This window comes from Labrus bergylta, chromosome 19, assembly GCF_963930695.1.
Source record: "Labrus bergylta chromosome 19, fLabBer1.1, whole genome shotgun sequence".
NCBI classification, from domain to species: domain Eukaryota; kingdom Metazoa; phylum Chordata; class Actinopteri; order Labriformes; family Labridae; genus Labrus; species Labrus bergylta.
The window spans coordinates 24,481,551-24,553,639 of NC_089213.1; the positions used below are offsets into that span (position 1 = coordinate 24,481,551).

General features: G+C 39.6%; 3 protein-coding genes across 15 annotated transcripts in view; 1 reads left to right on the forward strand and 2 right to left on the reverse strand.

Moving 5' to 3' along the window:
• Positions 1–6,589: 6,589 nt before the first annotated feature.
• Positions 6,590–18,090, forward strand: LOC109988679 (homocysteine-responsive endoplasmic reticulum-resident ubiquitin-like domain member 2 protein). The gene is made up of 9 exons (XM_020640237.3): positions 6,590–6,704; positions 7,161–7,469; positions 9,842–9,919; positions 14,529–14,642; positions 14,830–14,960; positions 15,835–15,948; positions 16,034–16,321; positions 16,770–16,878; positions 17,237–18,090. Exons 2-9 carry the CDS (start codon positions 7,323–7,325, stop codon positions 17,402–17,404), a joined length of 1,149 nt encoding a protein of 382 aa, XP_020495893.1. The 5' UTR covers positions 6,590–6,704; positions 7,161–7,322; the 3' UTR covers positions 17,405–18,090.
• A 1,347-nt stretch (positions 18,091–19,437) lies between these two features.
• On the reverse strand, positions 19,438–59,932 carry LOC109988690 (sodium bicarbonate cotransporter 3). Of its 12 annotated transcripts, none has more exons than XM_029278532.2 (26): positions 59,780–59,932; positions 45,989–46,070; positions 43,824–43,973; positions 40,828–40,966; positions 39,884–40,044; positions 39,543–39,692; positions 38,152–38,511; positions 34,315–34,430; positions 33,418–33,575; positions 32,951–33,038; positions 32,562–32,708; positions 32,086–32,192; positions 30,451–30,625; positions 29,493–29,626; positions 29,077–29,322; positions 28,635–28,740; positions 27,480–27,641; positions 26,879–26,992; positions 26,537–26,698; positions 25,303–25,554; positions 25,027–25,095; positions 24,597–24,770; positions 24,188–24,325; positions 23,386–23,483; positions 22,295–22,411; positions 19,438–21,706 (listed from the first exon to the last, which is right to left on the reverse strand). In XM_029278532.2, exons 1-26 carry the CDS (start codon positions 59,819–59,821, stop codon positions 21,625–21,627), a joined length of 3,729 nt encoding a protein of 1,242 aa, XP_029134365.1. In that variant the 5' UTR covers positions 59,822–59,932; the 3' UTR covers positions 19,438–21,624. The 12 variants fall into 12 exon arrangements, with proteins under 12 accessions (XP_029134365.1, XP_020495915.1, XP_020495914.1 ...); XM_020640259.3 differs by having other exon boundaries at positions 34,357–34,430; positions 39,504–39,692; XM_020640258.3 differs by having other exon boundaries at positions 34,351–34,430; positions 39,504–39,692.
• A 9,908-nt stretch (positions 59,933–69,840) lies between these two features.
• The window catches only part of eomesa (eomesodermin homolog a), a 4,720-nt gene continuing 2,471 nt past the window's right edge, over positions 69,841–72,089 (reverse strand). Inside the window, exons 3-7 of one of the 2 annotated variants that reach the window (XM_020640280.3) lie at positions 71,744–71,865; positions 71,385–71,543; positions 71,171–71,232; positions 70,318–71,039; positions 69,841–70,188 (exon numbers count right to left, since the gene is read on the reverse strand). In XM_020640280.3, coding sequence (XP_020495936.1) covers positions 70,175–70,188; positions 70,318–71,039; positions 71,171–71,232; positions 71,385–71,543; positions 71,744–71,865 — 1,079 coding nt within the window. In that variant the 3' untranslated portion in view covers positions 69,841–70,174. Of the gene's footprint in view, positions 71,040–71,170; positions 71,233–71,384; positions 71,544–71,743; positions 71,866–72,089 lie in introns of both variants that reach the window. The other variant, XM_020640279.3, reaches the window with a different exon arrangement.

Here is a 72,089-nt window from a genome sequence, read left to right on the forward strand (position 1 = left end):
CGCAAGACAGAATGCAGCTCCATAAGAAAAGTTTTCACTGTGATTTACTTAAACTACTAAAACAAGAAGAATCTTTAAGTTTTACCCCAAATGAATAAATGGCCTATTGCAGCATAAGAACTGGTTAAACCAGCTGTTAGATCAGAAACACTAATGCAGACTGTGGATAAGGAATCCCTTTCAAACAGAGCAATATGTCTTATTTGAATGCAAGGTTCGATTCCTCAGTTTTCTTACAAGGATGTCGGGTTAGTGTTTTTGCATGCATGAGTATATAAAATCAATATTACAATTTGTAGTGGAAGAGAGGGCACAGATTGATCTTGCGTTGCACATTTTTTTTTAAATCAGAGGCAGTGTTTGCTGCAAAAAGTTTAAGCAGTTTTCCATTAAGACTCGAGACACATTTCATGTGCGAAAGTGCAATGGCATGCAATGCACTGCAAGCTTTAGCATTTTTAACATCTCATAAGCTTATCATTTATTTATTCATTCAAATGTTATTGGAGGTTGAGGTGCAGTAAACATAGCAATAGTGCTCATTGCAGGGAAATAAGTCACTTGGTGTAGGAGTTAAAATGAATGCATACTGCCACCCAGTGTAAGCAACATGTATGTTAAAAGGTGTGAGAGTGAGACTACCTCTGATGTATTTCTTATGATACATCAGAAGGCTTGTATTTACAGGCAGTGAATAAACCATACGTAAAGATAACAATAAGGTGATAATGGGTAATAAAGGTTGTGGGATACTCTGTTAAGGAGCTATACTTATCATTATGACACAATTGAGAATTAAATGGACTACTATAGTCCCTAGCAAAGTCACAACCAGCGTTCAGACATGCAGTTAAAGCCTCCCCTCCCCAACCCTGTGACTTTTTCCATATCCGTGAGTCACTAATTGTAGACACTATGTGAATTAGCGCGGGGGGGGGGGAACAAGGGCTTCACAATCTGCTTAACACAATACAACATGAATCACAAACTGACAGCACTGACCAACAGATAGCTGCTTTCTTTTGTATGCTTGTGACACATTTCAAAGGGCAAATATCAAGAAAACAAGATACAATGTTTGACAGAAAAAACAATGACATAAGGTCATAAGTAGATAGATGAAATTCAGTTTTCCTTCCTCAACGTTTCCCAGGGGTATAACTCAATCACTTACATCACCATCCATTCACAACACTTACAAATACTTGTGCTGTAACACTGCAGCATCACAATGGAAAACAAATGCACCCCTTTGTGTACTGCTAATTCCAGATGTGAGCAGTGTGCAGAAAGCCTTCAACAGACAGAACTTGACATCAGCTGAAATTTGCATAAAAGTGACGTACAACCAAGGTACCCTGTGCGTATCATTTACGACACTGTAAAAACATCAGTGTCAGAAAGTGCATCATCTGCCAAAAGATGACAGGTTTTAGATGGTCAGACAGCCACTGCATGTTGAAAAAATAAACAAAGCTTCTGCGTAAGTATACCTCACTTGTTTAAACTTTTATGGGTTGAGCAGACTGCTCTGTAATCATGGAGTCAGGTCGCGTACCAGGTAGCTTGTAGAAAGTAGAGAGAGTGAAACAAGACAAGAAACTCTTACAAGAAGATATGACTAGCTTCCATTTAACACATTTGTAAAGATGCCATATGCAATTTACTAAAGTTGTTACACCTGGGATTAATAAATGTAATTTCTTATCGTTTACTTTTGGAAGCCTGTTATTTCTATTAAATGTGACTTTACAACGGAAGGGCTACATTTCAGTCAGAGCTACAGAAAGAAAAAAATAAATCTTGCTGCGGTAGTAATGAAGAATCTATTTTATATTGGCCTAAAAGTCATCACTTTGGCATCACTTAGTCGTTTCTAGGACTGTTTATCTTCATAGTGAGTAAATGGTTGTTCTTATTTGACCAAGCTTACTACACTTGTTTTGTCAGTTGGCTCAGGTTGAAGGTGTGCGCGTCTCTGCAGGGAGTTCATGAAGCAGTAAAAATGAGAAACACCAAATTTATTTTTTGGGTAATCTCAGAGGCAACAAGGCAAACAATAGAGTCTCAAAAGTTAGGCGAGTGTATCTATTTATGCAATATAAGCCTAAATTAAGGGTTTAATTCAAACTTGGAAAAAAAGTTAAAGGAAAAAAGTAAACTAGTACCCATTAATGAAAATCGGACTGAAAACATTCATTATTTTCATTACTTGATTCTTAAGTCTTCCTCACTATGACGCCAAAGGGAAAGCCAGTATTGTCCGACAGTCATGACAAAACCAAAAAGACTAATCAGTCATATTATTCACATCACCTGTCATGTGTTAAATTAATTGTAAACTAAACAACAACCTCATTTAAATTCAAAGGCATCACATAAGGCGTTTGTGGATTTACACAGTCCGTTCACCGAGTTAAACTACCCTAATTAAACACTTTTTGTTAAAAACCCGTTGCTAAAATTGAAAATAGCGATACGGCTAGCAGCTTCATGCTATTTTAAGCTAACGCTAGTCCAAGTTCTTTTTTTACAGTCTATGATTCACACTCAGAGAGTAGTTTACCTTCAACTCATGTATTGTAAAGCAGTTAGGTCAGACAGTCGTATCTTCATCCCTTCCATCGTTCCCATTATCCTCCCAGTTCGGTATCTGGATGTCCTCCACCGCATTAGCAGTTAGCATCCTCACTATGACGCCCTCAAAAATAAGTTCTCCCTGGACTTACTGGATAATTAACCTCAACATTAAATGCGAGTTATTCACAAAATCCACCAGAAACTTGTGGAGTTAGTTTGACTTTTCTTAAACATTAAGTCGGAAATGCAACAATACAAACAAACTAATCAAAATCGCGATACAGGCATCAAAGGTTAACGGTCATCTAAAATAACGTCACTGTCAACGTCATTACGTAACCAAAACATTTTAATGATATATATATATATATATTTTTTTTTTTAAATGATAAGAAAATAAACTCAGTTGTGTTAAAATGAAAACGTGTTTTGCTGTATACAAACCAAAAGTATGCTCCTATCATAAAATCAAAATGGGGTTAGCTCAAATTGGTCCTATATTTTATGGCAAAAATAGACAATTTTTCTTATCTCAAAAATGAATTGCAACTGTTACAACCAGAAAGCAAGTAACCCAAAGATCTTTATAAATGCAATTGAACACACAAACAGACAAAGGAAACAAATTGCAACGTGACCTCATAATGAAAATGCATTGTGATCCTTGTTGTTAAAACCTCCTCCTTCCAGTGATCTATTCACGCCAATGAGTCATCAACTAAGGCACTCATTATGAACAGAGGGCATAAGAAGCATGTACAGTTCAATAGAAAATGAAACATTGCAACCTTGTTGAATAAAAGCTTATTATTTGCTGTGACTATTTTTGTCAAAGGTCAAATGTAACAAAATGTAATATTATATTAAAGTGACTCAGGATTTAGAATTGTTGAATGCTTGTAGCTATTCATTTTTTTATTTTAAATCAGCGAATGTGTATGTTTCCAAGCACAATTATTTATGTGACTTATTTCTCACATTAGAGAAAGAATAAATAATTCTGGATCAGTATGTTATCTTTGGACATCACCAAGGGCAGATAGACATACGAGACAGATATGTTCTATAAGCATCAATTCCGTTTTAGCCAGCCTGTTTGTTTGCCAATGAACAAAAAGATATGTGTATCAATGCTTAAAGTGCAGATTCAGTTAAAAGGAGACAGGGTCTGGGGCGCGCTGGTGGCACAGTGGCAGGGCGTGCGTCCCATGTGTTGAGACTCTCGTCTCGAGCGGTAGGCCCGGGCTCGCCTCCACCCGTGGCCCCTCTCCGCATGCCACTCCCCGCTCTCTCTCCCTGGCTTCCGACTCTATCCACTGTCCTCCCTCTGAATCAAAGGCACGAAAAAGCCCAAAATAAATCTTTAGAAAAAAAAAAGGAGACAGGGTCTTTATGATTTGTCATTCATCTTCTCTTCTCTTGTGCTCAATGAGGAATGAGAGATCAGAAAAATGTTAACACCTTCTACATTACCCACTTACCCACCGCTCTGAAGCCTTTCTTTTTTTGGCCAAATACCTTTTATTATCTATTGTTATTCCTATACATCATTTTCTCCCACTCCATTTTGAAAATAAGTGGCATTACAAATGGGAGGTTATCAGTTAAATATAAAATAACAAAACATTAAATAGTGTATTGTTCTATGCTGTTATCATTTTTTGTTTTGTTACAGATGGTCACTATTTAACTCTAGGTTGTTATATAAATATAGAACACTGAACTCATTTCAACCCTTTGAAAATATGTCAAACAGTGGCAATGGGTGTTCCATATTACAACATCAACCACTGTGAATATGAGGAATGCAGTGTGAAAAGCAGTCCTTTGTGAGCCAGAGTAAATGATGGATAAACACACAGGGAGAGGGAAATGAATGAAATTGAACATCTCTAATGCAGTACCACTAAAGCATTGCTGTACATCACTTTGTCAGCAAAGGTGTTAATATAGGGAAACAAACACAATGGATGTCACAAAGAGAGTGCTTCAGAGTGCTTTTTAAATGGAAAAAGCTTGTAACTCATGAAGCAACAAAGCAACCATCTCGTAGGATTCAAAGTTGAGACTCAGAGGCATGTATTCAGACTATGTGAGGAAACTGGAGCACCTGAAAGAAATATAGGTCAAGAGGTTAGATCATATGGTCCTCAGACCAGCTAGGGAGTCAAACATTGTAGATTTACTGGTAGCATTTCCCATTTTTCTGTACATTTGTTATAGTTTTCAGGACAGATTCACTCTTATGTTCCCAGAAAACAGATTGGCTGGCATGTAACACATGTTATCCTTTATTTTATTAGGAAGAACCTAGTGATATCGAGGTCTTTTTTCCAGGGGTGACCTGCAGCAATTCAATAAAACACAGAACAAGAAAAACATATAACACGGTTAAAATAATTCTAAATACATTAAGAAAACTCATGAACAGGTTAATAAGTAACACTTTAAAACAGTTGCAATTACTTTTCCTTAGTAGATCAGACACTAGCTCTTCTAAAAATGCAATATATAAGAGAAGGGAGCTAAGCCGTCATTTCAATATTGTTCCACAGAATAGACGAAGCACTTAAATCAGTCTTTCCTATTTCCATCCTAAGTGACCCAGTTTTGAGATCTGGTTGTTAGGCCTGATATGTCATGTAAGCAGGGAGTTTACCAACGAGTAGCCTGTAAATAAAAAGAATGCTGTGCCTCTTTCAATGATGACCCACGGAGCGATATTGGACACGTTGGTGAGTATACAAAATCTGTCACATGGAATAAAGAACACTATGTTATATGGCATCCATGGCATCAAGACAGATGCAGTTGCATCTGTATGAGCTCAAAGCAGCAGTACAAGGGCAGGATATATAATGGCATGTGCAGGACATGGCAGCCTGTAACCTTTTCTATTTAAGGGTCTACAAGGTCTCTTTTGTATGAATGTTGTATGAACCACAGGAAGAAGGCTAATTCAGAACAGATTAAACACAGGTTTTTTCCAGCGATGGTCACAGTTTAGCTGCAAACAATCCATACAACAAAACGCCATACGGTTATTTGGCATTGATTTTTCAGGTCACAGTTACATATTTGACTTCACGTCATTATATCTCCACACGAGTAATTTATTTCTGTGTTTATATAAGCCTACCTGTTACTTACGACAACAAATATTTTATGAGAAAGGACTGGATAGTGGCAGGGTTGTTCCTCTGTGCCAACACTAGATGGCAGTCAAATGGAATCACTTGAACACAAATAATCCCAATTAGTCAATTACTTATTTAGCTAGTGATATATGTTGTGTTGTTATTCCTGTTCATTTCCCTAGTTTAAGGTCATAAATGTGAGAATATATTTCATGAAAACATGCATGTTAAAATTCCCTATCCTAGAAGTTTAAAAGTCAAAGATACATAAACTGAAATTAATAGTCTTATTTAAACATTATCATCATTAAGCTTGTTTTTTTCTCCTTTTTTTGGAAAGGTGTTGAATTAAATGTGATCATTCTGATGTTTTTTAAGTTATGTCTTTTATTCTTTTTTACTAAAACACACCAACTTGTAAAAAAAGTAACAATTTAGAATTAGTCATAGCTACATATATATGGAGGACGAGATCTGACAGAAGTACAAATAAATACATAAATAAATGTATAAATAAATACTGGAATAAAAAAATAAAAAAATGAATAAATAAGTAAATAAATAAGAAAAATGAATAAATCAATAAAAACTGGTAAATAAATGCGACATAAATAATTAAATGTTATAAATGTATTTCTACATTTATTAATTTCTACATTTATTTATTTCCATATTTATTTATTTCTACATTTATTTATTTCCACATTTACTCATTTCTACATTTATTTATTTCTACATTTATTTATTTCTACTTCTGTCAGATCTCGTCCTCCGTTCATATATACATAAAAAAAAACCTTTATTATCATAACTGGATTGTGTGATGTATCTGCTGTAACTCACGTTTCTACCACTAGATGGCGGTAGTGAACTGTAAACATTCAATGTATACACCATTTTGAAATCCAACGAAGAAGACGAACACCCAGCAGGTTCAATCAAGGACTGGAGTTACGAGTAGGCTGTCACTGGGGCTGAACTAGGAAGGTAAAGTGAATTTAACACCATTTGGTTTAAGACGAATATATTTAGAAAAAGTGTTAAAGAAATGCTATCTAACGACTCTTTGGGTGTTAGTTGACTTGCGTTAGTATCAGAGAAGCTACTAAAGCTAACGTTAGCTTAGCAAGTATAATATCGCTCTCTAAACAGGGCTGGCTAGTTGTTTGCAAATGATAATTGTCCCACACCTTTAAGTTAATAACCAGGTCGTTATAATGTTGTAACAAAGTAATAGTAGTTGACATTAAATGGCTGGTCAGAGCGTTACTCAACGCATTAATGGCAGTAACGGATGTTTCCTTGTCAAATACATTGTGACGTCATACGTCATACATAAACCTTCATGCTAAACACTTAACACGTTTCTTGTCGGTTATATTACGCACTTATTCATGTGCTATTGTGCTCACTCTAAACTCGTGATTTCCTGTCATTCCTCAGGCTCCAGCTGTGTCCCGTTTGGACAAACTGCAGATTAGCATCATCTCACTTTACATAACATTATTGCTCCGATGGTGGCAACGAGGGATCAACTAGAAAATTACTAGAAGGTCTTGATCCAGAACCTTTTTCTTTTCCACCTGAGACAAATGGTTTTGTGTCATGGATCCAGGTGTTGTGGATGGTCTCGTTACCCTTGTCATCAGGGCACCCAACCAAAAGTACAATGACCAGACCATCAACTGTTGTCAGAACTGGACTGTGGAGAAGTTGAAAGCTCACCTGTCCGATGTGTACCCAAGCAAACCAGTGAGTATTTGACTGTAGTCCACTTAAATGATGAATGTATTCCGAGGCCTAGCTTTACACTTCAATAGTCCGAGCTATTATCCTCTGTCATGCAAATCAGCTAATCTCCTTTGTTAAATCACAAGGGACATTTACATCCAGTGCCTTGAGGTTGTGTAGCCTTTTTTGGGTTGTGTTTTTTTGGAGTGAAACAAAACAAACTGATTACAGAAACATGTGACTAATGTTCCCTTCCTGGCAGAACCCATTAGTTACTTTAGCTGTGTTTCCACAGAAAGCAGCCATGGGCCTGTTAAACCAGCTATGTTGAAGTCCACACTAAATACTACATTGAAACTATTTAGTTTATAACTTAAATGTTGTTATTGTTTACTTGCACCACAGAGACATAATGTTTATCTTGACTAGTAGGACATCGGGTTCAAACTAACCAGAAATGACTTTTTCACTACATGTCACCACCTTTTTAATGCAGTATTCTAACAGCTGAAAATCACTTCCGTTAAAAATGTTTCACAACATACAGAAATGAAAAAGAAAAATATCACAAAGCGTTATGATTAGGTGATAACCAAAGCCTACACCCTTAATCTACAGCCTGTGTAAAATAACCATGAGTGATGATGGATGTAATTATCTCCACACATGGAGAAAGAAAATAAGAATAAAAAATTCATTGTGCATTTCTGAGAGATGTAAACTTTCACAAAGAATACACTGCCAACAAAAACCAAATAGCTGGTAAAACCATCTGCTCCTCCTCATCCTCCAAGCTATTCCACCTTTCAAAAAGATACACCCTGACATCTGTATTTTACAGAGGACTTCACACCTACTAGGAGCTCAATGTAAGATTTAAGCTGAAACCTATGCCTATGTTGGAACTCACTCAGCTGGTGCAACATCTCAATTGTTAGTAGTGTGTAAATGTCATCCTAAATTAGAAGTAACGTTCAAACTAGTCTATGTTTGAATTTACACATAGGGACTGATAGTTATCTCCAGCCCACTGTTGTTTGCATTTATGACAAGGTCTTTGACAAGTTACCATGGAAGAGCTTCACATATTTAAACACATTTGCAGAGGTAATAGCCATGTTGTAAAAAAGTCATCTCTGCTCCTTAACATGTTTATTACTTTGTGGCGCATCACCTGTAATATATAACTTAGATTTAACTGTACTGGCCTTGTTTTAATATGTTATACAATAGTAAAATTCATAGCCACTGCTCCCTCTGAGCTCTGTAAATATTTAAGCATTGTATGGCAACAAAGCTCTGTGGAGTACTTAAGCAAACATGATGCTGAGAAACTCGAGCCACCCCCTTTCCATCCCGACTTTTTAAATGTACTACACAGAGACTACACCTTTTCGGGTTATATTAAACACAGTGGGACTTTATTTAGACCGTGTTCCCAGAGGTAGAAAAGCAACGAATATCTCCTAAATTCCCTAGGACCTGTGTAAAGTTTCCTCAGTAGAAATCCAGCTTTTGTATAGATAAAAGAGCAGGACAAACAGGGAGCCCTGCTAGTGATGGTATCTATGAGCTTTGTGGAGTTTGAACCCTAATGTGTTTTTTGGTGTTCATCTCAGAACCAGGGTTGAAAAGTGGACTCTTTGACAGAATAAAACCTCAAAAACAACCATTACATGTTGAACTTGTCTTTTAATCTTCATCTGTAAATCGCATTACAGTTATCATTGAAGGAACAAACCATTAACCTTTTTCTACTCATCAGCATTGTAAGGATTCCTGCCGACTGCCTTCCATAGTAGTTGCAGCTGAAAATGCCCATAGTTTTAGAGTGTTTACCACCTGCTTTGATGAGCTACATATCTAATTTAGCTGCCATTCTTCTCTTCTCAGGACTTGTTCTGATGTAATCATTGTATACACAAAGAGACAAACAGCTCCCTTATGAAGCGTCAGAGTTCACCTCTGTTAGGATGTGTTTGTGTTATTTGACATGCATACATTAACAGAGACATATTTAGAGGCAAAATGAATCTAGAATAAAAGGTCCACATCTCTAATTCCTGAATGGACGAGCAGTGAATGTGGGCTTAAAGAGGAGGCACTCTGACCTCTTTTTCCTGCAGGTGTAATCCACTGTTAAGACCTATTCATCCCAATTAAGGTCAATGTGATGTCATCCTTGTCACTCACTCACTCACTCACTCACTCACTCACTCACTCACTCACACACACACAAAATCTCTATCTTAAATATAGGGGTCATGATCTATATTTCCTCATCAGTATCATTAATACTAACTTGACATTTTGAATTTCATTACCTTAAATGTTTTTGCTGATAAATAATTATCTCTTTTGACCCTGTTAAAAGTTCCATTTTGTATTTTCAGAGCTCAAAAGACCAGAGGCTGGTGTATTCTGGGAAGCTGCTTTTGGATCACTTCACCTTAAAGGACGTACTCAGAAAGGTAAGTTCTGGGGCAGCGGTAGCATAGTGGTTAGTGCCTCATGTATGGTGGGTCTGGTCCCCCGAGTGGACGGCTTGGGTTGGAAGTCGACCTGTGGCTTCTTTCCCGCTTGTCCTCCCCTCCTACCTCTCTCCTGTATTTCTGACTCTCTCCACTGTCCAATGTCAAAATGATACTAAAGCTAACAAGAAGCACAAAGCTCCAGTAAGACTTGATGGCCAGAAGTATGCTGTTATGTGGTGGAAAGGAAACCCTAATGCTACAATGACATTTTAGACGATGATGTGCTTCTTATTTTGTGGCACTTTGGGGGAGACCCTCTCCTGTTGACACATGGAAATGACCTCATGCTCACATAAAGAAAATGTCTGCTCAGGAGTAACTGGACTGGCCTGCATAAAAACATTTCCTCAACCCCATTCATCATCTTTGAACTGCAGTGTCCCATGAACTGTGAGTCAGGCCTCGTGCAAAAATTCAAAGTCCGCAGAAACACAGCTTCTCCTACCTCCTCCTGTTAGCTGTAGCATTAGCTGCATGTAACGCTCGGTTCTAGCCCCCCTCGATAAAAATTTGTCAGTCTGGCGTCATTGTCAGTGTGAGATCACTGATCTAAGCCCATTGGCTCGTTGTGGCAAGCCCAGCAGCTCATGTTGAAATTTCCGAGAAGCGTGCTGAGCAACTGACCAATAACGATAGAGTGGATCGGCAGACCAATCAGAGCAGACTTGGCCATGTGGGGTCTAACAGTGTGGGCTCAACAGAGTGTAGCTGATGGACTCAGAGTGTAGAGGGAGCAAGGAGGAGCAGTTCATGAAAACAGACACTTTTTTCAAACTTTATCTATTGTGAACGTACAAAAGTAGGTACATAGATTAAATATACAACCCCAAAAAGGGCATAATGTGGGCTCTTTAAGCCAGCAGAAATAGATTACAAAAGTAAGATACAAACCAAAATGTCCACTCCAAAGAATATACATATACACAATAATACACATAAACAAACAAGTACATAAATAAATGTTCATAAAAGTAGAGGAGAAATGAAAATCATAAATAAAAGTTGTAATCATAAAGAAATAAATTCTAATCCACTCTAAGATATCATGTGTCAAAGTACAGGTGCAAAGTCAACCCCAGGGAAAAATGGTGCATGATCTTGGTCTGCGCCCAAATTAAAAATCACTCTCTATTGCATTAGTAAAGCCAGTCCAGGTCTCCATCTTGTTGTGAAAGTTTCCTTTTGGAGTCTTATTTGGTATGTAATTTGTTCCATTTGATAAATGTCCCAAACTTTTTGGATCCATATATTGTAAGTGGGAGGGTCTGGTTTCACTCAGACATGTTTTGATGTGATGATAACATGTGGAGTTTGTGTTTATCCTAACATTGATAGGCTCCTAAAATGAAAGCTAAGTTGAGCTTTTTATTTCATGAAAAGGTAAACGGAGAGATATAAACCTGCACTTAAGTTACCATTAAGTGTTTCAGGTGGCATCACAGCGGTCCATAAGAAAACATGAATGTACAATTTATGGTCAATGAGAGCATTTCATTTGCACTTTGTTTTCTTCTGAATGGAGTTTTGAAAATGTTTTTATCCCCAGTTTATCTGCTTTGGTGAGTTGCAACAAGGCCACAGCAATAGTCACTATCAAACGGGATCTCACGTTTCTCTGAAATTGTCATCATTAAAGAGTTTTAAACGTTCATCAATTCAAAATGTATTGATGTATCGATTTTCTGACTCACTTGACTCAGGCGAACTCCCTCCTTCATTTAACCAGGCCTGCATCTCTCTTTTGTTGAAAAAAGATAAGGACCCGCTAGATTATGCCTCCTACAGGCCCATATCATTGTTAAATACGGACGTGAAGATCCTTACTAAAGCGCTGGCTCGCAGGTTAGAGGATGTCCTCCCCTCCGTCATATCCCCTGATCAAACTGGGTTTATAAAGAATCGGTATTCATTTTTTAATATTCGTCGACTATTCAACATTTTGTATTCCCCCGAACATGGTGAGTCTGAATGTCTTCTCTCTGTCGATGCTGAAAAAGCATTCGATCGAGTAGAATGGGACTATCTCTTTAAGACACTTAAAAAATTTGGTTTCGGCTCTGTTTTTTGTTCTTGGATTAAACTACTTTATACCTCTCCCTCTGCCTCTGTATTAACTAACAACCATTACTCAAAAAAATTCGTCTTACACAGGGGGACATGGCAGGATTGCCCTCTTAGCCCACTCCTTTTTGCTATTGCCATAGAGCCACTTGCGATAGCTATTCGTAACAATAGTAAAATACAGGGGATATACAGGGGAGGAGTCGAGCACAAGGTCTCTCTTTATGCAGATGATTTACTCATTTATGTTTTGGAACCAGCGTCGTCCTTACCGGAAGCCCTCGCCTTATTTGAACTTTTTAGTCAGTTTCCAGGATATAAAATTAATTTTAATAAAAGCGACTCTTTCCAATTAGCAAAGAAGCCCTGAGACTTAACCTTACCAACCTTCCATTTAAGGTGGTGACAGACCATTTCTACTATCTTGGAATTTGTGTCACAAAACAATTGAGACATCTGTTTAAACATAATTTCCTATGTTTATTTGACCAAGCTAAACAGATTTTGTCCAAATGGTCCCCTTTATCCCTGTCTCTCATTGGTAGAATAAATTCAATTAAAATTACGCTTCTTCCAGAATTTTTGTATCTTTTCCAATGATTCTTGTCCCAAAGACTTTTTTCAAATCTCTTGATTCTTTAATCACGTCCTACATCTGGAACGGCAAGTGCCCTCGATTACGTAAAGCCTTTCTTCAACAACCAAAGCAGACTGGTGGAATGGCTCTGCCTAATTTCCAGTATTATTACTGGGCAGCTAATATTCGCTGTATGATGTATTGGGTGCACTTTCATCTGGAACCGTCATGTCCTGTCTGGGTAATGATGGAGGTCTATGTTAGTGCTCCAATATCCTTGCCCACCCCTTTGGGTGCTGCACTTCCACTAGCCTGTGATTTTCCTAAAAGTAATCCCTTAGTAAAACAGTCTCTGCACATCTGGACCCAATTTCGAAAACATTTCGGACTGCAGACCTTTTCATTGCAAAGCCCGATTGCAGCTAATCACCTCTTTGTCCCTTCGACTTCTGATGGTGTATTCAAGATTTGGCACAATAAAGGCTTGAGATGTTTTGATGATCTGTTCTTTGATAATCAGTTTGCATGTTTCTCTCAGTTAAGTGACGCCTTTGGTATCCCTAGAACGCATTTTTTTTTTCTTTTTTTTACAGATTAGGCATTATGTACAGGGTTTAATTCCACTGTTCCCTTCTAAACCACCTGTCAATCCTATTGATACATTTCTCTCTGTCAAACCAATGTCAAAAGGGATAATGTCTAACCTATACAACCTTATTTCTAAGTTGCATTGTCCCTCTATGGCTGCTATCAGAACAGCTTGGGAACAAGACCTAGGCTTTACTTTTTCGGACAACATATGGGATTTAATCCTTAAACGTGTGCACTCTTCTTCCTTGTGTGCCCGTCATGCTCTTTTGCAGTTTAAAGTAGTGAATCGCATTCATATATCTAAAACCAAATTGGCTCGCATGTATCCTGATGTTGACCCTACTTGTGATAAATGTAAAGGTGCTCCTGGCTTGCTCGTTCACATGTATTGGTCTTGTCCCGCTTTAGCTCAATTCTGGACATCATTTTTCCAAACTATGTCAGAGATACTTCACCACCAATTTCTGCCATACCCTTTGACTGCTATCTTTGGCATATCTCCAGATTCAGACCTGCCAAAAGCAAAACTCAATGTCCTGGCCTTTATGTCTTTCCTGGCCCGGCGAGCAATTTTACTTAAGTGGAGAGACCCTATCCCGCCGTCCTTGTCGCACTGGATCAGAGATACAATGACCTATTACTGTTTTTTTTTTTTCTTTCCTTATTTTTCTTGGTATGATTTATTTGTTTTTGTAAAGTTCTTTATTTTCTTTTTTTCTTTTCTTTCTTTCTTTCTTTCTTTTTTCTTTCTCGTCCAAGTATTTTGTTGGGTGGGGGGGTGGTAGTTTGGGGTGTGTTACTGCATCCTATATACCAACATAACTCTTAAATGCAACTCGGCTTCCTTTAGAGTTCGCAGGAAGGACTGCCCTTATCTGTACAGATGTGTTTATTGTTGACCTTGACCTTTTATTATTCAGAATGTGACTTCTAGGTACAGCTGTGGTTGTTTGTCGTCTGGATTAGGCTTGTCTCATTTTTGGATGTTTTGTGACATGTATGAGTGTTTTTGTTAAAGGTGGGTGGGGGGAAGAAAAGAAAAATATTTCCCTGTACAGTAAAAGCTATTTTCTGTTATTATCTTTCAATAAAAAGAGCGTTGAAAGAAAATGTATCGATGTAAGTCAGATAACCTGAATCTGAATCTTTTTATTCTTAAATTTCAGCTTTTCAAAGCAAATTGTTTTAAAAGTCTACTCAGAACAGTTTTGAAGTAATCGATGACGCACACAACAGTTACAGAGTTGAGAAGTGTATCTGCTTTGAACCTGCATTACCTGTGCTCTGTTTGATAATGAGCTGCTTTGACTTCCACAGCAGGATGAGTACCATATGCTCCATCTGGTGTGCGCCTCAAGAACCCCTCCCAGCTCCCCGAAGCCCCCCCGCAGCCATAGTAATAAGCCTCAGGAGAGCTCGTCCGGTCCCACGGTAGGTCAGCCACACACTCATCACACCTTCCCATTCATTTCATCATCCACATATTCCCTTTCATCACCCAGCTCTCTCCTGTTATCTACATTTCCCTGAGGATTAAAGAGGCATCATTTGTCTTTCATCCAAAAAGGATCATTAACCATGACTTATATTTTGGAACTCTTTTTTTTTCTGGTTACAGCCACCGCAGAACTCTACTGGTTCTTTCACTGGTCAGCAAAGCAGGCCATATCCAGCAGAGAGCCTTGATGGACTCAGACAGAGAACTGGACACTTTCCAGATCTGCATATGTATCCACAATTTATGCACAGGTAAGCCTTTGGACTGCTGAAAGTTTGGTAACTACTGCAGTGATAGTTAGGGTACTTAACTGTTAACTTAACTTGACTTAACTGATGTAGAAAGTAGAGACAAGAAAACATATTTATATTTTCATTTCATTGTACAGTGTTTTTTGTATTATATCTTCGCTTTAATACAGTGTATAGCTTCTGTACAGTTTTTTTTTATTTACTTAACTTTTTTTCTTATAATGCTATTTTATTTTATATATGATTTTAACTTTTTTGTAGAAGCTGACTCAGGGAGAAATGCACAAAAATTCCAATGTACCTGTACTGTCCTGTACCTGTGCAGATGGCAATAAACATCTACTCTATTCTGAACTGAGCAAATTTACTACAACAAGAAACTTAGGACAAATAACACAAGAAGAAGTCAAAGTGTTCCTAGCTTGTCCTACGGTTCAAGAATCGGGTCTGAATCAGAGCAAAAACATTTTTATAGTTTTTAAATCACTGTTGCCAGCTTCTTTGAACCATTCATATTTGTAACGAGATCGGTTTGTGGTGTTAAGTGCAACATTTTGAACAATATACTTTACATCTCCATGTAGTTTGCTAGCTCACCAAGACAGTTGGTGTTGTATTGTCAATACAGTTCAAACGTGGAAGTCAACCGGAGGACCATCACTGTAAAGTTGTGATGTCACAACTTAGCAGAAAATGTGTTGAGACCATTTCTGAGTACAGGCAGTATGCACTTTTCTATTTATTTACAATATATGACTGAAGCACTTTCTACAGTAAGGGTCTTTAAAGTTAAAAACATGAGAAATGCGTGTGTGTGTGTGTGTGTGTAGCATTGTAAATGTAACTGTTCTAACTTGACTTGCTTTCTTTCCAGCTGGAATCAGTACCCCCCGCAGACATTTCCTGCAACAAACACGCCTGCTTACTACAACCCCATGACACTGATGTGGTGGCAGCAGCTTTACGCCCAGCAGTACTACATGCATTAGTAAGTTCTCTTCATGTTTGTGTCCCTACTTTTCCCCTGAATGTTGACTGAAGTAATGTTTTTTTAACTTCTCGTCCCCCGGCAGTCACTTACTGGCTGCGTCCTCTCAGCACCTGCTGCCAGAACAGCCCTCTCCTCAGTTTAACCAGCACGATCCTCTGGCCCAGCTGCCGCAGAGAAATCGCCGTGGCAACCCTGAAGTTCAGATGAACGCACAGGGAGGGGAGATCATGAATGAGGAGGAGCTAAACCGAGATTGGCTGGACTGGGTGTACACATTTGCACGCACTGCAATCTTACTGAGCGTAGTTTACTTCTACTCGTCCTTCAGCCGATTCGTCATGGTGATGATGGCCATGCTGGTGCTCTACCTGTGAGTGCTTAGAATATTTGACCCATGAGTTTTACAAGCACCTCAGATAGATTTTAACTTTAAAGGAAACCCAGTGTTATCTCACAAATATACTTGACATGATGCTCTAAGTTTCTGTTTTATGCAGCATTTAAGGGTATTTGTATTACACCTATGCAGCTGGAAGGCAGCGCTCAAATAAATCAGTGATAAATTAAATGTTTAATCCACCAAAGGGATGGAATCTGATAAGTTTCTTGTTGTAATTACTCCTTAAAGGTGTGTGTAATTAGGTTTATGGAAAGTTGTCAGAGAACCAGGCTGACTAAGGTTGTAATTTTGGGCCAAAATATATATTTTTTTCTGTACCACAGCCGGGACAACTCAAGTTTTACTCAGATGAAAGGATAACGTTTTATGAACACTGTGGAAACTTTGTAATCTTATTTTTTTTATTTCTGTTTTTAAGACATCAAGCCGGCTGGTTTCCCTTTAACTTGGAGAATGAACTCTTTCCTGACAGAGCCAATCAGGATGAGATGGAGGCAGAGCTGCATAACCTGGACTTACAAGAAATGGTAGCTACCTTTGATCTGTTTCAGTTTTAAGAGTCTGCAGCACAAGCCCTTCAAGCTTCCAGATAACAATACTATGACATCAAAACAATAACACTTAACTGCAGATCCAAATCCAATGCATTAAATAGTGTTTAAAGTTCAATTGAAAACAGGTAGAGTATTTAAAAAAATGTTAAACCCATTAAACAACAATATTCAAGGTTTATTTTTTCTCGACTTGCAAAAAAAAATTACTTTTGATGATCTCAATTCAACAACAAATTGTCAATTTAAAGTTGTTACTATGGGTCGTTACATTTGTAAAACATACTGTGTCTCCCTTGATTGTCCTCTTCTAATTTGACTTTATCCTTTGCAGGAAGGACTGATGGATGACGGCTCGGATGACGATGGGGAAAGCGGCGAGGAAGGAGTAGATGATCCCAACAGCGGCCCCCACACGGGCTTCCTGTCCTCCACGTGGTCCTTCATCATCACCTTCTTCATGTCACTCATCCCTGAGGGGCCGCAGAATGCTGCAAACTGAACCATGAGCCACTACAGATCTCCACTGGGACACGTTTTCTTTTCTCTGTAACAGGAGGACATATATCCTACCTGCTTGGGGAAACTCCTCCTATAACAATGCAGTGTTATATTTTTCCCGTTTTTCCACTTTGTTACAAATCAAGGACTTTGAGCCAAGACACAAACGACTGATTTCATCTGTAAAAAAAGGAAATGGTCCCTTGATTAGGATTCCCTTTGTCTGCAGAAAGACAAAAAACAACATAATTTTTAGTTAGCCTGCTACATGCGAGGAGTGCTAGTGATGCCTTGTAAAAAATAGTTGTAAATTCGTTATTTGTGTCACTTATAAAATAGGGACAACGGCACATGTATAAAGTGAAACCGATATAGCACTACTTTTGCTTAACCTGATTTTGTTTCCTTTAAGAAATTGCGTTATTTGTTGAAATAGTTTAATTTTTATTGTAAAGATTTTTTGTTACATTTGCTGTATCCAAATAAGGCAACTTCAAAAAAGGCAACATAAGTCCAAAGGCTGAACCTGAGCGAATAAATGAAACATGTAGCGTCTGTGATAACTTAACATGTGTTTATAAGATGTGTCTGAACTCTTTGTGTGTGTTGTGCTGATGACAGTGTTGCTGGAGCAGAGTGAAACAGTGTACCACTTGTTCTCTCCAAGAGTAAAGAAGAATTACCTTCTATTGTCTGCTTGTTACATGAAGCATTGCATCACTTCACAGTTCATGTTGGACCAAACCAAACAAATGTCTTGGTAAGAAGTATAAACATTATAAGTCAGTGGAACTTGGGTCAAAACAATTTTTTCTTTTTACAATTTAATCGTACATACTTTATTAATCCCTGAGGGAAAATCAGGTTTACACTGTTATTGAGAGACATCCTTGTCACACACACAAACAGGACCTATGGACATGCATTAAATGAGCGATGTCAGAGTGCTACGCAGGGTGCTACCCAGGGTTGGGTTTTCGGGAAGTAACCAGTTCAGCAACCAGACCAACTTCCATATACCGCACCGGGGCTTGAGCCCTCTGATTCCCAACCTGAGTCCCTACAGACTTTGTTTGATTTCTTTCAAGCGGAGGAGCTGAGATCTTCACCCATGGCCATGTCCTTTACAATGAATGACATCCTGTCCCTACAGGCTGCTAAAGCGAGGTAGTCAGCCCTGAGAGACAACAGTTGAATCTTACTGTATTGCTGACAGACTATTGATGACTAAAGGATAATATCAGTCATCTATAAAAAAAAATATTTATTATTAGAAAATCTGAGCAATGCATAGCAGACTTACGTGTCAAATAATTCCTTGCTTTTTGTTTGTGTTGCCAAATCAAAGTTACGCAATAGCGATCTTGAAAAGCCAAAAATGATAAAGTCTCACTTACATAGATTTCAGGACTACGTTGACTTATTTTAAATGATTCTGAATATGTCAGAAAATGTGTGTTTATGTTCAAACCACCTATCTGTATTAACCATTATTTCTTACTATCTACACTAAAGCTCCTCCAAGTCTAGATATAAATGAAAATAAAAACTTTTTGCAAGCAAGATGGCACACAAAGTTATCTCTAAAGATGACACAATGTCTGTGGAAAAGACGGTACAGTGTGGAAATGTTACTTTTCAACACTTGTTCTGGCTCTCTCTCCTGTAAGATAGATCTCTGCTGCCACCCTCTGTCTCCAACATGAAATAGATCCAAGGTTTAGAAACAGAACTGGGCCTTCTCATTGCATCTTCACTGGTCTGACTGGAACTTTTCCAATGCTGGATATTTAAAAGATAGATTTAAAGTATATGGAGTACAAATATATGCCCTTATTTTAGTTATCACCTAAACATTTCCATTGGGAAGATTGTTTTTTGAGAATTCTGACCAAGATAATTTAGCATTTTACAGTTTGAAAATAAAATATAATAAAATATACCTCTCCTCTTAAACTATGAGACACACACAACTTAAATAGGATCATACTCTCCTATAGAGCTGTAATTCAAATGAAGACAGAAAAAAAAAAATCACCATGTATTCACTTTTATTGCTTTGCACAAATTGGCCATGACACAAAGGTCATTGTTCAAGGATGCTGTGTGCTTCATTGATGCTATGTGTCTGTACAGCACAACAAATACATTTGTACTGAGTGATAAAGGGTCAAATCTCCACCCTCTATGTTGTTGACATCCACCCTTAAGAGCTAACATAATTAAAATGATGTCATGTGAAAATAGGGCATTTTCCATCAAAATAAACACTATTATTATGAAATTACATGACTGGTGGATGTTCACTTCATTGTGATGTTCACCAGATCAGATGACTCACATTGTATATCAAATGGTCCATACAGTATGTTTAGGGAAATAATCATTTGTGTAAAAACAGATGTTTGGCAGAATGTTACTGACTCCATTTCTGTTGTTGACGGTACAATCATTTGACATTCACTGATCATTAAAAAAAAACAGTACCTCAATATTGATTACAGAGCTTTAAATGTGAGCATATACTAGAGCTGTGACAGTAAACAGACACACACTGACTTTAGAGTTACATATGCATGGAAGATAAATTACATTGTTTAAGTCAGTGGCTCAGACTACCACCTTCACACAGATGCTAATTAACACTACAACAGATATGATGGGCCGTTTACTGCTTCACTCTTGTACAATAATGACAGTCTGTCTTTGGCATTTATGTGCCACCTTGTGTATACCTGTACATCCGTTCTGAACACAAGATAAATAACCAGCTTTGACAAGGCACGCAAGCTAATGTCCGTATTTGTCACTGTAGCTACACACAGACAGAGCTGATGAAACGCACAGAAATCATCTCACTAGTTATTATCTGCCTGAACAGTAGCCACATTCATGAGTCCATACTCTGCACAGTATGGGATACTTATTGCTAAAAACACGACTGCACGTAGCAAAATAAGAACAACTTCATAGAATATTCTATTTTTTTTTACATTTACTGTAGAAATATTTTGCATAAAATGATTTGCAGCGCGAAACATCCAGATTTATCTCTACACTGCACACAGACACATCAACACCAACAATAATACAGACAGTATAAAAAACAGGCGCAACTATCTCATTAATATTCTCTTTTTTACTTTGCACCTTTGCTATGGTTTATGATTTACAGACTTTATTAAAACAGTTGCGACACCAGCGATGAGAGGTGGGCAGTTAATTATCGCCACCTTGTGACAAAAATATCAAGTGACCAGAGTCAGAAATCGTTCAAGATTCCTGAGTTCTTTAACTGATGTTTGCACTACAGCTCTAGAGATACGGTGAGAGGAGGAACCTTTTTTTATTTTTAAAATCATTAATACGCTATACTCTGTTTTAGGTAAGAAACTATACTGGCAAAGTGCTTCCTGTACAGTACAGACTTCATATGGCCTCTTATGTAGGGTTTCTACTATGTTACATATGAAAATATTAGAGCTTAAATACAAACATACATACTGAAGTTTCTATAACTTCACATACAATATTAACAGTGAGGTTTACAGTGAAATAACTGAACTTGAACATAACTGAAGTTATGAGCAGCAATATCAATACTGAGTTCTCTCACGCACACCAGAGAGATGATCCAGTTCTACAAAGATGTATGAATTAGTAGTGTGGTGTAGTACTGTCTGAATGTGTCCTTGTTTTGGTTTGTGTATAAAACAGTACCAAATCAATTATTAAATATAATCCACTGGCAGCAACAGTACCTGTATGGCTTTCATCTAATGAGTTTCTATCTAATGTAAAACCAAAGAAACAGTGCAGGTAAACACATGGTGCATGAATAACATACCAGAAACAGTAAAATAAAATTAAAATATACAGAAAAATTCTGTTCCAAGATCCCCACCAGTGAGGCCTGTTCCTTTGGCATCTGTGGTTTTAATGGGTGACATGTTTGCAGGAGTTCCTAAACAGTGAGTGTCGGTGGGCAGTAACTGCAGAATTCCTTCATTCCTCAAAGATGTGCCCTCTGCAGGAAAACGATGCAGCCGTCTGCACACCTCGAGACTTGTCTGGAGTAGGACTTACAGTTCTGGGGGGCCGCGCCTGCTGCTCTGAAGAAGGGCACGCTGCAGCAGCCCCCTCGGACCATCAAGATGGTACCCGTCAGTGGGAGAGAGTGTTGTGTGGGAGGAGGTGTCAGGAGGGGATGAGGGCCTCTGATCACAGGAAGGCCTCGGCAGTGGAACTTCCTCCTGGTATATCTGGGCTGACATCAACTCTAACACAAGCCACCTTTTCCTGACTGAATAGAGAAGATGAGGGACAAGATGATCATTTAAATGTATGGTGGTGTTTAAGGGTGAAGGACAACGGCTATTGTTCATTTTTATTAGCTGGAGGAGTGATATTGGCAATTTGAACAAAATTTTTGTCTCCAAACAGATGGCCTAGGTCCAAATCTGTCCTGTGGCTCCTTTCCCGCATGTCATTCCCCACTTTATCTCTCTCTCTCAGATCACTGACTCTATACACTGTCCTATCACTACATAAAGGCATAAAAAGCCTAAAAATAAACCTTCATTTCAATTTTTTTTATTTTTTTAAGTCTGAGGACCTAAAGGACACAAAGCCCAACCCAGATCTGTACTAGTACAGTTTTAAACTGTGATACTCGAGACCATAAAGAGCAAAGACTAAAGGCACTAAAACAAACATTCATTCAACATTTAGAAATTCAGCATTAGATATCATAATCTTTGATCTTCCAGGCAGCTTTGTTTACTTCCCTACAGTATAAAAACGCCTGTGGTAATATGATGTTTTTTTAATTATCAAATATGAAGTTTGGGGGGGGGCTCTGGAAGAAACCTCCAGGAGATGGCATAGCTACCTTCCACTACGTTTCTCAGGTTGGACACATGACTCTGCACTCGAGTTCACTGCTTTCCACGCTGCTGTTTTGGCCATTTCATCAGAGATATTTACAACCAAGGGGTCATATTTACAACTACACACACACACACACACACACACACACACACACACACACACACACACACACACACACACACACACACACACACACACACACACACACACACACACACACACACACACACACACACACACACACACACACACACACACACACACACACACACACACACACACACACACACACACACACACACACACACACAGAAAACAGCAAGTAGATGTCAAACCACATGGAGTCAGTGCAGGACAGTTCAAACAAGCAGACACAAACATGCAGAGTTAAAATAAAAGAACAGCACAAGTTCCAGACACACACACAGTCCATGTTCTAATGTATAAGAAATGTGGGATTATAGCTTTACATGTGAGTTATCATGGTATGACTGCACATTTTCACAAAGTTAGATAACGATAAAGTTATTTCAACAAGACATACATTTTCTTAAAGGCCCTCAAAATAAAACCCAACAGCACACAAAGCAGCAGGTTTAAAAGCCAGTGATTGTGTTTTTAAATCGCTGAGTGACAGTTTTTGCCATGCGCTGACTGTCTGGGTATCAGTGAGGTTAGAGCGCAGCCATGTGGGTCAGATGTGTAGCATCAGACACACAGCCCTGCTACCTCTTCTTCCATTGGGAGGCTGTGGGTCACTAGTCCTATTCTGTAAGATCTGTTCAAGATGGACATAATAACACAAAGCTGACTGACACTGTCATGATTATCATTGTCAGTTGTACATGGCCCTTGTTTATTATTTACTTTCCTTTTAATGCTGATAAGGGAACTATGTACTTGTGATGTCCAAAAAACATTTTGACCATTATAAAATGTTTTTTGCCTCTTTAAAAGACTCATACTACAAAATAATACAAAATAACCACATACCATATATAACTAAAAATAGAAAACACTCTTTAAAATAAATACAATCCATTTAATAGAGATCCAGGCCTCAAAGTGTGCCTCATATGGAGCATCACTCACCTTCCTGAGAGTGTTTTCACTGGGATTTTGAGCAGGTCAGAGCCTTCATAGCCGACCTTCAGTCCCATGTCTTCCTCCTGCAGTCGGGACTCTTTTTGCTGAATGAAAATTTGTATTGGAAGCATTAATCTCGACAATAGCTGTCAATGCAATAAGGCACAACAAGGGAAAAACACAAGAATGAGTTTACGACTGTAATTTTCCTCAGGATGTTCTATGAGGTTTTATTGCTCCATAGTCACTCGTATATTAAATTGGCTGTTATGAGTCTCATGTGGTGATGTTTGTTAGTCAAAATGTCCCTTCCTTACATGGCAATGCTGTTTGATATCCACAACACAAATATTTCAACGTTATTTACAGGTGTTTATGCAGCCAGACTCACACCTTGTATTATAAAATGATCAATGACCTGAAACCTGACTGAATGTGTTGAGCACTCTTCATTTGGATCCTACTGAGAAGACCTGGCAGCTCTGTTTACAAATGTAGTATGTTTCATTCTTCTTAATATTAAACTGTTAACAGTGCAAGTTTAAACAGTGCGTTGGACTGTACAAAAGGCAGTCATGCAGGATTTTTTACACATGTACATATAAAACAAATCACCTAGAAGTCTTAATCTGTTCTGTTTTCCCCATTTTAGAAGTTGGAGACTTGTCATAGTAGAACATTAACACTTAATTATAAAAAAAAGGCTAGTACAGTGATCCAGTCAAGAAAAGAAAAACTAAAAATGTCTCATATGTCTGCATGAATTACAGACATATCAGACAAGATATCAATAAATAAATAAGTTTACCAGCTTTTCCCGAGCTTTCTTTTTCTTGTCATCTTCTTTCTTCTTCTTACTCTCTGGAATCAAATCATCAAGCCAGCTCAGCTCTCTCTTTGTGAAGAAAAAGTCCAGAAGCTTTCGGATAAAGACCAGCGCCAAAACCTGAAGACATGCAGACAATAGATGTATTAAAAAAAGCATTAACATCATAAAAACTTAATATAATCAGGGAAAACACAGGGATTGTAAATCAGTACATTTAAAAACTTCCTACATCAAAATCAATGTTATTTATGTATCATGGTGATAAAACAAATGAGATTTATTCAAAGTACAGATACAATAATTCTCTCCCATGAGTTGTGTCAGCCTAGAGTGAACTTAAAGATCTCATTTAAAGTATAAAATGTGCGACAGTCTTTAAAACCATTACCATCATGGGAAACACAACTGCTGCTGCAGAGGCCTTGATGACCCAGAGCAGCACTAAACAGGTGAGCTGCACCAGGGTGAAGATGTGGACCTTCCACAGTGGCACGTAGCGCAGGTAGATCAGGTCTGGCTGGTGCTTGGCGGGCATACCGAACAGCTTTATCCTGTCAAAGAACTGCAGAGAAAACCAGAAAATAAAAGCAGCTCAGTGAAGCTGGAGAGACGAGGGGTGACAGGGAGAGGGGGAATAATTCAATCCATTATTCAGAAGAAGGAATACATTTGACAAAAGCCCTTTAGGGTTCTGAATTACGATCAAAGGTTTGGAAGCACAAGAAGCACATTTATCTTCAGCAACGGTTCATGACTGCCATTTCTGTTCAGAATAAAAGGGTATATTATCTTCAAAGAGCAGCAGAGGAGAGTCTTACTTGAATGCCTTTGAGGGAAGAGACACCCATGTAGAGAAAGACTCCATACAGGACTGGCATAGGAATAAACTGTGAGGGGCAGAAATGAAGTGACAGGAGAACTACAGCATTAAATCACAACTCACAGGAAATGAGAGGAAAGCTGCTGCACAGGTCAAATTTCGTGAAAACGTTCCAAATTATTCACAAAACTTGGCCACAAATTAATGACTTTACTTATTTAGGAAGGTTTAAAACGAGAGGCTGTATTATTCCAGCATTTCTTGCATATCTCACCTTAAGCACTGAGGTCATAAATACAGAACAACCCATGAGAACAAAGATCATGAATCCAGTGACCCGCTGCTCCCTGATACCCAGGAACTTGGGCTGCTCTCCTGGCGCGGAGCAGCCAGACTCCACTTTCAGGCTGTTAACGTGGGAGATTGAGAGGACAGTTGCTGCCACAAACCATGGCAGGCCCATGATCGAGCACACACCCAGCATCACTGCCACGATCAGCAAGTCCAGGTGATAGCCACAGCCTTTCTGTGGGGAGATAAAGACAGCAAGAAAGTCTGAAAGCCAGCTCAGCAGCCATGGTTATCTCCTGTGGAGCAAATGTAATCCTTCAGAAAAAAAAAACAGAATTAGATTAAGAATCATAATCTGTTGAAGATCAAATTTGAACATAATGTTCCTGGAATCTCGGGTTTGCTATTCTTGCCTAATTAATTTTCCTGGTGGACTCAATTTATTTTTAACACAGTAACACTGTAAAACCCTAAGGCATACATTTAGGCATAATACTTCAGAAAAAGGCTGACAGAGATTATAGTTTGATGTAAGAGTAGAAATAAAGACTACAGAATATGTATACTATACACAAGGATGACAGAAAGGGACAGAGATAAATGAGACACAGAGTATTAAGGAGAGAGAGACAAAACAAGAAGCAGCTTGGATTATCCTAAATGGTCCTCATTGCACTGGTTGCATGTTCGATTCCTGATCCTGATGCTGTCTGGTGCATGTCCTCCCCCACTCTCTCTCCCCACATTTCCTCTTATCCCCTAACCATCCTATCTAATAAATGTCAAACAGACAAAGAAAATACTCTTTAAATTGTGGTTTGTGGTATATTATCACTGTAGTAATTGCAAGCTTTTAAATTATTTTAGTGTATATATTTTATTGTTCTTTTTGCTTTTTTATTGATTTTATTTTCTGTAGTAGCTTTATCTCATTTCTTGTTGTTTATCATGTATGTATGTTTTCTCGGCATCATTGTAAATGAGAGTCGCCCTCAATGATCGCTCCAAGAACTTAAATAAAGGTTGATGATGATATATTTCATTTGCAACAACTTTTCCTTTTCAGGTAAAGAAACCTTATTCAGGGACTGGGATAAACCCTTCTACCCTTCTAGGAGGTCCAGTCCTGTAGGAACCTCCACCTTGAAAAACTTTTAAAATGATGTGTATCTGGATACTACATCACCAGAAGTATATGTCCTCAGGCAGGTGCTGACCTTGAGCTTGTGCTCCTTGCGGTTGATGATGACCGCAGTAATCTGTTGGTCCATAAAGATGAGGATGGTGCACAGCAAGGCAGGCAGCACTGCCACCAGCAGCGTCCACCAGGGATTCTCTCCTAACGGGTCCATCAGCCAGCCTCGGTTCTTTGAAGTTGGCTATGAGGAAAATGCAGCAATAGGCTATATTTAAAATACTAGGCAGACATTTGCCAACTTTCTTTGTATTTTTTAAGTACTTCATTTAGATATTTGCTTACAAATTAAATTAATTTAAAGAGGAGGTATTTATGTGTGATGTCTTATGCAGTGTTCAGACGTGTTGGAATAGATGCCTACCTCAAAGCGGTCAGGAACATCAAGTTTAGGAGAGGGGATCCCCATGAGATAATCCACCACCACCATGATCATGATGGTTATAAAGACAGCGAAGTCGCTCGTAGTGGATCGCACCTACACAACAAAACATACACACAAGAACACAGCTATATTTATCTGTTTTTATAAGACATGCAGCTAAGAAATGTTTTTCTTTTTTTCTATTGTCAGTCAGACACACAGCTACAAATAGAACCTTTTTACTTCAGGTCCCCTCTGAGATACATGGCAGAAATAATTACATTTAAGTCGACAGCAACATCATAATAATGCAGACAATACCAGCACCTGCCTACACAGAACACCAAGTGATAACAGACAAGCTGGTACTGTGTGGGAGGATGAAAGAGGATTTGTTCCTCTGTACAGGAGACTGCTCCTGCATACTAATAACTGACACAATGTAAACATTTGCATAGTGTGAGAAGCAATATAGCGTGCAGAGTGATAAAAGGAAAACCATCCCTTCCAGCTTTGAATTTATTGAGGTTTGGATCTCAAACAGTAAATTAATGCACTGCTGTCCTGTGTGCAGGTAAAAGTGATGTTTTAAGAATCTCACCTTGGTGGGAAAATATCTCTGTGTCTTGAACTGCTTAAGGAAGGAGGACAGGAAGAACGTGGTGAAGAAGAGGATGATGGACCAGAAGAGAACATCTGGGATGTAAGGTCCATGATGACCGCAGCCCTCGCCCACAAACTCCCCTTTAAGAGTCTTACACATCTAGAAAAAAAAGAGGTACCAGAATCAGAATCAGAATCAGGGTTTATTTACACATACAAGGAATTTGACTTGGTGTATTGGTGCTAAACAATTAACAAGGAAATAAAGCAGAACTAGCAACAACTTAAATAATACAGTAGAAGAAGCTATTACAATATATAAAATAGAATTTAAAAATGTAGAATATAAAATAAAAAAACACAAAATGTACAAAAGGTGCAATGTAGGAGCTGTGCAGTGGACGATGAGAAAAAATCTTAATGTGTGTAACTACTCACAGAGTGCATGTAAGGAAGATATATTTTTAAAGTCCAGTGGGCGTTAATGTAACGCATAAAGAACAGTTCAGCATTCACATTACTTTGATGTTTTACTGGCTGTGGGGGTGATGAGAGTCTGGGTTATGTGGGAGGAGGGGGGAGGGGGGAGGGCAGGGACATTGTTCATCAGGCTGAAAGCAGAGGGGAAGAAACTGTTCTTGTGGCAAGAGGTTTTGGTCTTGATGGACCACAGCCTCTTGCCAGAGGGGAGAGTCTCAAACAGTCCATGTGCGGGGTGAGAGGGGTCGGCCACAAGGTTAGCACTGTAATTCAGTTTAGTTTCATTCATTTCATTGGTTGGTCAAAGTTTTTGGCAGACTGTGTCCAACTTTAACTATTTGAAAAAGTATTTTTCTCCAAGTTATTCTCATGGGACATGTTTGTCTTTGTTCGATAGGACAGCTAAAGAGAGATAGGAAACGTTGGCAGGAGAGAGTTGGGGATGACATGCACCAAAGGGACGAGATTCTAATTCAAACCCACAGCAGCGACAAGGACTACAGCCTGTGTTTATGGGACGGACGCTCTAGCTACTGAACCAGCATCCAGAAATAGTGATCTTTTTGTGTATTTAGAGATCAGAATATAAGCTCCTCAACAAATCCTACTCACGTGAGAGTGTGTTGTGTGTTTGTAAATCCTGCATATGACACCTTGTGTGTGCTGGCCTCACCGAAACATTGAGGCTGCTCCATGGGATGGTGTCCGGGGTGTATCCAGTCTGGTTCCACTCCTGTATGAGCTTTTCTGATGTGTTGGCTGGTGGGGAGCAATGGCACCTATAGATGGAGGAACAAACCATAACCAAAGGTTGATGCATATCTTTGGAGTAAAAATAAAGAAGGTGGGCTCAATTGAAAATGAGTTGAAATCACAAGTTGTGATAATTCTGCTTTCATCGGTTGTTTGTTTCTTAATGTAGAATAATTTTCAGTTAAGCCCCCAGCGTCTAAATATGATGAAACCTGTTGTAAAACATACTGTACCGATGTCAATTTAAGAAAGCATCAAACCTACACCTTTAAAAATATTAGTTTATTCCACCAACTCTTTAAGCAAAAGATCTCCTATAAAAAACAGATTAAAAAAAACAAAACAAAGTAAAGGGTACTCACGAATAAAATGTAAGGTTTTCCAGGTTGCTGTTCATGTTGACAGGGAAGTGTTCTCCCAGGTGAAAGAGCTTCTCCAGCGCTTCATAAATGAAGATAATGCAGATAAGTGCAGCAAAGGCCTCCTCTGTGAATCGGGTGATGTAGCAGACCAGGGAGCTAGCATCTGTGGCCACCAGGACCAGACACAGGAAGGCAGTCCAAAGACCAATGCTGGTCCGTAGGGACAGATAGGATAGTCCATAGTCACTGGAATGAGAATTGTTACATGTACACATTAGGGGCCCATAGAGGTTTTTAAATTCATAAGAAAATGAACACAATTTATGATAAATGCAGAATGTAATGTAGACAATTTGGTTTATTCATTTTGTGACTGTTTTCAATTTTAAATCAAAAGAAAACTTGCATGAACGTACGTGCAGAACTTGAAAAGGATCTTCTCAAACACTAAAACAGGACCTGTGCTGCCTAGAATAGTGAGGGGTTGGCCTGCGAAGAGGGAGTATGCCACTCCTGTCAGTGAGGCCCCAAACAGAGACTCTATGGCACTCTGTAAACACAGACGAGAGGGAAGGAGTGAGGGAGTGAGAAGCTGGAATAGAGGAGGTGAAACCACACCAAGGAGGAGAGAGGGGGAAAGGCTGAAGGAGAAAAGACAGAGGTAAAGAGAAGACCATCCGAACAAAACAGAGTTTTGATTAAACTGACATCCTCGGCTGTGCCTAAGAGACAAGATAAACTGTTTGATTGTTTCCATCCCGCTGACTGGCCCTTGTCTGCTGAGTTTACCCAGACGCATAACACACCAGCACACAGACAGTCCCTATAACAACAGTCCCTGTCTGAGCAAAACATCAGGGAAAAAAGGAGTGATAGGCAAATGGAAAGAACAATAAGAAGACAGACACTTTATAGAAAAGCTTTCAGTGAGATAACAGATAAGAGCAAACAAATCCCATATTGGAAAGATAAACCACCCAAATGAGTGATGTTGTTTGTACATCTTGTAAATGAGAATATAAAGGCCAAATGGAAATATTACATTTTTTTCCACACATTTCAGACTTACAAAACCAGGTTTATTTCAGATTGTACAGGTGAACCTGTACTGTGCACTGACGCCACTTATCAGCTTCTGCAAGCTCGACAGCTTGAGGTGTCTTTGTCATATGATCTAACATACCATGACAACATCCATTTATCAAGTGCCACATAATTAGCATACTCACACTTGGCAGCTTAATGTTATAATCCTTCTACTTATGGCAGTGCGTACAATACAGCACTTAGACAAAAGTAGTGCAGTGTTTTATTCCCGCTGGGTTCACAAAGAGCACAAGTGCTGCCTCTTAAGTGCCCAAATTGTGGACTTACTATGTTGTTTTTTGTTGCCTCTCCTAGAAGTCCTCCAAATGTGATGACAGGGGACATGCAGGCGCAGTAGAGAAACAGGATGGAGGCTAGACACTGCAGACTTAAAGAGTCCCTGATGTCGCTCCAGTAAAACGGCAGTTTCCGCTTAATGTCCAAGATCAGACCTCCAAATATCCTGGAAGGGAATGCCGGTTTAATTTAATGTTTGAAATTGAATACATGATTGTATCACTCAACATTGACATACTTTTTTTTAAATAATCAATAAAACACGAGTCAGATTATTGTGATTCTTCTTATGAGTTAATTCAAAAGATGCATTATCTAAATGTTTGTAGTATCAGGTAGTATCATGACCTATGAACATGCATCTTTAGGATATAAAATACCAAAAACAGCTGCTTAAGTCCAACATGTTTTAAACTTGGACAGAATTCATCTTTGTGCTCATATTGTACAGAATGTCACTGCCCACAAAGCCTTCCTCTCTCTGTTCTGACTCTTTCAACATGGCTTTTGAGGGATTTGATTTCTCACCTTGTAATTCTTCATCACTTTCCCCTGAAACCTGTCCAAATTCTCTGTGCATCTTCTTATTTTATTTTCCCTGACAGCTCTGGATTAACCTCTATTGCCAGCCTCAGCCAGCACCTATTCAGCTTTCTTTGCATTATATACTTGCACTCCTCTGTCGCCTAGTCGCTCCCTCATAGCAGGAGCCTTTTATAGTAGCGGTTAGAAGAGAGAGTGAATCTGTAAATAATACAGGACCTCCCAGCTGATGTATGTGTGTGTGTGTGTGTCTCGCTGAGGTTTCAAATAAACATATTTTTCTTGCTGTGTGGCCTGGGATCTAGAGAGGCAGCATGAGTTATCCATAAATGTCAGCCTCTGAGGTTGACAGACTACAGCACAGCGGTATCAGATGATACACACAGTAATATTGAGCTTAGCTCTTTTAAATCCAGGTTGAAGACTCACCTGTTTACAGCTGCCTTTCATTAAAACATTTTAATAGGATTTTAAACTTTAACTCTGCTCTGTAACTTTGAACTCTTTTTATATTTTTACTTTATTTATTTCAATTAATTTCATTTGAATTATTTTTATTTAAACATATTTTCAGATTTAATAATTTCAGTGATTTTTAAATGTTCTATTTTAATGTTTCTTTTCTTTCCTCTGTCATGATGCTTTTGATGTCTTGTGTGAAGCACTTTGAATTGTTGTTGAAATGTGCTATAGAAATAAACTTGTCTAGCCTTATAAAATCTAATATATCCTACATTTTCTAAGACAAGTTCAACTTGAATCCCGCGGAGGTGTAATGGGGGGGCGAAGTGGTCCCCACCTCTGTACCGTCTTCAGAGATTTTAACAGAGCCAGCGGGGAGCACAGCGCTGTGTGCTTGTGCTTGTCTGTTTGTGTGTTTATGTGGAGCTCCTGCTGTGCCATGCTTTCAGCTGAAAATATGAATTCACAGCCTGGGACACCAACATTAAGACAACGCAGAATCAATATTATTATATTAAGATGTGATTACGGCTGAGCTTAGTTTTGAGAAAAGAGAAAAGCAGCCTGAAAAGGGCCATACAGTAGTCAAGGTGGTCGGCAAGGAAAATAAGATAAACATACCTTCCAGTCCTCTGCAGCTCAGGCCCTGAATGATTGTCCTCCTCCTTTTCCAGCTCGCCCGATGGAGACACAGTGCCGTTGGGCTGGGACGGTCTCTTCCTTTTCGACTGCATGCCAAAGGAAATTAAATATCATGCATTTAAATCTTTCAAAAATCCTTCGCTGTCATGTTTCTTTAAATCCATAAGGGGGCACTCTCAGTGTGATAAGCTTAGGTAAATACAGAGGACACACTGTAGTCAACAAAAACCTCCAGCATAACGTTTCTGAATAGAGATTTAAATATAGTATAAGGATATAGTAAATATGTACTGTGCTTGTTAACAATCAATTTGTTTGTATGCAGCAACTACATTACAAGGCAAATTTCTGTATGTTTATTGCACATGGTATTTAAAGAGGGTTTCATATATTTGTAAGACACAGTATGGATTTAAGTATGATTCAAAAGTAATTAAAAAAAATATATATTTCACCTGAGATGGGACATTCTTTGGGGGCTCAATCCGGATAGTAGGGTCCCATTCTCCAGGAGGCAGGACAGTCACTTGATCGAGGAACTCATCTATCCCTGAGAGGAGATCTGTTCGGTCTTTTGCCTTGTATGCCACATCGTGGAAAATCTTTATAATCAGAAAGATAATGATCATTTATAGGAGTTACTTTAACATCCCAGCGATTATAAATGTTATTTTTCACAGAAACATAAAAAATGCATCTCATATTCAAAGGTAGGGCAGCACAATAAATCATACCATACTTATCTGGTATCAAAAATTACAAAATATTCCTTCTTCTTGAGTTCCAGCACATGCCAAGCTGAAACAACTAGTCACAGAAATGGATCCATCTTTCTTTCTCTCACCTCATCTGTCATTAATGTTGCCATCGATCTCCCAATCTCATGGTATTGTGGCCCTTTGCCATGAGGACCCAGAAGCAGGAAAAGAAACCTATGAAGAAGACAAATATCCATAAAATACATCAGTCATTTCATTGATCAGATTAATAATCACAACAACAAACAAAACATCTGTATACACTTAAAGGTACCCAAGAAAGATATAATGCAACTCGAAATGTTACATTATGCAATCGCTTGGATTTTTTAGAAATCCATTGGTTCTCTGGACGTGGACACAACAATCTTGGTTATTCCTCAGGATAAATTAGTCTCAACTGAGGGCGCTTTTACAAATGAATAAGTCTGTTTGACAAGTAATTACAATCTGGTAGCAATTTCAAGCAGAGTTTTAGACTTCAATTCAATATTAAGTTTTCTCTTGAATCCAAAGCTTGATCCTGATATTATTCAATTTCTAATTACTGTACCTTGTGGGCACAGGTACCTCCGTGAGGCCTGTGATGAGGACTGCAGGGGACAGCCTTACAAAGGCAATTATGGGCTTCTCCAGGAAATCCACTTCTCCCACCAGTACGTTGGAAGCTTCAGCACCAGGAGGTATCTTTTTCATGAAATTCATGTCCACCTGAAACCAGAACAACCAAGAAAACCAATGAAATTGAAGAACTGGATATGTAGAAACATACAAATAATTAATATATGGAAAACCGATATGTACAAAGACAAACATGCAAACAGAGATGATTGAATGAACAGAGTAAATTCAATGAAAGGGAATGCAGCAGGTCGCTCAGATGCTCTGAGAGTTGATAGCTTCATATTTACCTACAAGGTACTGAGCAAAGATTGTCCATTAATGTGAAGCAAGGCTTGTTTTCATATTTTAATATTGACTAAAAACAGATCTGAGCATGACATTTTCTTTATCCTTGTGTAGAAAAGACTGCGCCATGGTCCCCTCCTTTGGATCCTCTGACTCATCTGAACACTGCACCTTGTTTCTTTGGCAGTCATAACTGTTTTAGGATGATAACTACAAATGGCAGCCTGCCATTTCTTTGAATGGATGAAGAGCTTCAAAATGGTAGGATGAATGGGGGCCATGCGAGGGAGGAATGTTTTTAAAAACCAAACACAGTTACATAACCGTGTATGACTTTTACTTTGATGATCAATTCTTTGTCCATCACAGGTGGTTGCATAATGTCTTAAGATGCCTTTACTGAGCTCAAAAGAAAGAGGCTAATGGGAATGTTTTCAGTTTTCAACACAGAACACTTAAGTGTCTGTGGAAAACTGATGAACTCATGGGCCCCTCCACCATGATGGGACTGGTTATATGCTCAGTACTGTGCTAATGTTACCTTGCTTAAGTCGACACTGCTGCTTTCTCTACTGACCCCTACTTTGGACGGCCTCCTTTCCACCGCCTTGTTGCCGTCCAGGTTGTTTGGGACAGAGTTCGGAGACACCATTGGTCCTGAGAGTAAAAGAGGTAGTGGAGAGGCAGGGGAGACAAGGCAGTGATGGATGCTGTGTTAGAACTCAGGGAGCAAAGACTAGTACAGAATATCAGCGTGGTTCAAAATGACATGCTGTTTGTAATATTGTTATTCAATACCAACAGTCTTTTATCTTTCTCTCTAGTCAAGCTTTCATTTTTAAGAACACAAAGGAAAAATGTTCACAATAATTTTCCACTGTGATAGACCAGTCATTTTTAAAATGGGCTCAAGCAACTACAGGCAGTTTCACTGGTGTTTTACTCATATTGATCAGAGATAATCTCTTGGCTAACAAACCAGCTACAGGATCCCCTGAGTCTCACCTCTGCCCACACAGGTTGGTGCGTGTGATATTTATCTGTCCCACTTGTGGTCAGTTTAACAGAAAACTTAACTACTGCATCAGGATTTGCAGCGACTTACCTTCCTTAGTTCAGTGGTTAACTCTGGTATCAGTAGAAAAGTGTATTGAATGTTGCTTTGTTCAAATGAAGCCCATAGTACTATCAGTTAACAGACACTGGACACAGTATTCTACAATGATCAAAGTGTGACAAACTTTAAACTGATAAAAGACAAACTAGTTCAAATGTTCAACAGTCAGATTTGCTGTTAGCTTTTCCAATTTATGACAACAACTTCAATGATTTCTTGCAGCGAAACCATTCCTGCAGAATTTGTTGATTTGGCACAGAGCTGCTGTAAGACTATGATGTCTCTCCACAGGGAACAGGAAATATCTGACAAATGCTGGTATCTCCGCGTTTGTTGAGCTCATTATTTTGCTGCTTAAGTCAGTTCTGCTGAGATTGAATATTGCCAGCTCTGAGTTTAAGGTGAGAGGATGTATTTGATATGCCTGACAGTAAGTTCACCTTCCTCAGACTTCAGCACCTTCAAGTGTTGAAGCTCTGTTATTTTTGTTCAGAATTGGCGGCACACTTCAACATTGCTTATTTCATCCGAGCCATACCAGATCCAGGAAACGCTAGCACTTGAGGTGACACGAGAGGGGGAGATGAAATGAGGGAGTGATGTATTTGAATCCAAGGATAGCATATTGCACACTATCCTCTGAAATTCAGATTAACACTTCTTTTACCAGATTTTCCTTCGTCTCTTAGTTTCCACATGAAAACATTTCTCATTTCACCACCAGGAAGTCATCAAGCCAACTTCAAAAGTAAACAAAGAGATCACAGAGCTCAAGCAATACAGCACATGTTCATTTACATTGGAGCCTGAATCAAAAATGTGCATGTTCTACCAGCAGCCTTTGTGGCCAAGGATCCTTACACTTGAACTGTACCCTGAAGTAACCCCAGTGGATGCTGGGTAGCTGTGACTGCTGAACAGGAGCATGATTGCTCACATACCCAACAAAGCCCCTTGGAATAAGGGAGGGATTAGCTTAGGTTGCGTCCGCCAACACACTTCATTCAGTAAGGCTAAGCCCTGGAATGCTCCCCCATACGAGCCATTTTAACAGTGGCGTCACAGTGCTGCCTTATTCATATGCAAAGAAGAGAAACATAAATAACGGATTTATGCAAATGATCTGCTTTTTCTGTAGACTTTGACTATTCTAATAAAAATGGTGTAAATTCATGTTGTTTTTATAGTAGTTGGGCAGATATGGTGTGTTCTGAGATAAAACTAATGCTGGTAATCTACAGTTCTTTCTGCAGTTTACATTATTCTGGAAGAAAATTCAAAGCTCACAAGTAGCTGTATATATACACGTGGGATTATATAATGACATAAGGTTACCATGTTTTTGATACAACCATTTTCCTACCTAAAAAGTGGATCATACATTATAAAAATGACCAATAGCAGCAGAGTCAAAGCTTTATGACAAAGAAATTATTATTTTAAAAGCTCTCAAGCAGGGAGATTAACATGGAGCAAGTGTACTGCTGATTCCCTACATGCCCTGTACCCAACTCAATAGCTTTTAAAGAACATAAGAAAATTGATTACTTTCATCCTGCCAATTACATATTTCACAATAAGACATCTTACTGTCTAACTTTATCTCTGTACAATGAACAGACCAAATGCTGTTTAGCAGTGCAAAATAGGGCCATTTTTACATCCTGCAGGGTGATTTAAATGTAATAATGAAGGCTTAAAATCCCCCTCTGAATAAAAACCAGCAAGCTGATGTCAAGGCGCATGCCTCTTGGGAAATTATGTATATTTTCCGAGAAGGGGGTACAATTACAGAAGCTTGTGAGCTATAATCAGACTACCCCAACCTTTTAGATTCAGCTCCCACCAAGTGATCGCGAGTACTATTCCATCCTATGAAGTTGGGCGATTACCACAGTGAAACAAACGCAGACACACATTCACATGCACACACAGTCTAAAAATAAACGGACATGGGTCAGTTTGAGAGGAAGGAAAAGTCACTGTAGTTGCCAACACGATAGCACATACAGTACGAACACCACCACCATGGTCTCTGGCTTATATTTAGCCATGCTGCTGGCACAAGCTGCCCTCACTACCTCATTCTATCGGGTAAAAGAATGTTTATACCCCGGAACTGATGAGGCGGACGAGCATGGGTGCCAAATGAAGGGATGGAAAACACACAAGCTGCAAGATATTTATATCTGTGTATACTGTAAATGGGGAGGTAGCCTGTAAGGATTTATGACTTACTGTGCCAGTTTGTAGTTCATAATTAAGAAATACAAGGGATTGAAAGTAAGGGATGTCCTCTATCTGCATAAAAATGAATTGAAGGCCAAGGCAATTGTGAAAAACTTGACCTGAATCTAAGGTCTAAAGCCCCAGATATTTCAATCCCATGCATTATAAATGATGTTCTCAATGTGCAACCTTTACACATTTTACAGGTGCACCATATTACACTCCGAAGTGCAGTGCAATCATTTTCTGTTAATCATTAAAACATAGATGATGCTTTGCAAAAACAGATCCCTAATGAAATTCCTCTCTTCTTATAATTATGGAAAACACTGTGTGACCCTAGCAAATAAACTGAAGCAAACTGTGATAGAAAAGCAGTAATGGCAGTACTATTTATTGGTGGAGATTACACGATTTGTCCCCTCCCACAGTGTACCTGCACCTTTTAGCTTGCTTATACATTAAATAACATTAGCAGACATCAAGGACTAAATGACTATGATTGTGGCAAGCACTAAAATAAACACAAATAATCAAAACCAAAATAAACACAATCTTTCTAACCTGTCCTATATGATATCAACCCATCAACTGGGAAAAGTGTGATGGGGCTGGTGAGTGGAAATTAAACAACACAGGACACATTATGCATTATGGGAGAAAGACAGACTCCAACATTTTAAATGGAAGCCATGCAATCACGATGAAGAAGGTGTGAAGGGACAAAAGAAGTAAAAAAAAAAAAAGTTAAGAATGCAGGAAGATGTTAGTAAGAAAACATGGGTGAGCGGAACAAATTGAAAAAAAGAAGGACAAGAAGAAAGAGTTATGAAGTGGAAAATGGTCAATGTTAAAAAATCTTTGTGGATTAAAATAGGAGGAGTGTCTTAGCTTGTGAACCTTCTGTGGGATATTAATGAGATGACCACAGGTGGGGAGAGTTAGAAGTTACAGGAAGCAGAGCTTTCATGCTAGTGCTAGTGTTCTCTGTTCAAGCCGTGACTCACACTGGCGGGCTACACAGATATTTGCCTTCTAAGGGCAGCAGCTCAAGACCCTGGGATGCCGAGGATGTTCTCCGGCTGAGCTGTGGTGATGCTGCCTCTTCTCCTGCAGAGTTTGGAGGGTCGTCATCCTCAGGGGGAGATACCACCACCTCGGGGATACCTTGAGGGCCAGGGCCTGTGCCGTGGGAACGGGAGGGAGTGGGGGTATTTTGAGGGGTGGTGAGGGAGGATTGGCCTGCGAAGGGCCCAGTGTTGAAGGAAGAAGAGGGCAGGAGATGGTTGAGTAGGATGGAGACCTTGGACTCTTGTCTCTGGTAGAGGTTGGAGACAGAGGAGGCCGCCCCTGGCTTGTGGAGAGAGAGACGTGAAGAGGACAGGCCCTCTCCTAACAGAGGAGACAAATGCACAAAGAGGAGAGGAAAAGGGAGAGAGAAAAGGAGGGAAAGGAATAAGGGATGGAGCAGAGAGGAAAAACATATGAAGTAGGAGTACATCACGGAGATGGTATCTGGAGGAGACGCAGACGGAAGGGGTGGGCAGCAAGAGCGTGGCAGAGGTGTAGTTGGAGAGATCCGTGCTTGCATAAACGTGAGCGAAAGCATGGCTGTGTGCAGAGGACATTGAGAATGATTCAGTGAGGCACGTGGGAGGTTCCACAGAGCCAAACAACTTGTCTCATTCAACTCCAAACAAACCACTCATACAACAAGACTGAGGTAAAGCAAAATTCAATGTTCAGAGAGACCTGCATGCAGGACAGGATGAGAAAGCACAATGTCAGCATACATGTGCTCTTCAACAACAGACCAGTCTCAAAGTCTACACATACATACTTATGTGGCACAGAACATACATCGTTCACACTACAACTATTACCATGACCAACCATCTTTATAAAAATTGATATTTTTGACCTTTCACACCCATGTTTCAGGTTTAATGGTATGAAAATGCAAGCCCGACAAAAAACACAAGCAGAGAAGTGGAGAATTTCATATTTCTTTCAAAATGACTTCAAAATGTAAAATGCACACCATACATTAGCACCACTGCGGGCATGCCCAGTCAAAGTATAAACAAGGCTGACTGAAAAGCAACATTTCCTGAGTGTCAACCTATGGAGTAAAAACAATCATTAATTCAAACCCCAAGCCAGGCCAGCCATACAGGTTAGCACAGTCATTAGCGCCCAGATTTCTCTTTCACTAAGGGGACAGCTGCTTCACTGTAGATCATTCTCTAGATTTTACTCACTTTTACCATCCACCTTCTACGCTGGCATTGAGGGATTTGAACAGTGGATTTTTTTTAGGAACAGCTCCCCAGTGGTGGAAAATATGGAGGAAAAAGAAATGCAAGCGCATAGGAGAATCTCACCGTTTCGTTCAAGCAAGAGTGGATCAGAATGTTTCTTGCCTATGTCAGCAATGGAGCGCACCAGAGGGATGCGATTGCTGAGCTTTCTCTCATTCTGGTGGTGATGTTTCTTCAGCATAGCTTCCCGCACCATGTTACGCAAATCCTCCTTCAGCTGGCCTGTTGCCACCATGCTGTCTATCACCATGTCTGAGAGGTACAATGGCAAAAGCAAAGACATGAACACAGCAAGGGGAAAAAAACAGAAGTTATGTACTGAGCAGGGAAAATAAGGTTACTGAGGGAGTAAACATGTATTTTTGGGATTTTTCACATGGTGTTCATCACAAGGCTACATAAGAAATGTATCTCAAAGTATAATTTCTTTCAGTTTATTTTACCTGCAATTTCTTCAATACTGTTGGCCCTCATATCCAGCATGACTGTGCCATTGAGTATGCAGCTCCGCAGTTCAAATAAGCTGTGTAGTGACAAAGTAGCCACGTAGGGTTTACTCCACCTCTCCCCACCATCTTCTACATCCTCTTCAAATTTCAACCACCTGCACATAAACATCAAGACAGACACACACTCAGACCCAAATGCTTTTTCTAAAATCTACAAATCAACTTGCTAAAAAAAGTTACATTTTGGTTCATTCAATGGAAAGTTTCTCATTCCTAGCTAAACATTCTTTAGAATTTAGAACTTGAGAACACAATTTCATAAATCATTTATCAGAGAGCGTACTAAAACACCATCTATTTCATTCTATTCCCTTATGGAACATACATTTATCAGAGGGAAAAGAATCAGAAATACACGGCAAGTTATGGCATACTTATGGCATACTTATGACTTCCAACTCCAAGTTCAAAGTGAAATAACCCTGTTGAAGTTTTGTGACCTGAGGCTGAGTACAAGCAGAGTCTGTCATTTCAGATCAAGATAGAGACTGGTTTGTGGAAAAAAGGAAGACAACTGTTTCAACATTGCTTCAGATTTTTGGGCTTCATTAAACAGATCTGCAATCCCCAAACTTCACAGGGATGTAGACAACTTTTTCCCAAAACAGTCATGAAACAAGAAAAGAAAGTAGATTTCGAAACGGAAGAATATTTTTTTTTTTTACTTTTGTGTCTGGAGAAATAAAAGTTTATCACCTGATTATTGTGACTAACAGAGTCACTAAACATCTTATCTGGGTTTCAAATTAAATATGAAATTCAACAAAGCCATCACACAGATACATTAAAAACCCTACAAAAAATAGTCTTTGACGCGCTGTATTGCTCTAAGTTGAAAGTGTTGTCATCATGATGTCCCCCTTGAGTTGCTTTCTGACCTGGCAGTCTCCTTCCATTCAGTGGCACTGCCATCTCTAAAGGAGAGCTCATCCAGCTCAGTAAAAAGGTCATGGGGGACGTGCTCCAGGTCATCGTCTTCTGTACCCAAGATGAACTGGACCCTCTGGGATGGTGTGTCTGCAAGTCAAGATCGGGGAAAGGCCAAAAGTCATTTGAGCAACATTTCCATAATAATCACAATAACCTTCTTGAGTGTGATTCATGCACAAAGTTGGCACAATATACAGTTGAGACTAAAATGTCATACCGGTCATCTCTAAGGGGAAAGTAGAAGACCAAGAAACAGAGATGTGCCAGTAAAGGCAGGGATGGAGAGGTAGTTAACACGGCTGTAAGTAATGCAGGTTAAAATTGTTTGAAAACTCTTGTTTGAAAGACCTCAAGTATACAAACAAAGCATTTTGGTGAGTAACACACATTGTTAACACAACATATGTTCATATAACCCAGTATCCATGAGCCACCTTGGCTCAAACAAATCTCAAACATATTTGACCTTTGTCACATCAAATTTTGTGAATTCATAGTCATGGAGGATGACAATTTGAAGAAGAGGCAGTTAAATGTCAACATGGTAAAATACATTTTAGTAGGATGAAACAGACTACTTTGCAGTATGTGAAGGCGTGTCTGTGTGGCTGACTATTGAAGTTTGAGAGAATACTGTGATGGGCTGATTATATTGCACCCTTTTCCAAAAATGTACTGCTTCTCACTTGAGCAAAATGTGCAAGAGGGAATAATAAATACTTGATTTCCAGTAGTTTGCCTTTCAAGTCTGACTGAATAACATCACGGATTTAAAGCATCTGAAACCAGAAAGAAAACGGAAATATATATGGCAGCTTACATGACTGAATGCAATGACTAGAGCAAAGAGGGTGAGTTATTTCTTATTAACACATGGGAACAGTGTGAAGTGGTCTGGTGTAAATACACACGTGAGCTGGCTTCATATTTATGTTGCTGCTGCTTTCAATTACTTCATACCTTTGCATAAATATGTTTTAGCCATTGACCAAATTACAGCCAGGCTAATAACTCGTTTTTTGGAATAGGACAATTTGCATCGTCCTTTCTTGATAAGAAAACAAGAATAACTGCTATGAGTGAATACAGCTTTGACACAAAATAGTAGTAGTAGTAGTAGTAACATTCAAACTACGAATGCATTACTGTGATTTAATCAATAAAGATTGTTAAGTTAGTACAGCTAACGTTAATGTGATTGCAGTTTTGGAATATGCTCAAAAGATAATGCTCTATACAGCCAAGCAGGCTACACACACGTCTTTATCAAAAGCTAATATTTTATATACAACAGCTAGGTGGAAAAGCCTGAGCACTTACTGCTTTTCATAATTCATTGGTAAATAAGCAGGGATATTTAAAAATGACCCTCTATCTTTTTTGCCATCCTGTACTCAAACCTTTGTAACTGTATCATCTGATTACGTCCAAGATTGGATAATGTCTACTCTTTAATTAATTATAATGTATATTTTATATAATCGTTTTTTTAAATACTTAGATGCCAAACAACATCTGGCAAAGGGGCTGCCGACAATTAGCCTTTAGCTAACTTGGGTACATTTATATTTATCTGAATGTTGATAAATTAACATTAACAAATATGGAGCATCATTATGCAGAAAGAGTGCATAAAAAAAAACATTACAGCACAAGTCTAAACAATCTTGATTCACACCCAATTCAGCAGCTAGAAAGGGAATGTGGGTGTTTCTCTGTGGGATATGTAATGAAGGTCCAACTGTGTGGATGAGCAGAGGGCTGCTTCAGAATGAGCGTCTTATAAAGTGAGATGCTCTCATACTGATATTAGCTTGATAGTGTTGTCTTAAAAAGAAGCCTGCACATTAAGACATGTCGATATCATTGGATGAACATTGTTATCTTTCATTTTTACATCTTACAAAAAACCCACTAGATTTGTACATTTTGGGAAAATATGAAAAATATGAACTCACTCATAGGCAGCCATCGCTGTTCACACTTTAATGCCCTATGGGCAGTCAAATCAAACACTTGTTTCATTCTCACCTCTCAAGCTCAGTATTAGTGAAGAGTACAATAATAAAGTACGGTAAGTGAATATAAATGTAAAGGAGAGGAGTGGAGCATGTGGTTGCTTTGATGCTGTCTATACTGCTTGTCAATGCCAACTTAGAGAAAGAGAGTAATTAGTGATGTGGTCTGACTGATTTGACCACAAGTGGACTGCTCTGCACACAGCTGTTCATTAGGCAATGGAAGGAGTATACTGTGGTGTAAATTTTCTCAAAATATTGAAATGTAGTGTGTGAGTTTAACATGTTGTTATGTGCAGTGTTTGTTTTAAAGCATTGTTTGGTGCTTATGAGTTTTACAGCTGAGGTGATTCAGCACTTCCCACACAAGTGCACGCGCACATTGCTTAAAATGTCAATCAGTGTCAGAGGCAGGTACCCAGTGGCCTTTAATGCCTTTTAGAGCTGAATATTTTATACACAACATGTTTGAAAGGTGGAGACACACAAACAGCTTCAGCCGAGTGTTGTCCAACCTGGCAATACCAAGTCAAAGCATAGTGTACACTTTCCTGTCACTGCTTTGTCAAGCAAGGTTGGAAGTGACAAATGACGTTTACATAACTGAGATTTATGCGTGTCTACTTGCATCAGAAATGTTTTTTTTAAAGCAGTTAAAGTACAATGAATTAGACACCACAAAAATCCAATGAGTAAAAAGATACTCAAAGACGGACCAGGTCAAAACGAGGTCTGTCTTTATGGATTGCAAGAGGTGTCTGTTTATCTTCAATGGCGAGTGCTTTGAATGTATGAATAAACACATTTGGAAGCTATCAGAGGTAGACATAAGCTGTGTGATGTAAAATCAGTAGAGAGGGGAATTTAGGGGAGGATTTCAAATAAAAACATTTGTTTGGTAGTAATCAAAGGCATTTAAAATTTACCATAAGAGGGGGATTCTCTTCCATCCTCCTTCCCTTCCTCACTGTCTCTTTCTTTTTTCTTTCGGTGGTGTTTGTGTCCTCGATGGCGATGCCTCCGTTTGCTCTCCCTTCCAAGAGGAACATGGACCCCTACATAGACTGCTCTGTGGCCTGGGGAAAACAAAGAGTGCAATACCAAATCAGACGCCTTTCCTACACAACCTCTTTTACATTGATTAGAAAAGTAAAAGCTTAGAGAAAATAGGTTTCAGAGTACCTGTTGTTTACAAGTTGAACCCAAAAAACATTTGAGACGGAAGACCAAGAATCTGTTTTTATTTTGTTTGGTTTCTCTGGATAACCTACTTGAAGGAAACCAGAGTACATCATTCAAATTTTTCACCCATCCATTCAATGTTTTATCTACTTCCCCTCATTATTGTTACTGCCGCACAGGAACCATGCACTGGGTTGTAACGCCCTACTTTCGCCCTACATTCTCTACCAATAGTCATTTTCCATAAATGAGTCATCTCTCTTTGATTTGAGAGGGAACCGGGGAAGGCACAAGCAACACATACACACATACACACATACACACATGAGCTGAACAGATGGAGAAAAATGGAGACAAAGAAAGAGGAAGACTGGGAAAACGGATGAGATGAAATAGCATGGAGGGGAAAAAAAACTGACAGCTTAGACGGACAGAAAGCAGAGGGCATGTCATAAAAGGAGAGAATGAGATATTTAATGGATAGAGGATACAAAGAGTGACGGGCCCACATAAAGGATGAACATTGAGATGTGGGGTGGGGGGGGTGGGGGGGTAGCAGGACAAGTAGCAAACACTTATGGGAGACATTGTGGGACTTATAATGTTTGTTGTGCTGCTACTTTCTCTACGTATGAACAGCATTGCGACTAACAGACAATTCACAGTCCACTACAGGTTCTTGATTTTGATGATTTTATGTTCTTCATTAAGTAATCACATGGTCTATGAACCTATAACAATTCTTCATAATATACAGTAGATAAATAAGGCCTACACCATATGAGAAAAATGTGGGATAACATTGTTCAGTATTGCAATAATAATGTGAAATGCGCTAAAGAAATTTAAATATATAAAGAGTGCAAATAAGTTAGCAGTGTTTCCCCTACCATTATATTAGGTCAAGTTAATAATTTTTTTTTTTTAAACATTTATTTTTGGGCTTTTTGGGCCTTTATTGTAGAGATAGGATAATGGATAGAGTCGTAAATCAGGGAAAAAAGTCATTTAAAGGTCCCATATTATGCTTTTTCTGGTTTCATATGACCTTTAATGTGTTTCCAAGTGTCCTGTGCATGTTTAGGCACATCTATGTGCAAAAATTCAAAGTCCGTGGAAACGCAGCTTCTCCTACCTCCTCCTGTTAGCTGTAGCATTAGCTGCATGTAACGCTCGGTTCTAGCCCCCCTGGATAATGCGGCGTCATTGTCAGTGTGAGATCACTGATCTAAGCCCATTGGCTCGTTGTGGCAAGCCCAGCAGCTCATGTTGAAATTTCCGAGAAGCGTGCTGAGCAACTGACCAATAACGACAGAGCGGATTGGCAGACCAATCAGAGCAGACTTGGCCCACGTGGGGTCTAACAGTGTGGGCTCAACAGAGTGTAGCTGACGGACTCAGAGCGTAGAGGGAGCAAGGAGGAGCAGTTCATGAAAACAGACACTTTTTTCAAACTTTATCTATTGTGAACGTACAAAAGTAGCTACATAGATTAAATATACGAACCCCAAAAATGGCATAATATGGGCTCTTTAAGGATACTTTTCCCGATAGAACAGGACAGCTGTCATTAAAAGTCACATTGCATGACATGTGATGCCAATCATGTTACCTGAGGCACATCATGCTGCCAAATTTCTATTGTTGGATGCAAACAAAAAAACACAAGTTTTCTCCTTTTCTATGACTCATCTGCAATGAAAGCTGAATTAACTGTTTGTCTCAGGCTCAGCTAAAAGTAATCCAATTCTTTCAACAGAAATAGAAAAGGCTTGGTAATCAAGTTTACAAGATTTATCAAGCAAGTGCTTCTGATTAATGTGAGCTGACTTAAGAACCAAATATGTCCATTGCTTGAAAAAGAGAAATATTCAACAGAAAAATTTATTTAGTATGGTTTTGCACTTACTTTCCAAATCTTCTTTTTCGTAGTTTGTGTGCGTGCTGAAGCTGGATTTTCCATGGTCAACTAGTGCCTCCTCATCTAGACCCTGAAATTGACAGAAGAGAGTAGAAACAAGAGAGACGTTATAGGAGATGCTGGTGAAACAAAGACAAATGTACGGTAAGTCGTTATTTCCCAAAAGAAATTCATGAACTTCGAACGCAAAGTAAGGACCCTTTCTTTTCTTACCGCAGTTTTTCTAATGGCAACACAGCTCCACTACTGTAGCATTTCTTCTAACTCTCTTAATGGAAAGTAACCTTTACTTTTGAGGAACAGGTAAGAAGGAAATATATTGTTTAATATATTGGTATTTTTCCTCCATACTCCCCATTCTCAATAGCTTTGAATTTTAAACATTGCCAATGACAGCAACACATTACCACACAACTTAAACATGACAGCCAAATCTAAAAGCTTGGAAAGTGATCTTGACATAATCATAATTTAGTGAGCTTTATGATTAAAAGAAAGGAGTACTTATTGTTAAAAATGTTATGGGGAAGTAAAAAAAAAATCTCACTCTCACATATTGAATTTGACAGAAGATGTGATACAAGCCTTTGTCTAGCTTATTAACTACTTTGACAACCTTTGTACAGCAAGATATAACTGGAATGTTATGAGGTCTTATCTGTGTGCTAATACCTATAACTAATGAGTATTGGAAAATCAATTCACAGTCACTGCCCTTGTGATAAAGGTCGAGTTTCATAGCAATGACCCGACGCTGGCTGCTCTCATTAAATAAGGGGTTATGAACTTAGTAAAAATAATCAGCCTGATATCAAAGTCAAAGAGACATAAAGAAAAAGAAGGATCCAATTAGAGGAGACCTAAAGCTGTCAGAATATATACATTAAAAGCAAAGGTATCAAATAATAGTGGCTTGAAACCATAACTAAAGAATCAAAACAGACATACTGTAGATATAGACGAATCCATTGAAAAACAGGAGTTGAAAAGCTGCTATTACTGCGGTCCAATTCCCTTCAACAGCTGCGGGATTCAATGTGAGGTGTTCTAAAAAAGTTAACATTTTCTTTCTTTTAACATTACATTCTATGAAACTTTACCTTTTACAATAATGTAAAGGACTTCAAGAAGAACTTGTGGCGTTCTAAACTGCTCTAACAGTTGTGACAAACTTTAACCTTGGGAAAAAACAGGGAGTGCACAACACACACTGTATGAGAGCGGACACTACACACATTCACTGTCCGTGCAGAGGACTAAGAATTCTTCAGAGGTGAATCAAGACAAGAATCTAGTATTATTTTAAATAATTGCTGTCCTCTCTGAGTGATCTGTAGATGGTATTTAGTTGTAGATCACCAGGAGATAAATGAAATCATCTCATATAACATTCCTCTATAAGCAAGCATAATTAGGTAAAAGCTGCATGTGATCATTACACAGTGTTTCCTCTAGGTTTACAGCTTTTGGGGAGGGGGGGAGAGACGGACGCCGACATAAACACTTGAAGGGAATTTTGGTGTTCATGTGTTACTTTTAATGACAGCTGTCCTGTTCTATCGGAAATGTATCCTTAAATGACTTCTTTCCTTGATTTCTGACTCTATCCACTATCCTATCTCTACAATAAAGGCACAAAAACCCAAAAATAAAAGGGGTTCAAGGGGGGCCAGGCCGCCCCCCTAATATATTGGTAGGGGAAACACTGTTACAGATCAGTTGCTTTTGCAAAAAAAAAAGTGCTGTATGAATATCTATAGCTTGTACTTCACAGTGCAAATAGTCTGTGATGATAAAATGCAGCAGTTAATTGACTACGCTAACTAGCTTGTACAATAGTTTAGTTGTACAGCAGTTCATCACATTTTATTTGGCGAATGGTTGATTTCTCTTTATTTCTCCATTATTCAATCAGGTTATTTTTGTAAAAGATGTCTAAAATGTAAAATCTTAATGTTAACATTTTTATTCCAACTATGAATGCTGTTGTCACATTAAGCAAGCAGCACGATGAGATGCCACCGCAAGATGGCAGCGCCAAGAAAATCTGTTTGCAGATTCGTCTTTAATCCTTAACCATTACCAGTAGGGGAGAGTTGCCATGATTTTAACATTTCACCCTTTTCAAAAACCTTCAGTGGTTTATGACTGCAGAGATGTTTTGGTTGTTTGCTGGAAAATATTACATATGTGGGTATAAATATTTCTGAGTGAATATTTTCCCTAACCACTGAAGGTTGTTCAACTACTGACACAAGTAGTGAGGCATTAAATAGAAAGTGAACACAGTTCAATGTTAAAACTGAGGCACACAGTCTTTAGCGTAACATGTTAGCTACAGTTGTTGTAATACTGCTGAGATAACGTGCCAGCTGCAGATGAGCAGATCTATGCAGACTGCTTTGATTTTAGTCTTTAACAGTGAGAAAAAAACATGTTACAGTAAAAAGTAGTTACTGCTGGATGATACTTTTCAATAAATTGTGGCAAACTGGTTTTCCAGACACTATTCTATGCAAAGTGGACAAATCCTGTAGATTTTTCTTTGGTGTGTTTAATACAACACAGACCACCAGCAACTGTAACACATATAATGTAAGGAGACTCTCCTACATGACCCACGACCCTACATTAACCCAAACATTTGACCGGAGTTTATCCCAAATTCTTATTTTGAAACAGACATTTGAAACTAAAAGCATTGTTCAGTTTGACCCCCATGACACACACACACACACACACACACACACACACACACACACACACACACACACACACACACACACACACACACACACACACACACACACACACACACACACACACACACACACACACACACACACACACACACACACACACACACACACACACACACACACACACACACACACACACACACAATAAACCTGGCTTTGTCCAATTGCAAATAATATTATTAGTGGTCCCCTGACTCCCTGCACTTAAGTGCCAGAACATTTGAGGCCGCCATAGAGACTGGGTCAGCATAGGGGCAAAACAGAACTAAATGTGCTGGGAGAGGTCCCTGCTGGTTTACGACCAGCATCAGCAACTGATACCAATGTAACTTAATGCCAAATCATTAATATAGTTGGAAAACCAGAATCCCCCACACCGCACCTAACTTCCCCATGGGATTAAGAAAGTATTTCTGATGCTGATTCTGAATCTGTCAGTTATTCTTTTAAATGCCACCATGTCTAATCACTTAAACCAATACACCCTAAAAGTCTTAACAAGGTTTCCGTAGGTGAACCTGCGGAAGGATCGTTACCGGTAGATCCCTGCACCCGAGGCCGTGTGGCCCCTCGGTGTGGCAGCGGGTCGTCACTCACTCTCCCTCACTGCAGGCCCATGTTTCTGTCAATATGAGGCTTTGTGACAAGGAAGGGAGTTAATTTAGATACATTGATATCACAGGATGACAGCGAGCTACTGTTGTCTATAACTGGCAAGTGGCAACACTAGCTTGCTGCCATTTAAAGAACGGGCAGAACTAAGGAGAAAATAGAGTACGCCTTGTGTTCAAACACTTTGATGCAACAAAATCCTCAATAGTAGGATCCTTTCATGTGCTTCGACCTTTTACAAATACACACTGCTATTAAGGAAAAGAGAGAGGAAACATAAGGCGACATTGTACGTCACATGTTTTTAAGAAACTTGATACGTGGATGACATCAGGGCCTCGTGTGTCTCCTCGCCAACATGCCATCCAGTTCTCCTAACTGACCTCACTGAAGTTTCATTCTGATGGAAAGCACGTAGCATCCCATGCTCTTCCTGTTGCATTACTGCTGTACTACTACGAATGTCTATGACATTCACATAGCAACACATATATTACCATAACCAGTCTCCCAGAGGAGCTCCACCTCAAATTAAAGATGCCAGCTGTGATTGTGTTTATGTGTGCACTTGTTAGCCTGTGTTTGTGTGTGTGTGTGTGTGTGTGTGTGTGTGTATCAGTTGCTTATGGTTTTGCATGATAATGAGCTGCCTTGCTCTCTGACAGCTCCTTGATGAGGAACGGTAATAATTCAGCTTCTGGAAGAAGAGCAGCAAAAAATTAATCTATATCTAGAAATTGTAGTTATGGCACACAAATGGTGAACAAAACTACTACCAAGACTACTTTCTCTGGGTTTTGTGTGATTTTGAGGCACTGTAAATGTAAAATATGTAACGGTTCTAATGATGCGAAATTAAGGTCATATGATGTCTTGAGCTGTGTAAAAACATTTCTCTATTCTTTCTATTAGTGATTACAAAAATGTAATCACTGAGAGGGCAAAGTTTGAAATTAGTTTGGCTAATGGCTCTCATTTTAATTTCCTATTCTGCAGGACTCAAATAAATCCGTGGTAACAAGCAGGTCACACAAAGCTAGCGTTTAACTATTCCTGCTTCATGAGTATAGTCTTATTTGTAATCTTCTTAAAATACAACATTCACAAATCTGTTAATTTGACTGTATTTACACTTGTTTATGTGCAAACATCAATTAACATCTATTCTATGCATGTTGTCGTCATGCCTGTACAGTAAAGAACATGCACGTGTTGAAGACTGTTGTGCCCCTGACCCTGAATAGCTTGGGACAATTTAAGAACACATGATGCAACCTGTCACATAGCTTTGTCCAAAATAAACTTGTAGTCTATCACGCCAGAGGTCCACAGGCCGGGGAGGCGATCGGCCTTTATGCCCAAAAAGCCCAGCTGTGGTTGGGCTACACAGGCAGTGACAGTAGGTAGGGCTTCACAGGCAAAGAAATGGCCAGCTGAGTTAGAAAAGCAAACAGATAGTGACATCAACAAGGGGATGTTAATAGATATGTTTCTGGTCGCATTCATACAGTTAAAAAAGCCAGACTAGCCCATATGAGTTTAGCACTGTTTTCTTTCCTGTCGATATCAAAATATATATTTTAGATAATGACAGAAACATGAAAACTAAGTCGAATGTAACAAAGGTAACAGCTTAATTAACAAAACTCTCTGGACATGTAAGTCAGCTCTGTGTTTCATGGCTGATAACTTCCCAGTAAGACATGCGTGCTGCCACATGAGACACATTACGTGAGGGATTCAAACCATTCAGCTCCCAATACCATTGAGAAAACAGATGTCTAGCACAGTGGGGAATCGTCATCAGATGCCCCTTGATGTCACATGGGAACATAACGTCACCTCTAGTGAGAAGAACTGAAAGCATGCAAGGAGTGTGTAGCAGGATAAGCCAACCCTGGTTTTTCTCAGTACACTTCAGAGGGGACAAATGTGGATGAGTATAGAGTGCCTTCTACGTGGCAATAAAATGGAAGGACATAACAACAGAAGGCAATGTGCCAAGTGCAAACACAATCACATCATGAAAAGTGTCACTCTTGTCTTCATCATTTCTCATTTTTAGATCTCCAACCCTCACCCCTTATCGTCTTTTCTTTTACACATGGTGGTCAAATAAAATTCTTATATAAAACACTTTATTTTGAATATATAAATATGTGTCTTTTAGGACTTTTACATAAAAAGAGACTTGTACTGTAAGATGCTGCAAAAGTTCATATTTGCTTTTATACATAAAGCATAAACTGTGGTCAAACTACCCCTAACCCCCCCCCCCCCCCCCCCCCCCCCTTTGCATTATGGTCCCCATTTCCATTATCACCAACATATCAACAATTGTCTCATCTCTTTATTAATGAATAGGGCTTTATGATTGAAATTTATTGGAAAGCCCTTCTCCCTCTTGAGCAAAGTGGAAGGATAAAAAATGGAAATAAGTGGAAATAAAAGGATTTCCACTGGCCTTAACAGCAGCTTACATAGTAAATCATAGTAAAGTAGTTGGGTTGTATGCAACAGTGGGATTTTACGGTTCACATGAACCTTAACGAGTGAACACAAGGCTTACCATATGTAAACAAGGATTTCCAAAGTACATAAAGGTTGTGCTATGATCAATGGGCATGTTCAAGTTCAAGATATTCTTAATTTGAAACTGTTAATGCAAGTTTATAAAGAGGTTTTCAAAGTATTGTTTGTTGCTTACATGTTTGGTGCTTTAGCTTGAAAAATAAATGTTTGGTTCTTGAAATTGATAGCAGGCCCCTGAATAATTTTTTAGGGTAAAAGTGGCTGTGTCAAATCCCTTCCTGAACAGAGTATTTTTTTGCGGACATCATTGGGCCATCCTTATTGTTGAACTATTAGTATTAGTGTTAATATCACACAAAATAAAAAACGGAGAAAGAAAAAATTTGACAACAATTGACAATGCATTGTAGACAGTAAGCTGTCAACAAGACGGTTTACCTTGCTTGTTTGTGTGGGATGATAAAACTCAACAGCAGCCAAACACCTCTTTAGCCATCCATTAAAGGAAACAACCAGCAATCCAACAAGCCAACAGGCCTGGTTCCCTCTAATCTCAGTCCCTTGCCAGCGTTGCTTTACTGGGACCTGGTCCAATCAATAGAGACTGACGTAAGAAATGTGTTACATAGTGAGAGACCTGTCCCTTGAGATTACTGAATATTACTTACTGCCAATGCACAATTGAATACTAAGGATCAGAATATCGACTTCTATTTATGCCAACTATTGTTATATTATGTAACCAATTAAATCATGACTGAAAACAGAAGAGAGACAGACAGTTTAGAGGTTATAGATAGCTGCTAACAGAGTAAGGTGGGCTTACCTTACCCGACTAAATTAAATTAGGAGCGGGACAAAAAAAATCGTTCCACTACAGTATAGGGATTTTTTATTGGTCTATTTTTTAATTTAGTTTGATGTGCATTGTTTTTGGAAATATTACACATAATATTCAACTCTATCTGCTATTGTATGTTTTGACTTTTGGTTTTGTTTAAAAATAAAAAGATTATCAATACTATTGAATTGCAATACTTCAAAGTTGCAATACAAATCGAATCAGCACCAAAGATTCGGGATAAAATGGAATCGGGACAAGGGCCCTGTTAGAAAGAGTGAAAATTAAGTATAATGTATTACACTTTTCAGGAATGTAACATCCAATTATGCCTACCTGTAGCTGCGAGATAAAAGAATAGAAGATGTTAAAAGAATAGTAGATGCAGAATTAGAGCGGGCAGCAATATTTTGGTTGACTTTTACTTACTTACAAGCCATACGATTATTTATCTCCCTATAGCATCCATAGCATGTTAAACAGGGAGCAACAAGGGAGGTAGTCAGAAGTGTGTGTTGATCCATATGCTTGAAACATATTTAATTTGGAGTGAATCAATATTTTATCATAGTCTTCCCTGGATGAAATGCATCTTTACAAACACACTAGAACTTTGCAGACAAACACACATAAACACAAAGATGGAAACCAATAGCTTTCTCTGTCCAACAAACATATCCCTCTTCAGATGACCACCTGATTTTAACAGTACCTCCGAGCTCATCGCACCCACACTGGGCATAATAATTTTACACTTTGCACAATACTAGCCTAAATGCAAACAAGCATTTTATTTATTGTAAATCAGACCAAACACATCATCTGTTTTGACAGCATGCAGCTTGTTTTGCTTTTAGCATCCTTCGCAGACCAATATATTGTGGTTCTCTCCCTGACACTCCTTCCCTCTCTTCTCTCTTCCTTCCTGTTCTCCTTGTCCCACTCCTACAAGCAGCCATAACTGTGTCTGCCTCTTTCCTGTCCTTTCTGCTCCTTGAGGCAATCAAATAGAGGAAAGGAAACATTTCCATTTCAAAACGCATGTCTGATGAGGCAACAGCTTCTCATCCCCAACCCCACACATCCTGCCACCTCTGCCTATTTCCTTCTGGTCAAATGTATTGACCACCTGCTCCATTCATTACCACGGACCACTACTCACTCTACAAATGAAGACCAAAATGGAACAAATCCATATTTAACACAACCCCACTTAAACGCTGCTCAAACAGAGCCACTTGATTCATGATGAGGTGAAAACACGACAGTTAGACACACATTAAACCACACATACACACAGAGAGGACGAGACGTACCGTGAGCACATGCCCCCCTTCGCTCTGTTCCTCCATTTAGACTAAAACATCAAAGCAAAGAAGCCGGGACGTTAGCCAGTTCCTTCGTTCTGTCGCTTTACTCTACTGTAGAAGGTGTGTGAGAGCTAAGTGCTAACAGAGACACTGTCGCACTTGTCTGTTCCCTCTGCACATCTCTTTATACAGAGAAAATAAGAGAGAGCGAGAGAGAGAGACAGAGAGAGAGAGTGCTGCTTTAAAACGTACACTGCTCTGCTTTATCCTGTCAGCCCGCTCTTTGCTCAGCAGCCAATCCCACCGTGCCACCATGAATATTTCATTCGACCAGCCAAGAGCCTAAACACACACGCACATAAACACTGCCCCACGGAGGACATACACACACATTTGGAGGACATTCAAAGCTCACCCGCTGAGGTATTCAGGTCACAAATGAAGACCCACCCCCAACACAGATAAATAGAAACAAGCACACGTGTAGGGTTGGCATTCCTCAGAGGGTGCAATGAATTGAAAAAGCACAGATAGCTGTGTGTTCATTACGATACCCCCAATGCCTCTCTGCCTTTGACTTTGACATTCACGATCTTGATCATAGCCTGAAGGTTAAACATGTCTTTCAACGAACTGTTATTTTACTAAGAACTGTGGGTCACTTGTTTCATGTCCACAAAAAGAACTGTTACATGAGAAGGGCAAAAAAGAACATGCTCCTAAAACTGATTAATTCAAAGGAATGCTGGATATCCTAGTCCAGACATACTCTGTTGACATTCATAACAGCACAAGTCGGCCCCAAGCACATGAACCACAAAACCACAAAGACAAAGGTGAAACCAAATTTAAAATTGTGACACCTGATGATAAGGAATATAAAGAGTGCATGCATTTAAATAGAAAGAGTGACATCTAAAGGCTGAGCCGAGGCATCAGGAATTTTTTAATCAACTACCTGACGGCCTGTGTATAGTCCAGAGTGAACAAATTTTTTTTAGAGTAAGTACACAAGTATAATGCAGTAGGACAACCATTTTAGGTAAAAGATTAAAGACAACTGATTTCTGTAAATAAGGATCTGCATTACAAATTACAGCTTTAGCTTCACAACTTGGTGCAAATTATTTATTATTTATTGATCCAACAGTTACTTAATAGATCTGTCAATCAATTGTTGCGTCCAACTGTAACTGATTGTACAGCATTTCGTCTATTCAGACTTGGTCTTCAAAGAATCATGAAAAAGAAAACCGTGTGGCCACAGTTATTTTACTGTAAAGTTAATAGAGATTCCCATCAAACTGTCCAAGCTGATTATTTTGGCAAAACATAACACCTGAAACCTTTCTGCTGACTATCATAGAAGACATAAACAGTGACGATAATTTCTCCTACTAAAAGAGAAGTAAAGCTGAGAGAATGGTTGCAATTTGAGCTTAACAAGTTCCAGAACATCAATCATTGATTAAAATTAGGGATTTTCACAGCAACTAATTTTCCTGTCAATTAAATGGAAATTTAAGACTAGTGGAATAATCTAAAGGTAATTAAACAGTCAGAAAACAGTCCAAATTCAGCACAATTTATTTAACATGGCTAAACACTGTCACAAACGATATTTAATCGCTATCTAAAAAAGTTAATTAAAAAAAAGATCAGATTCTTCAATAACAACACTGTTGGCTTTCTTAGATACAGCTGAAATTCACAGGCATCACTCTACTGGTAAACAATGTCAAAATGGTTTGTCAAGGTTAATGTTATCAGTGCTAGCACCAACAGCCTTTGGTCCCCCTTGCAGGTTAACATCCACATGCCTGTGCTAAATGCACTGGTCCTATCAAATGGTTATATGCCAGTTTACCGGCACTTCACCTACGAGATGCCAACTGTCCACTGTGCTGGTTCACATCCATCAAGTGGGAAGAACAGGCCCATCAACCCCAGCTACAGCCCCAGCTAGTTGCTGGTGGCTGCAATACAGCTTAGACACAACATTAAAACAGCATTGGGGCCTATACTTATATAAATATAAATTACTACTTTAACAGACTTTAATACTCGTGAAGTCAAAGGTTACTACTTTAAATGTGTTGCCAACTAATTGCGCAGACCTCTGATAAAAATGGTTGTATTTCTTCTTTTTTTCCCCACTCATCATTTCTTCAGCTTATTGTTTTGCTCAAAACAAAACAAAGAAGGACTGCGCCGCTTTTGCGGGCGCTAAACCTGTAGAAATGAGAGGAAAAGATTTGGTGGAATCCACAAAGCACGGGCAAAGGGTGAACTGTGCGCAAACTGCAGTGCCAAGAAGATAACGTCCTTGGTGCACCTAATTTATTTACATTTATGTAATTTAGGACGTTTTCACAAATTCTTTGTAAAATTGCCTCCTTCCTAGAAAAGTTATATGTCAAGGAAACGGACAGAGCATCTGTTAAATTTGTGTCATCTTGTAGTTCTCTTTGACCTTCTGAACCCTGTGTACAGCTGCTCATGCACAGACCAAGTGGGGCAGGGAGCGCGCTTTCAGACTGAGCAAAACTGTGGCACTGACGGAACATAGCACGCACGGAAAATGTGGAAATTTCTGATTACAGTACAGCTCCATGCAGAGTAAAGGTGCAGACTGCCTATCTTCAAATTAAGACGCAAAAAAAGAATAAAAACTGTGCGGAGCGGGACAACTTTGTGGGCATGTTAGCGCAGGCATCTAATTAGATCAATCTATTTTGTGAATAGGGTGCTAAAACACAAAAGATTTCAGTTGCTATTTCTGCCCAATTCACAGTGCTATCAGCATGCAATCAGCGGGTGCAATCCATTCTTAGTGGATCTGGCCCAAAGTGCCATCTTATCATATCTGCCACTTGGGGGGAACAGGAAGCCTGGGTGCATGTGCAGTTTGAGCACCCTTTAATGTTTTATCAACAGAATGAGGCATATGGAACAAAAATGAAAATAACCTTTGGGGCATTGTCCTGCACACATACAAGCATCGAGTTTAGAAAAGCAGACCTATTCAAAGTCGCTGCTTTTCATGTTCAGACTAGTTGAGAGAATGTGGTGGGTTTAAGAAATGGAATGCTTTACCTACGTCCACCAGAGAACTTTATAATCACACCTTATTTATAATGTTCATTATTACAGAAATATTGGATACAATACATTAACTGACATTCTTTAGTGTACACCAATTAGTTTAGTTGGAACTGTAGGAACTGTCATTTTTTTTTAATCGTATTATCATAATACTATAGCTGAAAAGAACAAAGCTCCTCCAGACTGGCAAAGAGGTTCATTAGTTGTAATTAATTACCTATTCAAAGTAATACCTCACAATGAGCAAGCTCCATACATAACTCAATAAGATTAAGATTTACTTTTATTGATCCTGCAAGGGGAAATTCCGTTTTTACACTCTGTAAGTCATGCAACACACACATGACTGTGGCTGAAATATACAAACAAACAGGATCCTATGGACATGCACTAATGGAGAGATGTCAGAGGGACGGAGCTGCCCACAGTGGGCGCTCCTGAGCTGATGGTGGGGAGGAGGTTTGGTGCCTTGCTCAAGGGCACCTCGGCAGTGCTCAGGAAGCGATCTGGCATCTCTCCAGCTACCAGACCAACTTCCATATTTGGTCTGCACCGCGACTTGAGCCGGCGACCCTCCGGTTCCCAACACAAGTCCCTACAGACTGAGCTACTGCCGCCCCCCAAAGTAATCAAAATAACACAGGCAGTAAGTGCTGAGTCGGTTATAGTCCAGGTCAAAGAGCCTACTTTACACTAACTAGACTAAACCAGCTCTCACTAATGAAACAGCAGGATGCACAAAATCTCTGTTCTCATGGCAAGCAGGCATACACCCCTGAGGCAAAAAATCAATCAAAGCTTAGCTCAAATTGTAGAGCTTAGTTATTACAGTGAAAAAAAAACAGTGTTCAAAGTGTCACTGACATAAATCTGTATTGTTTGTCAAATTCTGAAACACACCAAACACAATGAAAGGGAATCCTCCTGGTGGTTAATAGTTTTCTTGTTACGTCCTAAAAACCACTTGGTTTAAATTGTACCAAATAAGATAACACTAACACAACACTGAGCAAGACATAGCTGGAGAAGGAATTTCCTGATCCAATTTATATGTTCAAATGTTTTAGTAAAACATATACTCCTAGAGGCATTCTTTTAAGGTTACAAGCATGGCCTGTAATAATCATCAGTGGCATAAAGGCAGCAGAAAAACAACTTGATGACAATATATCTGCATGTGCTCAGACTCCTCACTCTAAAATCCAGTTATCAGGTCAATAACAGCTATATTTACCTATTTAACCCCCTATCATTTGCATTGGTCAACCAGCAGTTAGTTGAAAGTTGAAACCAGATCAATGTGTTTTCAAACATGCACCCGCAATCAATAGAAAATTCAACTCTAAGTTCACATTAGCTTGTTCCTTGGGTTGTGCATTATGTGCATCATGGGTTAATAAACAATTTGTCTATTATTAGGTAACATAGCTGAACCTCTGCATGAATGGTCGTGTGTCAGTGAACTCACCAACTTCCATGCTTGGGGAAGGAGTACAGCTATTGAGCTTTTCATTGGGCAGCAAGGGGTCAAGTTTCCTCTCTCACTCACTCACTCACACACACACACACACACACACACACACACACACACACACACACACACACACACACACACACACACACACACACACACACACACACACACACACACACACACACACACACACACACACACACACACACACAGATGTGTGACAGTCAGCATGCTTTTTAAACTTAGCACTGCAAGTTTCTTTTTTGGGCTTGTAAACGCTGCTGTGTGTCTGATTCTGTGACAGTAAAGTTACACCCATGAGCAGGATGTGAGTTTTAAATATACTCAGCTACAACTCTGTAAAAATGTAACATCTAAAAGAGGTTGGTCAATCTAACATACTGCGATTCAAACTGAGATCTCTTCTACTTTCATTTCTATCCCCCCCTCCATCTGCACACACTTTCACAGTAAAATTAGCAGCACTCCCTGACTTGGAAATGTCCGACAAGAAAGCAGATCTATTTTGGTACACATTTGATATGCAAATGAGCCATTTTATTCATGTTAATGCACAGGCGGATCTTATCAACATGACACATTATCAAGAAAGAAACGAGTGAACCTGTTGAACTTGAGGGGGGAAATGCAACGACGCTGGTACTACATAGCGATTACAGGAATTAAAACCCGTTCTGACGTTTATTCAAACATCACCGAGAACTTGGCACATCTTGTACGTGTTTATTTATCTAAAAATTGACCAAACTTTTATGTCAAGACTTGCAACCTTACGCGACATCTTATATCTAATTACAGTTAATAACGTCACTGAACTGGGCTGACGTCAGCAAGCACTATCTGAGAACAAACGTAGAGTAACTAAACTCTTACAAACTGTGCAGGAAAACATATTTGAATGAAAGCTTTCGCTTACTTTATAAAGAAACCTAAACATAATTTTTTAACAATGCCACGTGTCTGAAAGAAAAAAGCCGGCTAACAAAAGGAGGACTCCCGAGCATCCCTCTTACTTCCACGGCAGCTTGGCAAACAAGGGGCAACCATGGAGGGGGCAACCCCGGACAAAGAGCCGTACAAACATGGAGGTGGGCCAGCGGTAAACTGTGTTGAGCGGTTACTCACTGTTCTCAAGAGGGGCCTCATTTGTTCCGAAGGTTCATCCATTTTAACTTCCGGTGGTCTACGTTTACTATTCTTTAATTCCGCCTGCTAGTATGTTGAGGAGACCAAGCCGAGTGGTACTTCAGTGAACTGAGACGACTGGTTGAGCTTTACCCCAACGACGCCGTTAGGACACGCCTCTGAATGATTGACAGGCATTAATTGCCAATTGGTCTTCAATGTCCGGCGTTCTCAGCCAATCACATCCTGAAGTGTAACGATTAGGGCGGGGGCTGTTTCCGTGTCAGCTCAAAGTCCCAAGCGGGCTTTTTGTTGTTGTGTTATTTTAACCCTGCTGTGCAGACAAATACAGTCAATGCTGCCGACTCGCGTTTTCTATCGTTTATAACACAGTTTTGAGGGACGAGCACTTTGAAATCAGAAAACTTTCATCAAATTCTAGTGTGTTGGTTGAAAAATCAGTGTCTGTGCTTATACTGTATACTGTATATTATACTGTGTCTGTGCTTATACTGCTTATACTGTATATACTTGTCTAAGATACTGTATATACTGCTCCTTGTCTGTGTATGGTGCTTTTGTCTGTGTTTAAATGCTCATGTATTTAAATGTGCTATATGTTACACATTTTTATTTTATGTCTGTGCGCTGATTTATCAATTGCTTCCATGCGTATGTGTTATGTTTTAACTAACACTTGTGTTTTATTTGTTATGCTTATGTGTTTTTGTGTCTATGTTTTTGTGCTGCATTTTCCTGTATGTTTTCTTAAATGTCATCAACTTGCCAGGGACTGCAGATGAAAATTAGCCTGCATGGCTAAATCTGGCACATTTACATGTGTGACTTCGTTGCTCTTGTTAATTAATGTGCGTTGTCCCTTTTAAATAAAGAAATCAACTCAAAATCAAAGTTTTTTTTGTTATTTTATTGATTTCGCAATAAAAAGACAAAAAGTGATATCAGGAGAGGATATATAAAAGTAATACTATAGCCTACATGTAGGTATAAAAATAGCCAAAGACAGCATTTACTAAAACAAATCAGCTTACTCAATTGCAAAAGTAAGCTTATATTTAAAATGTGCTTGTTTATATCAACTGCACCGCTATAGGCTGTTACAGATTTTCTCAAATAAAATAAAATCACTCACAGCTAAACCACTGTAGAGGAAGATGAACAATCTTCAGCCAGTTTTTTTATTCATTGCTACTTTGGTAAGAAGAAGCCTTACAAAAAGTATAATAGTAATAAGTTGCATAAACATTTCATGAAATTCTTTCATCCCCCTATGGCCTCCTGACATGTGTTATCCAGAAACCATTTTACGCTATCAAATGCTAAAAGCAGTTACAAACCTTTTGTAATAAACAATTTCCACCAGCAGATGGCACTGCTGTATCATCCATTTCATTGTAATTATGTAGCGTCACAAATACATTTAATTCCTTCTTTAGAGGTAAAACGTTTTATTTCTGGTAATTGTGGATATATCACTATTCAAGTTAAATTGCCTGTAATAAACTGCAAACTAAACAGATTTTTAAACAACCTTAAATTTGCTTTATGGATCAAGTACAAATCTTTGGATGGAAGAAATCATTTTGGGCCTTGTTTAAAAATGAGGCAAGTCTGTTTATGCGGATACATAACAGATACTCTTGGACTTTGCTGCCTTTAATGGCTTACCATGGCATAGTTGGAGGACTATCTTTCTTGCAGATTGTGCTTAAAAAATACAAAGTCAACTTCTGCCATAATAACCCTAAGTCACCTACATTATTACAAAATCCTGACATAAATGTATCCAAAGTGAATTGTGATACATTTGGAATAACAATCAGACAGGTGCCAACAGCAAAAAAAAGTCTGTTCTTTGAAAGGAGTTTGTAGGTTTCTTCCTTTAAATAGAGATTGCTCCTCACCCGCCCATCAACCTCCGGCAGAATCACGCAGCAGCTCAGAAATAGAACTGCGAGGTGGGAGATCAAACTATCACCTCTTAATTGTACCCTGAGTCTTAAAGATGCTGAGAGCCCATTAACGCACAAAGAAGAGTGCTGTGTACCTCTCCTGCAACATGCATCCACATAATGCAGCTGGGAGATGAGTCAGAAGTTAGACAAAAAGTGGAAGAAGCATCACACTGGCATCCACCTGTTCTGAGACTCTCATAAAGAGCCACAGAGGTGTTGTGATCAAGATGGAGAAAGTTTTGTGTTTTCCAAAGAGAAGGGGGGGAAGGGAAAGAAGAAAAAAGTTTTACAGTGCTTTGTTTTAGAGGGATAATTTGTAATGTGTAATGGGACAGAAGTGCAGTGCTAACAAAGAGTGTTATGTTTATCACAGCATAATGTCATAAATCAGAGTTTTTCCACAAATGTTTGATTGATTTTTTTATCAAACCACTAGGAGGGGTACTCAATATTAAAGCTACAGTAGGTTATGATATGGCCCATGTTAACGATAATCACCATTCAGTGACCCTATGCTAATTCATTTATTGCAAGACAATCATATAAAAATACATCCCGACATCTGATTAAATTAAATGTTCAAGTGCAGGATGTATGTTTTTATTTACTTGTATAATGCTTTATCCCTTGACCTCCTTTCACTAGCACCATCATTATCTTGCTGGCTTCTTCTTCTTTTAACCTGCTGCCAGTTTTTTTTCTTTAGCCCATTAATTTTTCATTCAAGCTACCTTCATTTATGTCATTAGCACCACTGTGAGGAGTTATCAAGTTGTAATACTGAGTCAACTTGGCAGGGAAATCTTTTTGGAGTGACAAAGTTTGTGTTAATTAAAATATGGTACCATTCAATGATTATTTCACAAGAGTCAGGTCAATGATATATTGCCATATTGAGATTTTATTCCAATACCACCACCCCCCCACCCACCCCTCCGCATCGTCCAATAATAAAGTCTAGGTAGAATAAATATCGGGGGGTAAAGAATCGTATTGCAACTTCTGTCATCCAGCTCAGAAGCAGCAATAAGTGACACATTTGAGAGTGTAACATGAAAGGTTTAGGCAATCAAATGATTATTGACTGTGTCATGCTTTGTCCCAGAAGCTGCAGAAATTAAGAGTCCCTCTTTCCCTGAAGGTTTAGTGGCTGTTGTTGTTCTCCAGCGTTGAGGCCCCTCTGATGGTGCCAGGAGAGAAAGAGTAGAATGTGAAATTCCCACATCTGTTTGAGCGCTCCATCAAAGTGCCAATGCATTGATTTTGACCACAGATCTGTTCCACACGGCTGCCTCTGCGTGCCCTACCCAAAACATCACTCTCAAGACCATGCAGGGTCTTGCGGGAGATATGGTGCCCCCAGCATCCTGTTCAAATCCTGTGGGACACTTAGAGGAGGGAGGAGGGGTAAAGGCCAGTGACCAGCATGGTGTACCCAAATCGACTCAGCGATGGGAGGGGTAGATAGTGGAAGGTGGGGAAAAGCAGTGGACAAGGGGAGTCATGCCTGTTGAGGAGTGTCCCACTGCCCCCCAGAGGGGACACAGGGGTTTGAAATCAATGTGCTGTTAAGTGCAGCTTAGCTGCGGGATACTCTCCCCAACGTTATCCATGCACCAGTGAGTCAGGGCCTTTTTTCCTGCACCATACACACGCGGTTTGAAGGCACAGACAAGAGGCCTCTGGTACCTCTCCCCTCTGCACTTTGTGCCAACACTCAACGCTCCTCCACAAACAGTTGTGGCCCTGCTAACTTGAGACTCATCTCACACCAGGGTCTCACTCCAACCAAACCTGTGAGCCCTTCACCCACACTGTAGTTAGCCCACCCCACTTCAACTGCTGATTTACCAGGTCCAGCGGTGGCTAAATAAAGCTTGTGTTGTATACATTAACACCTGGGGTGAGCTAAAAGGAGGGCCTTTGTCAGCACCACTGTGTTCATGACCTCCTCTTAATAATGCAAAGAACACATGCTCGTTATGCGTTTATCCCAAAGGGTGCTACAAAGATAAAACAGTTCTCTTGATCTGGCCCTCGAAAGGGCCTAAGAAGGAATTTGTCCAACATTTCTGATGCAATTATTAAGAATAAATGTGACTCATACGACTCATGATATTAAGCTCAAAGGGGATCAAAACCCCTTGTAAGATAATGGCGATTAACTAAATGAACATTTAAAAGATGAGTGGTTATATGAGGCCCAAAACGTCCCTGAGGAAAAATTCTAGCGTAATCATAACTGGCTTCTTAATCATGTAACAGAGGTGACATTTATCAACACATCAAAAGGGGGATATAGTGTGAAGAGGAAACATAATCAGTCTGGCTGGTCTATAGGTTGCTTTAAAAAAATAAATAAAATAGGGCATCTAAAAAATATTGACCCAGACACACACGCGTGCCTGTGGCTGCATTTAGTCAGTGAGAGCAGTAATAGTGTGTGACTGAAGGTGAGGAAACAGCCTCAGGACTTCATCTGGGTTTACATGTCAGCCCTCCTCGGCTACAATGTCTCAGCAGCCTGCTTGGCCTTTTCTTACATGAACTCACAACATGGCCACCGATGGATGGCCTGAGGGAAGGGCACAGACATGCAACTGCTGCATCATTTATATTTTATAAAGTTTTACTAGATCGCTTTAGAGTCTTACAAAACACAACCTGGTCCTGCCAGGCCGCCGATTACAGACACAACAACAAAACTCAGTCAATTACTGAGATAGTAGTTAGTTATGTTTACAACACACCAGTCAATTCCTCAGGTCTCATCCCAATGCACATATCTCCTCTAAGTCAACACGCTCTGAATTCATGGAAGCATGTTGCAGAGGTGTCTATTGATTACTCGACCTCTTGCATGAATGGTTGAGAAAGAATCTATCGACTTGTTGCTGGGTTTTTGGAGCAGTCAGGAGCCCCCATAAATCGTATGTTTTCATGGAATATCCCCTGAATGAAAGAGGTGAGGATGTTTGCAGAGCTGCAGAGCTGCAGTGGAGACTGAGGGGGACTTTTGTCGTTTGTATACAAGATAGATGTCTGTGCTGCTTTTTGGACAGGAGATCATGGAAGTGGGAGGATGGCAGAGATTGCCTTTTTAGTGCCCGTTAGCAATGCCAACATGCCTTCAATTTAGCATTTAAAGCTCCTGCGTGGATTTTATTAGCTGGCTATGAAACAGACTATCAGTGAGAAGACTGACAATTTCTATAAAGTCATTTTAAAAGCCTGTAAGGTGTCAGAGGAGGAGATTAATAACACGCTCCGAATACATCCTTTTTGTACATTTTCCACGGAAAGGATGAATGTCGAGTGATACTGTTGACTGTGTAAAGGTAGATCTTTCAAAAGAAAACACTTCTCATACACTTGTAAAGGACAAGATCGGCAAAAGAAAAAAAAAAGGTACCACGTTGTCCACAGAGGGCGCCAAAATCAACCCAAATTAAAAGTTCTTCATAGGAGCTTTAAATAGGATGATGGACTCGAGGGCACAGTTGGTTGCTTAAAACTGTGTTTCTGTTTGTAGGCTGAAATTCCTCATTGAAAGTTTCATACAAGAAATTAGTTAAAGGGATACTTCGCCTGTTGAAACATGAATCTGCATTGACATTGGGTCATATATGTAGTAGAAATGTGAAATGGACTGGGACATGTTCAAGGCGGCTGCTACGGAAAATCATCAGACGTGTGTGGAGGAGTATGCTGAGTCTGTGTCTGCATACATTCAAAAGTGCATGGGGGATGTTAGTGTGATCAAGAACATCTCCACACGGGCCAACGAGAAACCCTGGATGACTAGTGAGGTACTTGCAATGCTGAAAGCCCGGAACGACGCTTTTAAATCTGGCGACATGGTGGCACTAAAAACAACCAGAGCCAACCTGAACCGTGCCATAAAGGTTGCAAAGCGGGCTCACAGTCAGAAAGTGCAGGACTTCTTTGAGGACCCCACGAACACCAGACGAATGTGGCAGGGCATCCAAGTCATCACAGACTATAAAGCTACTCCTCCCCCCTGTGACAACAACATCAACTTTCTCAACGACCTCAACAACTACTTTGCAAGGTTTGAGGCACTCAACACCACTCCAGCGAAGAAATCTATTCCTCGCTCCGATGAGCAGCCAATCAGCCTGGACACAGCTGATGTCCAGAGAACCCTGAGGAGAGTAAACACCCGGAAAGCAGCGGGCCCTGACGACATACCGGGACGGGTGCTTAAGGAATGTGCTGACCAGCTGACTGGGGTTCTCACAGACATCTTCAACACCTCGCTGATCCAGGCTGTGGTACCTTCATGTTTAAAGACTGCTACAATTATACCAGTGCCTAAAAAATCCACAATCTCCTCACTCAATGATTACCGCCCTGTAGCACTAACCCCCATCATGATGAAGTGCTTTGAGAGGCTGGTAAAGGACCACATTGTCTCCAGACTTCCCCCCACATTCGACCCGTACCAGTTTGCTTACCGCCCTAACCGCTCCACAGAGGATGCCATCTCCTCTGCACTCCACCTGGGCTTACAACATCTGGAAGAGAAGGACACACATGTGCGGATGTTGTTTCTGGACTTCAGCTCAGTGTTCAATACAATCATCCCGCAGCATCTGGTGAGCAAACTGGCCCCCCTTGGTTTCAGCACCCCCCTATGTAACTGGCTGCTTGACTTCCTCACAAACAGACCCCAGTCTGTGCGGGTAGGCAACAACACCTCCAGTGTCATCTCCCTGAACACCGGCTCCCCTCAGGGCTGCGTCCTGAGTCCGCTGCTGTTCACCCTGATGACCCATGACTGCTGCGCCAGGTCCACTACTAACCACATCGTGAAGTTTGCAGACGACACAACAGTAGTGGGCCTCATCCGTGACAACAACGACATGGACTACAAAGAGGAGGTGAAACATCTGGTTGACTGGTGCAGAACCAATAACCTGGCCCTGAACGTCGATAAAACCAAAGAGATCATCGTCGACTTCAGGAGGCGCCAGCCCAGCCACACACCACTCCTCATTAACGGCACAGCAGTGGAGAGAGTTAGCAGCACAAAGTTCCTGGGGGTGCAGATAACTGACACTCTGACCTGGTCCCTTCACACCGGAGCTCTTGTGAAAAAAGCGCAGCAGTGCATGCACTTTCTGCGTCGGATGAAGAGAGCACACCTCCCTCCTCCTATTCTCACCACCTTTTACAGAGGCACTATAGAGAGCATCATAACAAACTGCATCTCTGTCTGGTCCGGAGCCTGCAGTGCCTCCGACTGGAAGTCCCTGCAGAGAGTGGTGAGGACGGCGGAAAAGATCATTAAGACTCCACTTCCTCCCATCCAGGAGATCACAAAGATCCGCTGTCTGACCAGGGCTCAGAAAATCAGCAGAGACACCTCCCACCCCCACCAAGGACTGTTTTCGCTGCTGGACTCTGGAAAGAGGTTCCACAGCCTCTGAAACATAACTTCCAGGTTCTGCAACAGCTTCTTCCCACAGGCCATAAGACTTTTGAACACGAAAAAATAATCCCTCCATTTCCCCTCAAACCCCCACACAGGACTACCTCACTGGACTGTAAAATACAATATAACATACATCACAAACGTGCAATATATTTATCTGTATAGTAAATTTTACTCATAGCTTTTCTTTTTATATCTATTTATATCTGCACCTTATTTTTCTATGTAAATACTTGCTGCTGTTTTTTATCCCAGAATGCACAGCACCGCAGGCCACTCACACTAAGGGCCGAATCAGAATCAGAAATACTTTATTAATCCCAGAGAGAAATTCGATCGATACAGTTTCTCCAAAATATACAGTATAGCAGTAGAAATATAGAAATAAAAACATTTACAGACATATTTACTTCAACACATAAGACCATTTCCTCAACTGATTCAGAGATTTCTTCCAGAATTGATCTTGGAAATTCCTGACAGAAAACAGATTCCATGTCTGTGTCCATAGGCTAACAGTGAGAGCACCGACACTACCAGTCCGCCTCAGCTCGAGCCGGCCCGGGCTCCTCGTCCTCACTGCTGCAGACAGGCAGGCCTTATGTCTCAGCTGCTGAGCTGGCAGCGGCCGACGGCGGCAATATAGCAATATAGTGGCGAGAGAAAGAAAAGGTTATTGCAGCAGATCTTTTTTTTCACAAATGTAAAGGTTAGATGTGGATTTAAAGTAATACTGTAGGTGTGTAGAGTTATTGTTTTATCTCCAATTGTCAGTGTATCAACATCTAACACGTCTCTGCTACTGTCTTTTTTACTTCCCGTTGTTGCTGCAGTTCAGCTTGACAGCCATTCCTCACCTCAAACACAGATGAGCCGAGGTCAAGACAACATGAAAAAGGAGAAGTGAAAACATCATCAGATGCTCAGAAATATAATTTGCTGACAAGCGCAAGTGCAAACATTTTTATTCTCCAGACTCGAGCCCCCCCATGAGCCTTATTTCTTACAGCTTTCCTGAGAGGCCGGGGCAATCATGCTCTCTACCTTGTTAGGAGGTGTTAATTGGAGTTAGTCAGACTCCTCACTTTGTCATGAGTCTGACAACAGAATTAATTAGAATTCAAGTATGTAAATCAATTCAAATTGGGGTTCTAATGAAAAAGGGGAGTGGGGGGGGGGTTTGAAGTATTTTCACTGAGGAAAAACAGGTGCTGAGAACAGGAGCCAAGTATGTGTGCGAGAATATTATGACTTCTCTTTTCATGGATTTTATCTCCTCTTATCCACTTTTGGAGAGATCACTGATGCTCTGTATAAATAGAGGTGTTAAGCTGTACATTGCCCTTAGTTGGATGGTTGACGGACTCATTTTCATTTAGCCTGTGTTCATATTTTCTAAGTGCACAGGCCTCGAATGCAGTTGCATTGCTTGGATAAATGGTAAAATGTGTGAAAAATCCATGGCAACAACAGACGGGGTAGCAGGACTTTGTGCTTTTCACCTAATTGGGTTTGTGTTGTGAGTCGTGTCATGTAAGACATGTAAATCTCTTATTTAAATCACACTTTGCTCGAGTGAATTGAGAGCTGTGGTGTTACCTTGTTACTCTTATTTGTAGTTTGTGAAGGATTGCTCAGCTTTTCTGAGCAGAACAACACAGCTTCAAAGAATGCTGCTATTTCCAGGAAAAAATTAGACTGTCTACGGTATGTTTTGTTAAAAATCTTTATTTAGTTTTCCCAAAATATAAAATCCACATAATTGGAAAATGAAAGAAAACAAAACTTAGGACAACAACAACACACATTTACCCCACAAATACGATCATAACCTCATCATCATTATACCTGGTAAACCTACCTGAATATGTTTCAATATAAATGAACATATATGTATATTTACAGCAAGTCTTTTAAAACAGTTCAGATCCATTCAGTACGATCATCCTTTACCCAGAAAACAACACAACACAGTAACACTATCTCAGCATTGACTGTAACTGCAGAAACAGCCTTTCTCTCTATATGCCATCATGCTTTCCTCTTTGTCATCATTACTGTGATATTATTATTCATATTTAAGACACCTTATTTTAAGTGTTTTCACATGAAAAAATATGTTCAAAATTTTACAAAATATGATTTATGAGCAGAGAATGTAACAAAATGATCTCAGACTGAAGCAGTGATGTTGCTGGTTACTATTCCCCTTCTTCCATGCAGTAAGCTTTATATTCATTACAAGATATGTTGATTGTTTGTACCTAATATTGTTTAAATGATAGTGATGCAATTGGTGTTTTCATAGCCGAATGGAGAGCTTTTATTAAAATGCAGGGTAGGTTCTAATATTTTCATATTGTTACAGTAAATCAGGAGGTCTCATTTTCAAAGGCAAAACAAAAGTTCTGTTCCAGTAGGGTTAGAGTCCCACTATATAAACACATTCTCTGCATTACTAAGAAAGCACATTTTTATTTGGATTCATTTGACAAGTCATTTTTTTATAATACTGAGACAGTTTCAGTATTGTTGTTGTAAAATGTGTGGATCTTTATGAACAAAAACCAGTCTCTGACCTGTCTTTATATGAATAAAACATACATAGAAAATCATGTGGACACCACTTTGTGAAAAGCTTTTTTTATTATCCATTTAATAACACCTCCATGAAGACGATTTGTACAAGATACATCACATTCTAAAGTGCACGAATACTGTACAACGAAATTGACTTAAATACGCAGGGAGAGGAGGGAAAGGGGGGGGGGCATAAAATCAAAATCACATTTGTAAAATAAAATAGAATAAAACGTTTTTAAAATAAATTGATTTTAAAAAAATGGGGGGGGACATGCTTTTTGAAAAACAACAAATCACTATGCATGTTTCTGCTCAGGTATGTGAGAGGGGTTGGCCTGGGAAAATAACCTTGTGCAGCTTGCTTGGGGGGGGAGAACACTAAGCTTTGGCACCTTTAGAGAAAAGAGAAAAAAGACATTAACAAGGAATGGAGAGCACTCAATAATAAAACCAAAGAATAAGATTTGAGCTTCAATGAATACAGTCTTAGGGGCTTGTGTAGAATGCATAATAACCCATGCCTTTTGGGTTGTCCTTGTTGTACTCTTCTGTGGTCAAGTCCTCGCACTTGATTGTCGGGGAGTTCTCCGTGCTAGAGCCCCCGGGAGACATTCTGCGTCTCTTGCACACCACCGAGTACACACCAGAATCGGTAGAGTCCACTGATTTTAGTGAGTGGGACGTCTCGATCCAAGTTGAAACAGGTGGCGCGCTCTCCTCTGGTAGCTTGTCTTTTGTAACACCGAGCTGGTCCTCAGGGAAGGCTGGGGGGCTCGGGCGAGGGGACCAGGGCAGACCGGTGGTCATCTTGCGCTGATACGAGCTTCTGGTGCCCCATCCTGCGGCCATAGAGGCGAAGGCCGAGTCTGGGTAGTAGCTGAGGGCGTGGGACGTCTGCAGGGAGAGGGGTTTGATGCCGTAGGAGAGGAGGCTGCTGGTGGAGTAGTCGTTCTCATACGACAGATCCAGCTTGTTGGAGCCCGGTTGCTGGACCGGGGGGACGAACCAGCGCTGGGCGGAGGCAGCAGCTGCGCTGGCATCCTCGCTCTGCGGGGAAAGAAGGCTGTTGGTTTGGGGGACTGCCCGTTCACTGGTGTAGAAGCGGTTTTGTGGCAGGTTGTTGACAAACTGGTCCTGAAAGAAAGGCTGCATGGCATAGCGAGCACCAGGGACGATTTGGGTCGAGCGAGGAGAGTCTGTGGGTGACGGTGTCAGCCTGTCGCTCTCTGGGGCCGTGTACATCCTGTGTGACAAATGATAGAAACACACAAGAGAAAAATGATGAGAGAATATTCAGGGTCAGAGATATGCATCAATTTGTGGAACACAAAAACAAACAGATCGACCGCACTGCTTTGTGTGCAAGAAACGTACGAGTCATAGTTGTCCCGGAAGCCTTTTGCAAAGGGGTTGTGATCTATCTTGAGCTGCGTGATCTGAAAGAAAAAAAGGAAATGCTGCATGAATAAGGATCTAAATGCAAACCACTTCACAACTACAAAGTAATTTTAACAAACCAAGAGGAGCATATTTCATTTAGTTTTATAATTCACAACTCAGACAAAACATGTATCATTAAAATGCTTACATCTGTGTTCTGGTAAGCAGTGACAGCTATAAACTGGTTCTCTGGGAAAGTGAAGGTTTGAGTTCTGGCCTCGTTGCTCATGTCCTCCACGCCTTCTTCTGTCACCTCCACAATGTGCAGCCGCGGTTGGTATTTGTGAAGCGACTGCAAGACGATCATCTGTAGAGGAGAAAAGTGTAAAGCTGTCAACTTTTTGCAGCCTGCATGAATCTATTTGTGCACAAAAAAAAAAATCAGATGATATTTAATATCTTAAGATGCAGTCAAACATGAAAAAACAATCTAAAAAAAAACACCTTTTAAAGGAAATAAGCCCAGAAAGAGTAAAAGAAGGAATATGTAAAAAACCAGTTTCTAACCTGTGTGTTGTTGTTGTTTGCTCCTTTATTGTTGGTCAGCTTCAGTTTGCCAAAAGAGATTTCTTGCCTCATCCAGTGAGCTCCAGTGTTCGGGGATTCAGGATGAACATACATTTTGTTACCTGAAATAGAAATCACATTTACTAATCGTCTCTCGTCAGTACTAAGGCAAAAAAAGAAAAGAAATAGAGATCAAGTCTATGCAAAACATGCACATGATAAATTATATTTTATTTATTGGCTGACATTTTATTCAATTGCTGATAAAAGGTATTTTTTTATTTAAAAAAACATAAAATGTGACTTTTTAATGTGCTGTGAAGATAATGAAAAAATGTAGATATAG

Bases quoted from the DNA above. Each gene is read 5' to 3' on its own strand.
- LOC109988679 (XM_020640237.3), top strand. From the start codon at position 7,323: ATGGATCCAGGTGTTGTGGATGGTCTCGTTACCCTTGTCATCAGGGCA. The intron at 14,643-14,829 runs GTAGGTCAGCCA...TTCTGGTTACAG, and splicing joins AGAGCTCGTCCGGTCCCACG to CCACCGCAGAACTCTACTGG. The intron at 16,879-17,236 runs GTAGCTACCTTT...TATCCTTTGCAG, and splicing joins ACCTGGACTTACAAGAAATG to GAAGGACTGATGGATGACGG.
- LOC109988690 (XM_020640256.3), bottom strand. From the start codon at position 59,821: ATGGATGAACCTTCGGAACAAATGAGGCCCCTCTTGAGAACA. The intron at 30,626-32,085 runs GTATGTTTATCT...ATTCCCTTCCAG, and splicing joins GAGCTGCAGAGGACTGGAAG to GATATTTGGAGGTCTGATCT. The intron at 22,412-23,385 runs GTGAGTGATGCT...GTGTGTGTGTAG, and splicing joins GTGAAAACACTCTCAGGAAG to TTGTAAATATGACCCCTTGG.